Source organism: Chenopodium album, chromosome 5, assembly GCF_948465745.1.
Source record: "Chenopodium album chromosome 5, dcCheAlbu1.1, whole genome shotgun sequence".
Classification (NCBI taxonomy): Eukaryota; Viridiplantae; Streptophyta; class Magnoliopsida; order Caryophyllales; family Amaranthaceae; genus Chenopodium; species Chenopodium album.
The window spans coordinates 67,624,384-67,696,472 of NC_137838.1; the positions used below are offsets into that span (position 1 = coordinate 67,624,384).

A 72,089-nucleotide genomic window follows, 5' to 3' on the forward strand; every position below is an offset into this window, starting at 1 on the left:
GGAAAATTCCGTCGTAAATTATATTTTGCGAGGGAAAATTCCGTCGCAAATTATATTTTGCTAGGGAATATTCCGTCGCAAATTATATTTTGCGAGGGAAAATTCCGTCGCAAATTATATTTTGCGAGGGAAAATTCCGTCGTAAATTATATTTTGCGACGGAACTCTTTCCGTCGCAAATTTGCGACGGAACTTCATCAAAGGCCAATTCCAAGTCCGACGATATTATTTCCGTCGTAAATTCCGTCGTAAAGTTGGTTTACGACGGAATTTCCGTCGTAAAATGGCCATTTTCCTACAAAGGGTTTTCCGACAACCATTTACGACGGAATTCCGTCGTAAACCAACTTTACGACGGAATTTACATAGTTTACGACGAACTTTTTCCGTCGCAATTAAGGTGTTTTCTAGTAGTGTCATGACACGAGTCTCGACCTGTCACCTACACTCACTAGTCTTAGCACACACTTTGAGTATATGTCACCTTGACCATGTCTTAGGTTCATGCATGAGTCGGTCTTTTCCGTCATTTGAGTTGGGGGGTACATTCTATTCCTAATTCTTCATATCCCTCCACCTCTATCATCTTATTCTTCTCCACATTCTATTCCATTTTTCTTCACTTCCTCCATCCATTGCATGTTGAATAAAGTTTTAGTCAAATAATTAACAATAAGTATCCCCAAATTCCTTTTCCACAGTACTTGGTCGAGGAGAGAAGGGCGATTAATCAAGGACAACCTCTTTATTCAAGTTTCACTTTTCGATAAACCGATTCGTCAAAAGAGGAAGGCTAAGACTATAATGGCAACACAAGAAGAAGTTAATGATCTTAAGAACCAACTGGCTACCGTGACTGAGACACTGAAGCTTCTTGCGCTCAAGATCGATGATCCCGTGAAGCAACAACAAATGAACCTCATGCAAGAAAGTTTGAGGAAGCTATCTAGTGACTATAAATTTCAGGGCATGAGTTCACAAGGGGTCTCGCTGGACAAGGAACTTCTTCCACATAAGTTCAACGCCACTGACATCCCAAAATTCAAGGCAATAGATAACCCTTACTTTCATCTAAGAGCTTTTGAAACTATAATGAGCATTAAGGGTATCGATAAGAAGGTTTTCCCCTCTCTGTTCCCACTATCTCTCGAAACCGTTTGCCAACAATGGTTCTTCTCCCTTGACAAGGAGAAAACCTCTACCTGGGAATCGATAGTAAACGCTTTCGTTGATAGGTACAAGTGCAGTATCCAAGTTGAGACCGACCATAGACAACTTGAGATGCTAAGACAAAAAGAGAATGAAGTTTTTACTTCTTTCTTTAATAAGTGGAAGGAAACCTCCGCCAAGATGATCGAGGTCCCCACCGAAAAGGAGTTTGTGAGGATGTTTATCAAGAATCTCCAAGAAAAGTATTCAAAGCACTTAAAATATCAACACAACTTGAATACTTTCAAGGCCGTTTATGACATCGGAATTGAAATCGAAGACGACCTCGCAAAGCAAAAAGCTACTAACAATAGTAACCACGGTGGCTGGAAAGGAAAAAAGAACGACAATCCTTCTTCTTCCGAAAACGCCCACTCTAGTAATAATGTTAGTACCTTTGACCATAATGATGTCTTAGCCATGGACAATCAAGGATCTAAAAGGAAACCCAGGCGAGAGTTCACACCCATTGGAATGACCTACGATGCTGCTTTCGATCGTCTCTATGATCGAGGATTAATCAAACCTATTGGCCCTACCGAGGATCCAACACCAGAAAATCGATCTTCGAGATGGAATCCAAACTCCTATTGCAAGTACCATTGAGGGCGCGGTCATACTACTGATGAATGCTATAGGTTTCAAAACCTCATTCAAGATCTCATAGAGGCAAATAAGATCTCATTGCCTCTAGCTAGCGAGAAGACTGGATGATGTCGGAGCAAACAACACAAGACAGAGGCGAGCTTCAACGATAAGATTTCATGACCTCTTTTTTCTATCTCTTTTTCATTTTTTCCTTTCCCCAATAAGTCTAGCATAGCACCTTTTCTTTTCCTTTAGATTAATTTTGTAGATTCGTTCTTTTCCTTTTTCTTAATAAAATGAGCATTTATTTCCTTACATATGATCATTTCATTATATTGCATTAAAAAAAATAATAAAATAAAATAAAATAAACAATGTCGAATTAAACACAAGGTATACCAATGATTTAAGGCAACCCTTGTAGCCACATCATATCTCCTTTCACCCTTCAAGTATACATCCTTTCTTAATAAACCCTTTGAGCCTCGTCTAACGATAGACCTTTATTTTTTCAACCTACATCTATCTAACCTTGGGATGGGACAGTGTGCAACTTATGCAATTCTAAAGAAAGCTTAAGCAAATTCAAAAGAAAGCAATAGCAAAAATAAGCAAAAATGAAAAAAAATAAAAGTGTACAAAAGGGCAAGTGTTCCAATGTCTTTGATATGAAAATATCTTCGATAAGAACACGTCTCAGATTGCGTCTCTTATCGAGTGCTCGGTACCGTGCCTGAGAAACATGAATGCCAAGTGAGTGATAGACCGCATGATCGGGATTGCCCACACTTATAAAAATAAAATAGATGCTAAAACAAAAGAAAGGGCTAAAAAAGAATAGAAATTCAAGCATGAAAATATAAAGATTCAAAAGCAAGGTTGCACACCTTGGGGGCTTATCTAGGGTCTTGAGCCTTTATCCCCTTCTTCTTCAAACCTTTAGCCTAACCACGTTACAACCCTTAAAAAGACCTTTTTGAGGTGTACACACTTGTGCGAGGTTCGGCTAGAGCTACGTTCGGCCTGATTCCTAACGGATACGTAGGCAACCTCACATTTGACTCTTTTCAATATATTTTTCCACACACTTAGCTCTTGCGGCCTAACTTTAGTGTCACTTTCACACATCGCACAGATATATGACCAAATATACTTCCCTTAGGATCCCTTTGTCATGAAAGCTTAACATAATGCTGAAGCATGCCTTGTCATATCAACATCACTTATCAATTATCGTTGCATCACGAAGTATGAAGTGCTTAGCCTCCGTGCCTAAGTTACCCAAATACTTTCATCATTGAGTTAACAGTTGAGATAGCCTAGGATGGGTTAATCCTTGCACAACATTTGACTAAGCTCATTCAACATGCACCTTCAACACTTCGCTTCTTTCTTTTTTCCCGTCTTTCTTTTTCGGGAGAAAGTCGGCACCCTCCACAAAAATGACGGAAAATTTTTGCTTTTTTGCATTTTCGAGTCGCGCGACCACATTACAATGCACACACGAGTCATGTCGTGTCATATCTCTTTGATTTGAGTCTAACACATGTGTCATTTCACTTTGAGTCGAGTCAACCTCGAGTTAGTCAATCAGCGAGTCAAGTTTATACCTTGAGTCGTGTCAAGTCGATGAGTCAAGCAACATTAAACCTTAGGTCAACCCTAAGATAATTAAAGAGATTAGCAAAGTTCTATAGTCAAAATAAATACAGGTGCAGCAGAACAGGGAAGACCCTACTCCAGCGCCTGGCACCAGAGATATCTCAGCAGCAATAGAACTCGAAGCCTCTCAGAAAGGTGATTTCGACCTCATACAACAATTTCGGGTTCCTTGGTACGCCAGTTAGCCCCTATAAGCAATTTGACATGATTAAGTAGTCGGTTTGATTAAAATTGCAATAAGTGATCGACCTGACGAAAGATCGTCTCACTTAGCTTAAGCGCCTAAAACACTGGCTCATTACAATCGGTTCAAAAGCAAGCACTTAAACGACAATATTTCCAAATATGGATTGTCGCGCATTCTTATTAAACGACAAAATTTTCCAAAAATTGGATTGTCATCCCCAACTGACAACATTTTCAAAAATGGATTGTCGTGCATCTTCTTCAACGACAATTTTTCCAAGATTGGATTGTCATCTCTGGCAAAGTTTCCAAGCGTGGATTGTCGTGCTCCTTCTTTTTTTGGCAAGTTTTTCCAAGTTCGGATTGTCATACATTCATCGGCTCGTTGGCAAGTTTTCCGAGATTGGATTGTCATGCACCCATTTCCCTATGGCAAAATTTCCCAAAGGATTGTTGTAGGTCTCTACTCATCAAAAAATTCGGCAAAAGTTCCTCAACATGGATTGTCTTCAGCAAGTGGCAAATTTTCCCGAAGTGGATTGTCGGTCGACTCTTTTTTGCAAATGTTCCAAGAAGCGGATTGTCAATTGTGGCAATATTTTCCTAAAAGGATTGTCGCATAGCGTTGGCAAGTTCCCAAGGCGGATTGCTTTCAAGAGTTATATTCCAAGATGTGGATTGTCGATCGTAGCAAAGTTCTTATGAAAGATTGTTACGAAGCATTGGCAACTTTTCCAAAGATTGGATTTTGGCAAATTTTCCGAGGTACGGATTGTCGCTTCATCGTGGCAACATTTCCAAGGATGGATTGTTACGTGGCATTGTCAACTTTCCCTAAATCGGATTGTCATACATCATACAAGAGTTGTGTTGGCAACTATTCCCAAAGAAAAGAGGATTGTCATCACAGCAAAAGCACCGACATACTGGTTCACAAGCATCAAAGCGCCAACGTACTGGCATAGCAAATATTAAAAAGTAGTGATCTTTTCGAAGACTATCACAGCGGGGAAAAGAAACTCTTTGTTTAGAACGTCAAAGCAGCAAGGTGGCATTCCCTAGCTTGCGGAAAGTTGTCACAAACAACTGGAGGTAATTTCGGGCGAAGTTGTCTTCGATCATATTCCCTTAGGCATGGAAGATGACCACAATGCGGATGAGGATTATTTCAAGAGAAATAATCTTTGATGGTGTTCCCTAGGATGTGGAATATTATCAATGCGGATGAGGATTATTTCAAGAGAAATAATCTTCGATGGTGTTCCCTAGGATGTGGAATATTATCAATGCGGATGAGGATTGTTTCAAGAGAAATAATCTTCGATAGTGTTCCCTTGGACGTGGAATATTATCATTGCGGAGGAGGATCGTTTCAGGCGAAGCAATCTTCCAAATTGGAAGCAGTTACAGGCGTAGCGGTTTTCAAGCGGGATGACATTCTCTAGCTTGTAGGAGGTCATCAAAACAACAGCGAAACGGCAGCAAATCGGTTACTTTCAGAGACGTGTGCTCGACGGTGCAAGATACGCGTTTCTTAACTCTTTTATCTGTTTAACTAAAGCTAGTTTTGCAGGTATCGGCGTTACATGGGTGGTTTAGGATCGCAGAACGTTCTGAATCATTCTCCGTCCCTATCGATACTTTGACTTTTGTTTTCGAAACTTGCGTTTCTCCAAACTCAGTCAAAGTGGGGGCTTCTGTAGACACCCATTTGTGTCTCCCCAAAACCAAACCCGGTGATGAGTACCTTTCATGTCGAATCATAATCGAATGAGACGAAAGTGTGGAAAGTCTAGTGTTGCGGAAAGTTTTAATTTCTTTTCTCTTCTCTCTGTTTTTGAAAACTTATTTTAAGAAAACAACCAATCCAGTTTGTTTGGTCCATGATATGGGTCCAATAATAGTTTATTTGGATGGGGCTTGCAAAGACCTTTCCAACGATATATTATAAGCCCAATTCCGATGAATATTGAGGAAGTTATGGCCAATTTACTAAACTGGGCCCGGTTTGAGCTTTATGTACGGCCCAATGATCTAGGGGAGGGCCTAATATGATTTATCATTCCTAATGCAATTAGGAATGGTTTTAGTTTTCTAGAATCTTCTAGAAGGTTATTTTCATTCCTAATTCAATTAGCATTGATAAATTGACTTTTGTTGACTTTTCAGAGTTTTAATCAAAATCAAATAGCATTTTCGAAGAAATTATATGATTTTATCCTCCAGTACGGTAAACTTATCGAATTTTCGAAAACGCGTTGGTATCAGGCTTGGCGCCTAACCCCAGGCCTTGGCGCCTAGAACCAGGCCTGGCACGTGGCGCTAGTGTTGGTGCCTGGCGCCAGCTAGCCAGGGTTGGCGCCAGCTCTGTTTTTTATGCGTCAGACTCTATTTTGTTTAATTTATCTTTTTAGCTTATTTTCTCTATAAATATCGTATTAAAGACTCCGTTTTCATTCACCATTCATCATCAGTTCTCACCTACATTCAGTTTTCATTCGCAATTCTCTCTTAATCATTCACCAATTTTCATCAAGTTTTCTAAATCAATTCTCTCTCATTCATCGTTCTTCTTAAGTAGCTTTTTTCATACAAAATTCCGCATTCGCAAGATCTAGAAACACCTAGCCATATTCAAAGTTGCCTTCGCCCTAGACGTGAAAGGTTTAATTTCTGAGGGTTTGGTCCCAAATCTCTATTTCAATTATTTAATTTAATTGTTTTGTTTATTATTTTCCTTGAAGTTACTAACGTGTGTATTTTGTTATTAGAAAGAGGTACGAGGCATCCAAGTAAGTACTTTAATGGTTTAATTGATATTATGATATAATAATCATGCTTAGATTGTTATTTTGATTCCTAGTATCATGTTAGGATGTTTTCCTTAATTTGATGTTTAGGGTGACAACAATAAATTCCTAGTATCATGTCTAGGGTAACTTTAATATTAAATATGATTGTTACGATGCTTCCTATGTTCTTCCTAATATTTATGATTGTTAGTATCATGTTAGGGTTAAAGATTTGATTTTTATTGCTTAGTGACATGCTAGGGTTTGTTATTAATCTTGTTAGTATTATGCCTAGGATCTTGCTATTTTTATTATGCTTTAATATTAACATGAACATGATTATGATTATAATTGTTATAATTTATGATTATTATTATTTTGATGATGATTATTTTATTTATAATTATTATTCATGATCATAATTTATTTATCATGTTGCTTGATATTTTATTATTATTGCTTGATCACACCTTTTATTGCATGTTAAAGGGAATTGGTACTTGTAATCACGCTTAATAAGATAATTAATAATCTTGTTAGAGTTAATATGATTATAATTTCAAGTGATCGCCAATAATAGATTTATTTGTGCATTTAAATTCAACCAACATAGATAAACAGGTTTAGGGTTAAACCTATTGATTGCATGTTAGTCGGAAAGCACACATGAATGCGAGCAGAATAAAGTAGAGGCCTATTATTAGGGCAGGTTCAATCTCTTTTAGGTTGGATTTGTACCTTCATCCCCGAACCCTTATTTGGTTCTAGACCTTATGGAGTTGACAATCTCTTGGATCGTTAAGGGGTGTAACCTTCATCCTATGAACGGTTTACAAGTTCCTAAAAACTTGTTGGCGACTCTTTTGCTCTATCTTCTTCCCTTTTGGACGCCACCGTACTTTAGTGTATGATCACAGTGGGGTTCAAGCTAGTGGGATTTTAAAGGCTTGAAATTTATTCCCTTACAGGGTGTAACCTTCACCTCGTGAACGGTTTACAAGTTCCTAAAAAAAACTTGTTGGCGATTCTTTTTCTCTTTCTTCTTTCCCTTTGGACGCCACCGTACTTTAGTGTATGATCACAGTGGGGTTCAAGCTAGGGGTTAACGCTTGAAATTTATTCCCCACAGAATGAATAGAACCTTCTAGAAGAATCTAGATGACTAAAACCATTCCTAATTGCATTAAGAATGATAAATCTATATTAGGCCCTCCTCTAGATCATTGGACCGCATATAAGGCTCAAACCGGGCCCAGTTTAGTAAATTGGCCATATTCCTCAATATTCATCGGAATTGGGCTTATAATATATCGTTGGAAAGCTCTTGTCAAGCCCCATCCAACTACACTACTATTGGACCTATATCATGGATCAACCAAACTGGTTTGGCTGTCTTCTTAAAATAAGTTTTCAAAAACAGAGAGAAGAGAAAAGAAATTAAAACTATTCGCAGCACTAAACTTTCCACACTTTCACTTCATTCGATTATGATTCGACGTGAAAGGTACTCATCACTGGGTTTGATTTTGGAAAGACACAAATGGGTGTCTACAGCGTGCTATAGAAAGGTGGGTTGACGATGGAAAGATGAGGGTTTGGCGGTGGAAGGATAAGCACAACACTTTTAGAGAGAGAAACATCTTTTTTTATGGAGTAATAGTTGTTACAAGATATATAATGTTTGAAGGAGAGTAAGCGGAATTACACTATTATGTGGCATCATGTATATTGTATGTGTAAGTCAATATATTTGAGAAGCCTATTTTTTTTGTTAACACATTTTCATTTTAGATTTTTTCATTTAAGGTGATTTTTTTTTTACACACGCTTAAATAGAATCTAGTGATTATTAAAAGACGATAAACTACTTCTCCCTCTATTTTTAAATACTTGCTCCATTTTTCCATGGGCGGAGTTTTAGGAGAAATTAGAGAAAGTAATAAAATATGGAGGTAGTGGGGTAGGGGGAAAATGAAAAATTGTAAAAAAACAGAAGTAGTTGAGAGAATTGGAGGAGACAGTATGAAATTATTAATAATAATAATAAAAAAATTATGTTGGGTCCACTAGGCGAGGGAAATGAATTAAATTTTGTAAAAGTTTTTCAAATAAGGAAATGGAGAAAGTATTTAAAAATGTCTGAAAAGGAAAGTGGAGCAAGTATTAAAAAACGGAGGAAGTACTAACCACATTTGCTAGGTCAAATGCTGCTTGTACTCTATTCCGCTATTCCTTGTGGATGGTACACCAATCAAAAGTTATAGCTAAACGTCGAATCCGATCTACCTTCCATCTAAGGCTAATATTAGCAACATATGAGTTGCAAGTAAGATAGGTGTAAATCGTAACCGCTCATAAAGAACGAACCTCAGCCCATTGAAGCTCCTTATTAAGACAAGCATTCAACTCCGCTTGAAGGGCCGAACCTGCCGAACCAAAGGAAGCCCCCCTAATACTCCCCGAAACCTCGTCCTCTGAGCACTAACCCATTCCCGATCTGTGAGTGATTTTCTTCCAATAACCATTGATTAAAATTATCACATGTAAGCAATCGACTCCTATATCTAGTAAGATTGCGCGAATAAACTCTAGCGGATATTCAGACAAATCCTCTAGAGGATAAACGTACCTAAGGCCATCCTCTATCCTTGTCGTGAACAAATCCTATTGGCTTAAACCTTTCGAGCTGATAGCAGGAGTTGAAAGGGAAGGTGTTACCTAAGGCAGAAAACCTTGTTATTCCTTGCCAACCACAAACCCTATAGAGTCGCTGCAATGAAAATAGTGGTCCTATGACCATTATAACCATCATGGCGTATGTAAAAGCCGAGTATATATGGTATAGAATCCCATCCAAATATGATTGGTCTGTGTTAGCTTGTGATCAAGTGAATTTAAAGAATTCCACCCCTCCATGCATCCTGTGCATAGTTGCATAATCTAAATAGATGTTGCAAATCCTCCTCACGTGTCTCGCAAAGATCACAATGCGTTGCAACATCCACTCCTTTTTTCCGTAAGTTTCATTAACCTTTGTTGCAATTCCATTCTATAAAAGCATCCACATAAAAAGCTTCTAGTTAGGAAGGATATTCAGCGACCATAGAATCTTATAAAGATCAATGTTCCCATCAATGCCGGTTTCCTGATTAGATTATATATATAAGGTATACCCCGTTTCACTGTGAATCTCCTCGATTTATGAAACTTCCAGTACATGTAGTCATCGAACTGAAGATCATTAAGTAAGGTGTTAGGAAAGTGTATGTAGGGTATTTAATTCATTAAGTAAGTTTTGTTTTCTTATTTTACGAGACTAAAGTCGTTAGAACACTATTTAAGCATTCAACCTAATTCAAATTTCAAGTGTTGTTTTTTTATCTATAATATCTAATAGAGTATACAAGCCAAAATGAAATACTAGTCCAAAATATACAAGCCCATAACTATTACCCCTTTAAGCCCATAACATAAGCGCCTCTCAATCACATGTATTTTTTGAAATACTAATTATGTATGAACAGGTGGCAACAGTAAAATGAAATCTCATTGATTATGTTCATACATATAACTGCAACAAATCGATGCAAAATCGAAAGAAATCAGAGCACATCCCCCAGATTGTTTAAGTAATTATAGCTCTATTTTTAAAAATTAGAGTATTATAATTAAATAGAAATAATCATAACAAAATCAAAGGAAATCAGAGGAAATCAAAGTACATCCCAATAAATATTTATTGTTAATAGATACTCCACCTTTTCTCTTATTTACTCATACATTAATACCTCCTCCGTTTTCTTTTACTTGCAGCATAACCTTAACGAACTATACTTTGTACGCATAATACCTAAATGAATTATAATAAAATATAATTAACAACATAGGGCGTGTTTCATTCACTTGATTTCCACTTATTTGAATTTACCTGAACTTATTAGATTTTATTAAAATCTATTTCAATTATAATTTGAACTTGAATGACCCTAATCAAAACTTTTTTTTCCTGAATTTATCTTATTAAAACTTAACTGTAATTATTAAATCTTTCGGTAAATTTAAAATTCAAACAAATAAAGATTACATTGTAAAACACCACAAGAAAAAAAAAAAGAAAAAGTTAAATTTTTTTTTTTACATTTTGAAAAAAGTTAAAAAAAAAAGTTAAAAATAATTTTTGGTTCATGCTACACCTTAGAAAATAGTAACGACATAATGTGGCATGGTGATGCCACCACAGCACATCACACCCAACCTAAGACTTCACTCACCATTTTTAACCTTTTTATATCTTTCCATTTTAGTAAAAAATTACAATTATTAAAACTTGCATATATAAATGTACACCAATTATTTTTAATACTTTATATTATTTTCATTTCATTATTTTTTTTACCGCGTAGATTTTGGTTCGTCAAATCCTCCTTCTTTTTCCTTCTTTCTCTCTCTACTTATTTATCTTTAATTTCTTCAACAATTACATAATTACATTTACATAAAAACATTATAAACATTTTTAGAGAGAGAAAAATAAATTTATACAAACATCAACAACACCCAAATCTCATCACCGAAACGAAAACCCCTACGTTCTCTTCGTCACCCCCGCCCCCTCTTTCTCATTTTCTCTCTCCTCTTTTCTTAATCATCAAACGATTTTCCATTCATTTGATTTTAATTAATCATTTTGAATTCTAAATCTTAATCTTTTTTTTTTAAATTTTAATAATTTTGATTTTTACCCAATAATTATCGATTCATTTTGATTTTTATTTTTGGTGATTTCATTTTGAGAATCGGAAAATTTTGGATTGATTGATTATTGATTGATTGATCCAGTAATTTTTTTGGATTTTAAGTTTTTAGGGGGTTTTGATTTTATTGGATTTTGATGGGTTGTTTGATGAAGAAAAATCTGGGTTGTTGTAGATAATAATTATAATAAATTTTGAATTGAGAAAATTTTAAAAAATTTATTTGAGGATGCCAGGATTAGCTGCTGCGCAACGGAATGATCAATCGTTAAGCAATGCGAATTCGTCGTATTATTCATTATCGATTAATAATAATGGATCAATTTCATCTTGCAATGGATTTTGGTCCAAACATCGCGATGATATTAACTACAATCAGCTTCAGAAGGTAAAATTTACCTTCTGTTATTTTAATCTTAATTTTCTGGTGATAATTATTGAATTTTGATGAAATGGGGTTTACTTAGACTGGATCTTAGTATTGAAACTGATGATAAGTTTGAATGTAATTTCTAATGAGTGTTGTGATTTTGTCATAAATAATTTTGAGTGGTTTTTTTTGAGAATTTAGATCCATTTTTTTTGGGTTATTTATTGTTTGGTTGTATTTTGCCATTCATATTTTGGAATTGTTAGTTTGTATGAATGTGTGATGACTGAGATTTTTTTATGGTTTCGGTTTCAAGCTTGATTGTTAATTTGTTATCATTAGTTTTCGGTGTTATTTCGTTGCTGGGTATCTGATATCGATATCGAATTGCTGGGTATCTGATATCGATATCGAATTGCTGGGTGTCTGATATTGATATTGATATTGATATCGATATCGATATTAATTGCAGTTTGAGGTGGTGTTTTTTATCATGTCGGAGAATGTTTGTTATTGTGTGATAAACTATGTAGTAGTGTAGGTTTATAATGGAGTAGGAATGCCAAATTCAAATGTCGTTTACCTTCCATTTGTTTTAAAGTGGAATGCTAGTTGAAGTTTTTATAATGTAGTGTTAATTCAGAAAGAGTCTTGCAATGGAGTAGGATGGTGTGAATTTGACCTTTCTATTCGACCCTTTTACTTTAGGCGGAAGCATTATGATAGGGTTTTGGCTAATGGCTTGGGTTTGGGTTTACATGCTTAGATGTTTAATTTACAGTTGAATTATAGCTTATATGTTTTTTCTTGTGACGTAGTTTTGGAGTGAGCTCTCTTCGCAAGCTCGGCAGGATCTCTTGAGGCTCGAAAAGCAAACTCTATTCGAGCAAGCTAGGAAAAACTTGTACTGTTCCAGATGCAATGGATTGTTGCTTGAAGGTCATGCACAAATTGTTTTGTATGGGAAATCATTGCAAAATGAAGGAGCAGGTTGTCAGCTTCCTTGCAGTAGGGTTGGGATCTCAAAAGATCAAATGCATGGTGGGAGGGGCACTACAGCAATCTGTCATGACGAATCTCAAGACCCCTCTGTCCACCCATGGGGAGGTCTAATCACCACTAGAGATGGGTCGCTTACGCTTTTAGATTGCTATTTATATTCAAAATCTCTTAAGGGACTCCAGAACGTGAGTCTTTTTATAGTTTGTTTAATTTATTTCAGTGAACTTAGTAATTTTCCATGTTTATCGTCTTCCATATATCTTGGAGATTTAATTTCCTGATCTTTATCAGGTTTTTGATAGTGCACGTGCGAGGGAGCGAGAACGTGAATTGCTTTACCCTGATGCTTGTGGGGGAGGTGGTCGGGGTTGGATAAGCCAGGGAATACCAAGTTACGGGAGAGGACATGGAACTAGGGAAACATGTGCTCTGCATACTGCTAGACTCTCTTGTGACACATTGGTAGATTTTTGGTCAGCACTTGGAGAAGAGACGCGCCATTCTCTTTTGAGGATGAAAGAAGAGGATTTCATTGAAAGACTCGTGTTCCGGTATGTGTTTGAATTTAGATTGTATTTCTAAATCTAACAATATTTCACAAACTATAATTATGTGATATAATGGGATTGTTTTGGATAATTCGTAGGCTTAGCGAGTGTGAGTTTGAGCATAGGTCAAAATAAGGGCTTGATCTCTAGAAAGGTCCCACCCAATAGTTTCAGGAAGCTCTATTTTGATATTATATATTCGAGTATGTCATACCCTTATGGAAATATATAATTGTGGATTGTTAACTTACATCTGATAAGCCATTAATTGTGCATCTGTAGTAGCATTAATTGTATTAAGTTACCCATTTACCGGTATGTTTTTGAACTTTGAAGTGTGTTTTTAAATCTACCGAAGTACAAATGTTTCACATTCTGAACTGATTTGAATCATGTGATATAATTCATAGACTTGGTAAGTGTGAGTTTGAGCTTAACTAAGTTAAAGGTCAAAACAATGCCTTAATACTAGAAAGGTTTTAACCAATAGTTTCAGGAAGCTCCTTTTTCATATCTTATTTTCGAGTATGGCATGCCCTTTAGGAAATGAAGATTTTTGTAAATCAGTAACATACTTTACTAAAGTATCTGATAAGCCATTAAATGTGCATCTTTAGTGCATAAATTGACTCAAAAACCTTACATTCTTTTTTTAGTCAATAATTGCTCATTTCAAGGATTAGAATATTCATCCTCTATTAACTCAAAAGAGGCACTACTTGTTTGCAATCTCTGTATTCTTGAACGTCTCCTTTGTCGGACTTGTAATAGAAAGAAAATACCTAATATTTGCTTACACAAGCTATGATTAGAAATTACCTTTTTTTTTTTTTTCTTTTTACCAAGCTACTAAGTAAATTAATTTGGAGTGTATGCCTAATTTGAGTAATTTCAATAATGTACTTCATTTTGTTATCGCCGTGTTTGGAATTTCACATTTTTCACATACACTCATTTGACCGTATTTTGTGATTATATACATTAGGAAAATATAATCACTGGATCTTGTTCGATTCCTCTCGATATATACTTTCAAAATATTGACTTTTTATAGTATTTACTAATAAAATATTAGAGATATTAGTGGTATAAGAAGTGCATTGGCCAGCATGAAACACTTAATGTGGGAATTTAAAAAAGAATGGAAGAAATATTTATTTTTGATGCAGCATTGAATGTATTATGTTACCCATCTACTAGTATGTGTTTGAACTTTGAAGTGTGTTTTTTAATTTACCTATGTTTCACGTCCCAAAATGATGTGATATAATAGGATTGTTTTTTGTAATTCACAGGCATGGTAAGTGTTAATTTGACCATAACTAAGTTGAAGGTCAAATAAGGTCTTGACCACTAGAATGGGTCCCAAGGACTCCCAAGCAATTGTTTCGGGCGGCTCTTTTTTGATATCCTATTTCGATTATGCCGTGTACATTTTGAAATAAGATCATAGTACATTAGTAACTTACCTTTTTCTTATCTAATAAGCCATTTATTGTGCATCTTTAGTGGATAAGATGACTCAAGCACCTTAAATTTTTTCCTTTAGTCAATAATTGCTTGTCTTACGGACTAGAATGTTTGCCCCCATTAACTCAAAAGCGGCACTACTCTTTTGGGGTCTTTGTATCTCTCTACACCTCTTTTGTTCTGATTTGCAGTAGAGTTAAAATATCTATTTGCCATGGTTAACTTACCTTAAATTCATTCTGTTTACAAGCTACAAAGGTAAATTACCTAATATACAAGTTACTAAGTTACGTATGACGGAGTGTATGCCTAATTTAAAAAATATACTTTATTTTTGTTGCAACATTTCATATGCTATTATGTAATGCTCAATGCTGTGGTTAGAATAAACCTTTTAAGAAATGTATTCATAATCTGTGATGCATATTGCAAAATTTTCAGATTTAATATTCAACCTTATTCATTATACATCTGTACATAGCTGAGAGCTGATGTAAGTGCTTAATCTTGTGGCTTGAGACCAATGTTGCTTTCCTTGGTTGCTAAGAAACAATGTTGGGGTTATTTTCAAACATTTACGTCAGCGTTTTCTAGTTTTGTGAATTTCACTAGAGTTCGTGCATCAAACTTGTTTGTAAGAGGTGGTTTAGTTCTATTTTATTAAATAGAACAGTGATGATAATATCAGATTTGGCTGGACTAATTTATATTGTGTGACATCAAAACATATCTTTCCATGCTGTGGTACTAAGTATAATTATCTTTTGGGGGTAATTAAGATAAGTTATAATGTGACAATGACCCCCCTCGTTTTCATTTTTTTTCTTTTCTTTTTATCATTTAAGAATAAATAATTGATGACCTGGTAGCCCTCTATTGGGTGTGTAGTAGGCCAATTAGCTGAAGGAAATTTTGTAAAGATAAAATGGAATAATGGGTTCAACCTCATCAAAATTTGGGCTCAAGCTTAAATGAAAATGATGATTGTGGGTCTTGTGACTTTTGCAAGTGTTATAGAAGATAATTGAACAAGGTGATTAGAAATGTTTTAAAAGCATCAACTTTGCATAAGTCTGCAAGTGATCTTGTTTATTTTTATGAGGCATATCCGTGTATTTATTGATTGGTATTTTTTTTAAAAAAGTAAGAGTAGCTACAGTAAGCTGTCTTCTGTTGATGGATATTGACGTCTTTTTTGCTACCTCTGTCATTTGATAGCAAAAGTATCATACCGTATCTTTAGCTTATGGTATGTTGGTTATATTTGGGCTTGTATATTGGACTAGATTGAGGTTGACCTTTTTAGCTGTTAAAATTTGCCTCCCAAATGAGAATAATATATCTAATAGTCGATTACGTAGGTTAATATATTTTTGGTATCTATGACGAGCTTTCTTTGTGTGTATCCAATGAGGATGTTACTGTGATAGAATTGGGCTTTGTCCTACAGATTACTTTGAAAAGATCAGTCAGGGTGAGTTAGATCAGTTAGACTGCATTTTTAAGGCAGGCTTTTGTCTTTTCAATAGATTACCAAGGACTTGAACACTATTTTGCAATTTTGTCTAGAAAGGGTAGGCATAATGTATCTTTTACAAAGTGTCATCTTATATTACAACTGTTCCGTCTAAGCAATTAAAAGTGTCTATGCATGTAAGTTCTTTGCTGAATTATTTTAAGTGCCTTTTCTGCAATTTTTTTTTTATATGTTTATAGAGCCATTAATGGTAGTAAATTCGTGAATCTAGGAGGTCTTGACTATGCTTCTCTTGAGTAATGAATTGAATTGTATGTAGATAAAGGTTCCTTTATGGAATCATATTTATCTGTAAGCTGGATTAAAGTTTTTAGTTACTGTGTAGCATTTCAATGCCTAGCTTCTTTTTTTTTTTTTTTTTTTTTTTTTTTTTGACTTTTTGTTAAAGAGCTCAATTTAATGTCACAGGTTTGATCACAAGAGATTTTGTAGAGATTGCAGAAGGAATGTCCTTCGCGAGTTTAAGGAGCTGAAGGAATTGAAACGCACTCGAAGAGAACCTCGGTGCACAAGTTGGTTTTGTGTTGCAGATACTGCTTTCCAGTATGAGGTATTCTCACCTCCAAATCCACCTTAGCAAATGAGCTGTTTATGACCAGATGCCCACTCCCCTTGCTCTCTTTTGTCTTCTTTTTTGCCCTTTGGATTACTAGATAGGGTAGTTGTTCATAGCAAGCTAGCCAATGACGATCCTTCTCAGATGTCTTCTTTTGTTCCTTCCTTGTGCAGATTTTAAGTTTGTAAACAGCTAACATGCTTTCTACTTTGAATGTATCAGGTATCTAATGACACAATCCTTGCTGATTGGCACCAAACATTCATCGACTCTATTGGAACGTATCATCACTTTGAATGGGCTGTGGGTACCGGGGAAGGAAAATCTGATATTTTGGATTTTGAAAATGTTGGGATGAATGGAAGTGTTGAAGTAAATGGACTAGATCTTGATGGTCTGAATGCCTGCTATATCACCTTGAGAGCGTGGAAACTTGATGGCCGTTGTTCTGAGTTTTCTGTGAAAGCTCATGCGCTGAAGGGAAGGCCTTGTGTTCATTGCAGGCTGGCTGTTGGAGATGGCTATGTAACCATCACTCATGGGGAAAGCATAAGAAGATTTTTTGAGCATGCAGAAGAAGCTGAAGAAGAGGAAGTATGTTCTGTCTTCTGCTTGTAATTCTACTTAAGGGATCTTGATGTGTTGGCGCATTTGTGTAGTATTAGCTCCTCTATCCCTCTTTACCTTCTGACTGTTTTTAAAAGAAAAAAACCTACTTGGAGGATTTTAATATGTTGATGTTATATGCATTTATGTAGTGATGGTTTATTTACTTCCTTTACCCTCCAACAGTTCTAAAAGAAGAAAACACCTTATTCATAAATCATGAACATATTTATCCATCTTAACTCTGTTTTTGATGACCTAATTCTAAAAGGAGCATGGCATGTACTTTCGTGTCTAAACTCAGGATGATGATTCCATGGACAAGGATGGAAATGATTTAGATGGTGAATGTTCTCGTCCACAGAAGCACGCAAAGAGCCCTGAACTTGCACGAGAGTTTCTTCTTGATGCTGCTACTGTCATTTTCAAGGAACAGGTATGTTCTATTTTCTTATCTATTTATTTTCTCAACATTGGTAGCTTGTTACTCGTACACATGATCTGTTGAGAATATTGATGCATTTGCACTTGTTTTTAGAGATGTTAGCACTTGCAAGTATCAGCATATTATCATTTATGGCCCCACTGAAATTTTAGTTGTAACATTTTATTAGTGTCACCTTGTGTGGTATTTTTATCTCTTAGATTCTTTAGCAAAGTGAGCAAGTTAGTTTTATAATTACCTCTAAACACGAGAAAAAAGAGAGAATAAAAACCATCTGGAATTTTATTACCATTTAAAAAAGAGAGATATTTTCATGAATTGCTCTATAGTCTTTTTACTATATTTGCTTAATTTATCCATTGCTGAATCTTCCTATTCCTATCCCTTTCCGTTCCCCTTCCTTTTATGCCTTCATTGCCCATTATGACCAACCATTGTGGTCTCCAAGCTCATGCCCTGCTCGGTCTTTAGCTCAGCCGAAGGTGAACAACAGAAACACCAAGTAGCCGACTTCACTTAATAAAAAAGTCATCCTGGATTTAGATGCTTTTGCCCACCAAGATTAAACTTTGAATTACTTTGTAGTATATAGTTGCATTTTTCATTGACATTTCTGAACAGAATTGGTCTTCTTGTTCACTCTAAAAAAATCTTAATGATCTTGGCGTTTGAAGGCTAGCTAATTGACCAAGCAAGCAATTTTTAAGACTAAATTTAATTTCCCGTGTTATGTTAAATGAGAAGAATATCACTGGTGTTCTAGGTGTGACTCCTATTCTCCCCACTAAGTAGAAGCACTGCTACTTCTCTTCCTTTTATAAGGGTACAAAGAACATCCTGAATGCCCTTCTCATCATTCATTACCACTAAAATTGGACCATCCTGTCTTTCCTTGTACGCTTTGCTAACACCATCCATGATCAAGAGATTGGAGAGACATGTAGGAAGCATGTTCTTTAAAATAATTGAGGGTTTGACAAATCAATTGCCACAAAGGTTAAGTTTGATTAACTGTTTTTTAGGTCAAATTGAATATAGAACTTCAATTGGAACCTCAATGGTGAATTTTAACTACTCAAGGCCTGAAGGATGAGAAGATGGGAGCAGAGAAGAGGTGAGATGGGTTATGGAGGAGGTTCACAAGAAAGGATCAGATAAAAGTTTAGGAGAGTACAAGATCAGCAGATTTAGAGGAGGGTTCAGGTTATATTTTCTTTGTCTACAAATTTTATTAATCCCTAACTTATTGAGGAGAAAATAGGAAATCCTCACTGAAGTTTGCTACTACAAATTGACAAAAGTAGGCTAGGCTGTTATTTTCGAGATGGTAGATGAGATTAAATTAGAATCCTCACTTAGTAGTAGGTTATGTTGAGTTTTCCACAGGGAAATATCTGCTGATTGTTGTACATTTGGTCACTTTGTCTTTTAGTCCTCGTTGCTATGTTGCTTCCTTTTAGTCTTTGTCAATAGATTTGAGGCTCACTATTGCTTGATGTATCAGAAGTATGTTTTCATGGAAACCATCTTTTAATTTGCAATAATATTGTTTCAGGTTGAAAAAGCTTTCAGGGAGGGTACTGCCCGCCAAAATGCACACAGCATTTTTGTCTGTCTTGCGTTGAAATTGCTTGAGGAACGTATACATGTTGCTTGCAAAGAAATAATAACACTGGAAAAGCAGGTTTGTATACTTGTTTGTAAATTTTACTTTCTGTATTTTGTTATTTCAAGTGATGAAGAAAAGAAGAGGGCTATATAAACATATACCCAGCTATGCCTAGTTTCTAGGCTGTTTCTGATTACCTAGTGTGTGTACAGACAAAGCTTCTTGAAGAAGAAGAGAAGGAAAAGCGTGAAGAAGAAGCACGCAAGGAGAGGAAAAGAAACAAAGAAAGAGAGAAGAAGCTTTGTAGAAAGGAGAGATTGAGAGACAAGGATAAGGATAAAAAATGTAGTCAATCAAGTGAAGCTTTTATTGCTCCTGAGATTTCAGAGGAAGCTTTGTCATCATGCATTGATGAGGAAGCCACTAATAGCATTAGAGACTCAGTAAGTGAAAATGGTGATACCAACGTTTCTGAGTCCGCCTCTCCTGAATTTCTTGACGAGTCGTCCTCGAATGATTATGCTGCTTCTGATTTTCTTCACAATAATTTGGATGGTACTGATGGAGAATTAGCTGATGTCAAAGAGGAAAATGATTCATTCTCAATTGACAGTATGAAGGGCTCACGTTGGAAATTGAAAGCTCACAGGGACTTTCTGCAAGAGTCGTCTGGGAAATGGTCGGACAGACGACGGAGTTTGGATAATGGGGCCGTGGTACATGAAACTGAGTCTAGATATTATGATGACCCTTCTGAAAATTTTACAAAAGGAGCTAATTATTTTACTAGACAGTCCAGAGCTAGTCCTGTGAAGTTCACTGCTAAAACTAATAGTCAGAGGTTAAGTCACAAGGTGCAGTGTTCCAACAACAGGATGACAGACAGGAGTGACCTGCATTCTTGTGGTTGTAACCAACCAAATGACTATAGGGCAAAGGTTGAGCCACACATATCTGGAACACGATTTAATTGGGAGAACAGATCTATTACAAAGACAGAAATAGCATCTGATGTGGCAAAGCCAGTTCATCGAATCAACAAGTTTAGTCAACCGGATTACGCGCGTGATAATTGTGGAAGAACTAGGAGCAAGATCTCAAGTTATAGTAGTGTTCCTGGCAGAGATTCACCTCACACCAAGAAAGTCTGGGAACCTGTAGAACCGCAGAAGAGGTGTCCGCGTAGTACTTCTGACTCTGATGTTACCTTGAGATCATGTGATTTCAAGACAGAAGAAGATGAGTCTACGTCAAGGGTGGAGAGAAGCACTCTGAAAGGAAGTCAAACGGAAGTCTTGTACCACCCTAAGGATGCAGCTGAAGAGGAAAACGATTCTTGTTTGATGACTAGTAGTAACCTTAACAGGGTATCTGATTTTTCTGCCAGCAGCAGCTCAAGTTCTGATAATTGCTCATCTTGTCAAAGTGAGGGAGATAGTAATACACCATCCTCAAACCACCAAAATGTGGAGTCGTCTTCAATAACAGATTCGGAAGATAGTAGTGAACAATCGGAAGGAAGAGATATTTCAGTTTGTGTTAATGGCTTATCTGAAATTCATGATGCTGGTAAAGACAAAAACCAGAAGATAGAGCAAGAAGCTATCCACTTGACACAATCATCAAGTTTTTCGTCTGAGTGTGTTGGTAATCATTATCCTTGGAACACCCCGACAAAAACATCCACACAGGATGTGGAAAATGGGAAGCTTGTTAATGGCTTAGCACCCGTTCAACAAGGTTTGCTTCCATCAATCCACAATCCAAGCATTTCCTTTCCTGTTTTCCAGGCTCCATCTACCGTGGGTTACTACCATCAAAACTCAGTTCCTTGGTCAGCAGCTTCGGCTAATGGGATGATGGCATACCCCCATCCGAATCATTACCTCATGACTAGCCCCATTGGCTATGGTCTGAATGGAGACTCGCAATTCTGCATGCCGTACAGTCAAGTGCAGCATCTACCATCTCCTTACATGAACAGCCATCAGATCCCTGTGTATCAGCCAGTTCATACAGCTAATATTATGAACCAACAAGAGAAAACCAATGCCCCTGAAGTAAATGGGGTGCGAAACACCTCTGGTGAATCAAGGAGAGAGAATGTTGTCATTGGACAGCATCCAGGAGATGCACCTTCAAAGGGAGGCTCACAAAACTTGACTAAATCGGATACAAGAAAGTCGAGCTTCTCCCTTTTCCAATTTGGTGGTCCTACGGCTGCTCTCCCAACTTACAGAAACAGTGTTCAGTCGTCAGATGAACAGAAAGCTGGTGACCTTTCTTCCTGCCATGTTGAAGGTGATCATGGTCGCAGTAAGAAAGAAAGTACTATTGAAGAATACAATTTGTTTGCTACAAGGAACGGGATACAGTTTTCTATCTTTTAGTATAGCTGAGAAAGGTATCGAGATTGCAGTTTGAAAGTCAGTCTCTGCCATCTTATAGGTGAAGTTTGAGTTCTTTGTAGTTTGAAACAGTAATAATGCTTTAAAGATATCTCATAAAAAGTTACTTTTATTTTTTCTTTTTTTCCTTTTTTTCTAGAGAAAAATACAGATTGAGAGTGCCGTAATTGTTCGAATGGTTTTCTTATTGTTTTTTTTTTAACTTTTTGATAAGTCAGTTTTGAGAGGAGGATATTTGCAAAAAGCATAATAATTCCGTTATTACATATTCTTGATGTTATATTTTTCAAAAATAAAAAATATTCTTTGGTGTTATGAAGTTTTTTTTAGTAGACTTCATCAACTGCTATGTAAAATTCAAGAATGTATCTTCTTGATTTCTTGGTGTGGTGAGGGCAGTCCGAACAATAGTGGGTTGTGTCATAAATGGACCATCTTTTTGTTGGTCAAAATGGGTTGTAATTTCCTTGGTGGGTCAATGGATATATGTTTAAAGGTTTATCTTGGAGATAAACTTGAATTTTCTCATACAAAAGTTAGCACATCTGGCATATATATATATATATATATATATTTTGACAAATGAGCTAGGAAAAAAACTAATACTGAAAATACAACTGCCTACGACGAGCACACCCGGCCAATCAGTGAGCTGGTGAAACCCAAGTCCGAGGAACTTTCCGAATCTGACACACCAACAGGGAGCGAACGACGTCTCGCAAGTCTTGAATGAGCCACCAAACCGAAATGTCTAAAGACCCTCGAGACGAGAGAAAAGAAAGGACAGCAGCACAATCCGTATGAATCCGGATCTTCAAAAACCCCTTGCGCACTGCAAACTGAACCCCCCGTAAACAGGCCTGTAACTCAGAATGTAAAGCAGAACTCGCCATAAAAGCTCGACTCCCACCACCCAGGACCTCCAACGAGTAGAGGTCACGGATAACCCAGCCTGCCCCTGCTCTGTAAGAAGAACTATCCCAAGCCCCATCCACAATCAAGCAAACTGTTGGGGAAATATTAGGTAACCCCTGCAAGCAAAGCCACTAGACAACCGACAAACCCGCGACCGCAACCGAACGAGAACGAACCGAAGAATTCTTCAGCTCTCGAGCATGAACACACCAATAATACCAATCCTTAGCCAGACTCTCAATTGTACCAGGCGACCAGACTACTTGCCTGAACCTTTGCTGGTTCCTAGAAAGTCAAATAGCCCAGAGAATAGCAAATAAAGCCATAACTTTGTTTTCAGAACCAGACGAAGAGTAGAGAGAGATAGAATCAGCCAACCAAACCCCAAAAGGTGAAGACTGTGAAAACACCCAGGGAACCCCCAACAGCCCCGACTCCCACAACGGACGAGCAGACAGACAATCCCTGAAAGTGTGAGCCGCAACCTCCAACTCAGCATGGCAAAATGCACAGAGCGGATCAACTGGACAACCACGAGACGAAAGGAGGGCGGACAACGGAAGAGCGTCCTGCAGCAACTTCCAACCAAAACATTTCCAACGGGGCAGAATAGGTAACCTCCAAAACTTCCTCCACCAGGAAGGAGATAGCTGACACCCTGAACCCAGTGAAATGCCAGACTGGCATTGAAGGGCATATGCCGATTTTGTAGAGAAAAACACCGTCCCTAGTGAATTTCAATAAACAAATCATCCATCAACCGCTCCGGACGATCCAACGACAGAATCCTCATCGCAGAATGAGAATAAAAAAGGTTGTGAACAACCGAAACATCCTAGCGTAAGAACGCGGATGAAATAGAGAAGATACAAGAGACGGCCTAGCCGCCTCCGAAGGCTGATCCTTAGAATGGACCGGCCCACCCGGAACCCAAGAATCCTCCAGGATCCGAAGTCTAGCCCCGAACCAACCTTCCAAACTAAACCTCTAGATAACACCAAAAAAACCTGAAAGTAGACCCTTACAACCCCAAGACGGGCGAGACACCAAAGCAGCCTCCCTATTCCTCAAAGAAGGATATTTTGCGAACAGTAGACGAGAAACCAACAACTGAGGGGACTGAATAATGCGCCAGCTTTGCTTAGCTAGTAAAGCAGAGTTAAAAGGAGCAACACTACGAATTCCCAAACCTCCCAAGTCCTTTGGGAGATGCAGCAAAGCGGAAGACTTGATAGCCATTTCTCGACTTGAATTAGAAGATTTCCACCAAAACCTAGCTAACAAGTTATCCATCTTGGAGCAAATAGTCTCAGGAATTTTAAAAACCGATAGAATGTGATTAAACGAAGCTACTAACATAGAATTAATTACAATCAATTTGCAGCCGAAGAGAGATGTAAAGACGCAAAACCCTCAAGTCGTTTAACCACCTTATGTAAAAGAAAATAAAATTCCGAGCACTTACTTCGACCAAGATCCACTGGGAGCCCCAAATAAGAATCAAGCCGGGACTCAGATCGCAATCTCAAACAGTTGGAAAGATGGCCACGATAATCCTCCGGCGTATTAGGACTAAATTTAACAAACGATTTCTACATATTAAGCATTTCACCTGAAATATCACATAACTCATAAAGCACATTCATACACCTGACCACAAGCAGAGGGCGACACCTGAAAAAATAGCAAGGAATCATCGACAAAAAATAAATGAGAGATGGCCGGAGCTTCTCTTGCAACTTTAATTCCCTGAAAGAGACCCTCAGATTCTGCCTTGCGCAACATAGCAGAAAGAAATTCCATGCAAAGGAGAAACAGATAAGACGAGATAGGATCCCCCTGCCGTAATCCACAATGAGGCCTGAAACTCCCAATCGGAGCACTATTAACCAAGACTTGGTATGAGACTGTCGAGACACACTACATAATCAACTGAATCCAATATGGAGGGAAACCAAACACCTGAAGAGCACGAGCTAAAAAATCCCAAGCCACCCCGTCATAAGCCTTATTCATATCCAGTTTCAAAGCAGCATAAAAGCGTTTCCTGGCTTTGGAAGCATTCACGAATGATATCAACTCATGAACCATCAAACAATTATCAGACATAAGTCGACTTGGAACAAAAGCATTTTGGAACTCTAAAACTAAGCTCGTAAGCACCCCTCGCAACCGACGAGACAAACACTTCGCAATGCATTTGTAAACAACATTACATAGACCAATAGGGCGAAATTGAGAAATGAGTTCAGGATCATCAATTTTCGGGAGTAAAATTAAAAAGGTACGGTTCCAGTCCTTAAGCAAATACCCATGAGCAAAGAAAAACTGAACAACCTTTATGACCTGATCACCCACCCTATCCCAATGAGTTTTAAAAAAAGTCGAAGTAAACCCATCCGGTCCTGGAGATTTCTCGTCTCCAATACTAAACATGGCATGTTTTATGTCCTCATCAGAAAAAGGAGCCAACAACGTCTGACGCTGACTCTCAGATAACGAAGGCAAGTGAAGAGATTCCCAAGGAAACTGAGAAACTGAGGACCGGATCTCGGTAGGAGACTCTAAAGTCCCCTTATAAAGGGATCTGAAAAAATCCAAAGCTAAGGTACGAATACTCCCAACATCCGTTACCCAAGCCCCAGCATTATCCTGAAGGCCAAATATACGCCGCTTTCTGGCTTGGACAACAGAAAAAGTAACTGGGTGTGTTCTTCCCCAAACGCATCCCACTTCACTTTCGCTCTTTGTTTCCAGAATAGAAAAGCAGCCCGAGCCTCGGCAATTTTCTCCATCCTAAAGGAATTAAAAAGACACCGACTGTAACGAGAATCCAAAAGAGCCGCCGCTTGAGAAACCTCAGCCACCAACGCTTTCTAATCAATACCCCACAACTTCTTATGAGAAACACACCAAGCCAGTAAGCGATGTCGAAGACGCATAGTTTCTTAGACAAAGAGAACATATGAGAGCCCGGAATATATGTCATAAAAATAGACTAGACCATGTCCGCCACCTCTGAACCATGAAGACACCAATTCTCAATCCTTTAAGGCCTTTTACATCTACCAGCAGGCAAAGAGTCACAAAGAATAATTGCAGCATGGTCAGAAAACAGAATAGGTTGATGCTGAACCGAAGTTGCAGGTCTGTCATGTAACCAAAGTGATGTAGCATATGCCTTATCCAATCTTTCAAAAGTAGGGTCGGCCATAGTTCTCCCATTAGTCCAAGTGAAAGCGGGCCCTGAAAACGGTATATCAATCAAACCTATGTCCAATCTCCATTGGATGAAATCATAACGACCCTGAATATCCGGGTTACCCCCCACCTTATCTGATATAGAGTCCACCTGATTAAAATCTCCAATTGTATAAGAAGCAATAATATCAGAAATGTCACTCCAAACTGTGAACCGATCCGCAACTTGCATAACCGGAACATGTTTTATTACCAGATTCTCCACTATTTTGCACAATATTACTTGTGGAGACACCAAAAGAGGTTCGACTAGAATAGGAGAAAACCAAAACAGAAATAGGCCTCCACTAAGGCCTTCCGAATCCACACCTACATAACCGGAACAAGCCAAAGAAGCTAATTTATTTTCTACATATTGAACCGAAACCATAATTTCAGCTAAGAACACAATATCCACATAATTAGAACGGACTAAAGAAGCAATGTAAGGAACTTTAGGGAGTCCGCTTGCCCCAAACCCCTACGGTTCCATGTCATAAACTTCATCTTGCACCGGGTGACCCAATCCGGGGGGTCACCGAACCCTCAGCACAATTACCAGAACTAAAAACCTTAACAGGAGAACGAACACAAGACCACTTGCGCTTCTTCAAAGGCGAACATGGAAAACACCCTGCTGGTGCTGCCTCTTGCTCCAAACCACTAGCAATAGAATTCTTAAAAGGAGGTTTTGGTTGCTTGAGATGATATGTTCATTTAATTCTGTCTTCATTCAGATTCCCTAGGATTATTGCTATCCTCACCGACCCAAACTGTTGTGGGTGACACGAATAGTTAGAACCTGAAAGACCCTTTGAGGATAAAGGAGCGCCCCTCATCTTGCATTGAAAGCCTCGCATTTTCTTCTTACTATGCTGAGGAGAACTAGGAACATGGTGGATTCTTTTTGGGTTGGGAAACCTGATTCGTTTTTTGTCACTTGGGAGACTGGTTTGGTTACATTGGTTTTTTTTGTCGGATGGGAAACCGGTTTGGTGAGATATTTGGCATAGTTCTTTTGGAGTAAGACTAATGTGTCGAATTGGTGGTAAGCATATTCTCCTCTTTTTCAAAGGTGAGATGGATGAAGTAGTAAACACCAGAGGTCTTTTTCTTGATAGGTTACTCTGGGGGTTTGTGGGGTTTTGGGATGGAGTGATTTTTTCAAAAATATTTCGGAGATTCGCTCTAGTTGTTCTGAACTTTTCAAAACTTTTCAGTCCAATATTCGTATTTGAGAGATTGTGGGAAAGATGAGTATCAGACATACACAACCCTCGTTTATTCACAAGAAAAGGAGTGCTCATATTAGGAGTATAATTGCAATAATTCTTCTTATGGCCAACTCTATTGCACTTAGAGCACAAAGTAAACAAATTCTCATATCTAAAATTAATCCATTTAAAATCAGAGTTGCCAACATGCAAGTATAATCCCGGCAGTAATGGGTCAAAAACATGAATTTGGAGCTTAACTCTATTTAAGCATCTAATTGATCCTGGAAAGGACTCATCAGCACACAAAGTGCTACCAGCCAAAGCAAGCATTGGTTTAATGACATTAAACTCGCATAAGTTCAAAGGTACCTCATCGAGATAAACCCATATAGGAGCTTCATCAAACATGATATCCTTTAAGGATTCTCCCTGGCGCCAAGGTTTGAAGATTACCAACGCAACCTGGTAAGCCGCTGACCCCTGCTCCAACAAAGCAGCTCTGTCACGGGCATCCTCACATAGAAACATAAATATATTTTTATACTTTTGGACCGAAATTTTCCCAAAAGTAATCCATTGATTAGAAACCCACTGTTGAATACGTCTTTCCGAAAACCTTCGGTTGTCCAAAAATTTTCCAAGAACAAGATGTAAATGGAAGGCAGGGAATAGCTTTGTATTTCGAGAAATAAAATTCCTAGACTGAGGAGGGTTTTGGGAATTATTAACAGAGTAGCTCGCCATCGAAAGAAAATTAAAATGGCTTTCAGACACTTCAAGTGAACAAGGAAAAGGAACTAACTATGAAAATACCATTGCCGGTGATGCTGAAGCTACACTGATGAACTTGAAAGGCCGCCGTTGAACAACAAGAAACCGCCGTGAAATGAGGTAAGCTGGAGAGTAAGGTAAAAGTACTACCAATCTGCTCACGAAAATATGGGGTTTCCGACCATGAAGTTGCAAGCTCTGCAATTACACAATTTGATTGGTTGTAATTGTTAAAGGACGGAAGAAAACGGTTGTCGGTGAGGTTGACGGTGATGAGTGAAAGGCTCTAGTTTTCTTCTAGAGAGAAAGGCTCTCTTTTTAGAGAGATAAGGCTTTTTTTAGCACTTGCAAAATTGATTGTATGTAGAAAGACTGTGTATACTTTGTAATTGAAGATTTGACGTAATGGACAAAAATTCTTTTTTTTTTCTTTTTTTTTTAACAAAAGGGCTATCAAATAAAAAGTAAGACAATAAAACACAACAACTGTCAACTAAAACTAAAACTGAAAATACAACAACTGAGGACGTCGAGTACAACCAGCCAACCAGTGAGTTAGAGTAACCCACAAACGAGGAACCTTTTGAACTTGGCAAACCAAAAGAGATTGAACCGAAGCCCGCAACCCCCGAATGAGCCACCAAACTGAAATTTCTATTGGACTAGTAGGAGGAAGAAGAGCAAGGAGGGCAGCACAATCTGTATGAACTCGAATTTTCAAGGAGCCTTTCCGGATAGCAAACTCTAAACCCCAAACACATGCATGAAGTTCAGACTGCAACACTGAATTTGCCGTAAAAGCCCGACAACCTCTTCCAAATACCTTTAAAGAATGAAGATCACGAACTATCCATCCTTCTCCTATCCTGTAAGTAGAACAATCCCAGGCCCCATCTACAATCAAACAAGCCGTTGGAGAAATATAAGGTAACCCCCTCACACAAAGCCACTAGACATCGTGCCTAGTCTCCAAACACACCAAACTAGAAGACTTTGAAGAAGTCTTCCAATCCTGAGCCTGCATACTTCAAAGAAACCAATCTGACGCCAAACCAACAATTGTCCTAGTCGACCAAATTGCGTTCCTAAACCTCAATTTATTACGAGAAATCCAAATCGCCCAAATGAGAGCAAATAACGAAGTAATACCCTTCCAAAATCGCAATGAAGAAAAGTGAGAAATGGTACTCGAAAACCAAACAGTAAATGGAGGAAACTGCATAAGATCCCATTGAATGCCCAACGCTCCAGATAGCCAAAGACTACATATAGCAGAACAATCTCTAAATGTATGAGACACAGATTCCACTGTTTGATGACAAAAGGCACAAATTGGATCAACTGGGAGGCCTCGAGAATGGAGAATAGCCGCCAAAGGAAGAGCGTTATAAAACAATTTCCAACCAAAGATTTTCCACGGAGGAAGAATTGTTAAAGCCTAGAACTTACTCCACCAAGTGGGAGATATATGAAATTGATTATTAGGCATGACCCTAGGCTCATAAAGAAAGTCATATGCAGATTTCGTTAAAAAACACCATCCCTAGTGAACTTCCAGTAAATATAATCATCCATTAACCGCACAGGCCGATCCAACAAAAGAATTCTAGCAGTAGAGCTAGAATCAAATAACCTGTGAATAATAGTAGCATCCCACGCGCAAGAACGCGGATCAAGTAAAAAAGACACAAGAGTCGGTCGAACCGACTCGGGTGGAAGATCCTTGAAATGTACCGGTCCCCCGGAACCTAGGAATCCTCCAAAATACGAACTCGAGAACCTGAACCAACATTCCAAAATAGACCGTTCGACAACGAGGAAAAATCCGACATACGACCCCTACAACCCTAGGAGGAACGAGAAGCCGAGATCGAGTCAAAGGAACTAAGAACTAGATACTTCGCAAACAGAAGACGGGATACCAACAACTGAGGGCACTGAATAAGCTGCCAACTCTGCTTGGCCAACAAAGAGGAGTTAAAGGGGGCAATACTACGAATCCCCAATCCTCCTAGACCCTTCGGAAGATGGAGCAACGACGAAGAACGAAGAGTGTAGACACCTAAAAATGTCTCCCCAAAACCAAACCCGATGATGAACATCTTTCACCACCATTATTGGCCGAGTTGAGTATTTAATCTTTGGAGTGATTAAATCCATGTTCTATCCAATACATTTCATAAACCAATCCATTTCCTAGCTCATTTCCCTAAACCATAACCTATTTTCCACTTTTCGTATCCACATCACAAAACCGAGCTAAAATGATTTTATGGATATATAATTTTGATACAATTATTATTTTATTGGATAGGCCTTGAAATAATCTTTCCAAACATATATCATAATCCCAATTCCGAGCTATAACGAAAAAGATATGAGCAAAACACTAAACTCGGCCCTAAACCGACACCCTTCCACTAAAACGGCCAAATCGTAAAATCTACAAATCTTTTTGGCCTGATTTTAATTGGGTTGGAAAGTAGACTTGATAAGATTTCCAATTATATATTATATGCCTTATTTCAAATAATGGATCTAAAGTTATGATGATTTTAAAAACAGGTAAAAAACTGGAATCACCGCGCACAGTGCAAAAGCACCGTGTGACAGTGACTGGTGCCGTGACACGGTACTGTACATCGTGTCACGGTGCTATTTTTGAGGCTTTTTTGCGTCAAATTCCACCGTGGCACGGTACCTGTTGCCGTGACACGGTACCTGCTGACGTGACACAGTATTTCTCACCGTGTCACGGTGTTTTTTCCGTGTAATTTCCGCGTTTTCCCATACCGTGACACGGTGTACTGTACTGTGCCACGGTGGACACTTCCGTGTAACATACGTGTGCCGTGTCATGGAATTTTCTCGTGTCTTTTCCACGTAAACCCTTCACACGTTTTCACTTCCCGTAGGTCAAATATTTCCCGCGTCGCACTGTTGTCCACCGTGTCACGGGAGTGTGCCCCGTCTGACGGTGCCTGGCACCGTTTCATGGTGTTCTCCGTCGTGTCGTGGTGTTATTTTTTAGGGTTTTTATCTTTTTAGGGTTCCGTGTGTTCCCTCTACTCATTTTCCCTATAAATACCCCCCTCCTTTCTACAGTTCGAGGCATCAAATCCTTCTCTCTTCCTCTCTTTTACACCAAAAATCATTCTCTTCTCTTTCTCTCATATTCTAAGCCTCAAACCTATATTCCTAATTACATCATTATTCCCCTAAGCACTCCAAGGAGTCTATACTTAACTCGAGGTTCCGTCCTTAAACCAAGGTGTGAAAGTTACAAATAACTGAGGGTTTGGACCAAATCGACTCTAATTTTAATTTAATTTAATTTAATTTAATTTTCATAGCTTTATATTTTTATTGAAGTTACTAACATTTTATTCATGATGTAGAAATTTAAAGGAACGCGCGGAATGTGAGTAATTAATTAATTTAACTACTCTTATTTTATTTTAATATTGCTAGTATCATGATTAGATTAATTTATTTGATTTGACTAACAATTTATTGTTAAGTTGCTTCCAATATTAATGTTTGTTCTATTATTATTATGACCACCATATTGCATGTTTAAATGGAATATGTAATTGAAAATCATGCCTAATAAGATAATTTGGACAACCGGTTTTGGTTCCTTTTTAATCTTGTTATTAATTGAAGTGATCACTAATTTTTTTAGAATTATGTGTTGCATTAATATTAAACCAATTTAGCTTAATAATAGGTTGGAGCAAATTGATTTTTTGTTTGTATGCCTTTGAGATCGCAGGAATCATTTTTTACTATAAGAATCGAGTAGAGGTCAATACGGGCGAATGTGACTCCATGACTCACTTCGTACCATCATCCCCGATCCTCCTTTCGTGGTTTCGAACCATATGGAGTTAGTAATCTCATGGATTATGAATGGGGTGTAACCTTTATGGGTCAATCGTTGTTGCCTATCGTTGTCCCTTATTTGTGGTTGCCTTTTATGAACCGTGAACGGCTTACAAGTTCCTTAAAAACTTGTTGGCGGCTCCCTACTTTCCTTGTCCCTAATCGTATATGTCAATTCCCACTTCCTATGAGTGCCAAGCATATTCACAACATGCTTAACGTAGGCGCGCTTCAAACGACGCCTACAAAGAGCCAACTCTCGATTAGAAGAAGAAGACTTCCACCAAAACCTGGCCAATAAATTACCCATGTTTAGAACATATAGAACTTGGAAGTTTGAAAATAGACAAGATGTGATTAAATGACGCAATGAGCACTGAGTTGATGATAACAAGCTTAGTTGCCGACGAAAGCTGCAGAGCTACAAAGGCCTCCAAATGTTTGGCCACCTTGTCCAAAAGGAACCTAAACTCAGAGAATTTACTACTACCCAAATCAACAGGAAGCCCCAAATAAGAACCCAATCTAGATTCAGACTGCATTTTTAAACAACTAGACAGATAAGCTCAATATTCCTCAGGAGTATTAGGACTAAACTTGACAAACGACTTCTGCAAATTCAGCATCTAACCTGAAATATCACATAATGCAGAAAGCACACTCATCACCTGGTCACACGCAGGAGGAGAGACTTGGAAGAATAGCAAGGAGTCATTAGCAAAGAACAAGTGTGAAATAGTAGGAGCCCCTTAGCTATTTTAATACCCTGAAAAAGGCCTTCAGATTCTGCCTTACGAAGCATTGCTGAAAGAACCTGCATACACAGAACAAACAAGTAGGGAGATAGAGGATCTCCTTGTCACAAACCACACTGGTGAACCATTAACTAGTACCTGATAGGAGACCGTAGAAACACACTGCATAATCAGATGAATCCAATAGGGAGGAAACCCAAAATCCTGAAGAACCTGACTTAGAAAGTGCCACTCAACTCTGTCATAAGCTTTATTCATGTCTAGCTTTAGGGCCACATAAAAACATTTCCTAGCTTGGAAGTATTCATAAATTAAAGGATCTAATGCACCATCTGGCAATTATCAGACATCAACCTACAAGGGATAAAGACATTATGAAAATCTGAAACTATGTCTTGTAGAATCCCACGAAGACGACGAGCAAGGCACTTAGCAATGCATTTATACATGACTTTACATATCGGTCTAAACTAAGAAACAAGTTCAGGGTGATCAACTTTAGGAAGCAAAACTAAGAACATCCAATTCCAATCCTTAAGCAAATAGCCATGAGCAAAAAAGAACCGAACAACATTCACAACATGATCACCTACCTTAGTTCAATAGGTCTTGAAAAAGGCCGAAGGAAAACCATCAAGACCCAGAGCCTTACCATCAGCAATACCAAACATAGCTTGCTTAATCTCATCAGCTCAAAATGGAACTAATAGGGACTGACGATTTCTATCAGACAAAAAAAGGAAGATTAAGGGAATCCCAAGAGAACTGAGAAGCAAAAGATCGCCTACTATACAGAGACTGTAAAAATCCAAAACCAAAGAGCGAATGTCTCCCATATTTGTAACCCAAGAGCCGGCATTGTCCTTAAGACCAAGAATAGAGTTCTTCCTACGTCGAGACTGCATTGCTGAAAATAGTAACCGAGTATGTTCATCACCAAATGCATCCCACTTCACTTTCACTCGCCATCTCCAGAAAAGAAACGTTGCCTGTGCCTCCGCAATCTTTTCCATCCTAAAAGTGATAAACAAATACCGACTATTCCGAGAATTAAGAGCTAAAGAAGCATTAGTGACATCCGCAACCAAAGTTTTCTAATCAATGTCCACTCCTTTTTACGAGAGACACACCAGGCCAGACGATGACGAAGAACACAGAGTCTTCTAGACAAGAAAAACATAAGAGACCTAGGGATTTGATCAGCAAAAAAGTCTTAACCATAGCAGCAACTTCCACATAGTGTAGGCACCAGTTTTTAATTCTATAAGGTCGTTTATATCTACAAGCAGGAAAAAAGTCACATAAAATAATAGCCCATGATCTGAAAACAAAACAGGCTGGTGATGAACAGAGGTAGCCGACCAATCCTGAAGCCAATGGGAAGAAGCATAAACTTTATCTAATCTCTCAAAGGTGGGGTCCAAAACCGTCCTCCTATTTATCCAAGTGAAAGACATTCTAGAAAACGGAATATCAAGTAAACCGTTGTCCAACTTCCATTGTATAAAATCATGACGACCCGGAATGTCCAGATTACCTCCAACCTTATCCGATAAATATTCAACCTGTTAAAATCGTCAACTAACACAACATTTGGATAAGTAGTGATAATATCAGAGATTTCCGACCACAACATACGATCAATAACGTGAGGTGCTCCATACAGAAAAAGGACATACTTTATAACCAAGTTCTCCACAATTCGACATAATACTACATGCGGAGAAACCAAAAGAGGAACAACCAAACCTGGGGAAAACCAAAACACACAAAGCCCACCACTAAGACTCACTGAATCTACAAATACAAACCCTTAAAATTACAAGGATGATAACTTTTGCATTACAAAATATACAAACACCATAGTTTCGGCTAAAAACACAATATCGACACCATGAGAGCAGACTAAGGACGCGATGTAAGGAACTTTAGGGGAGTCCGCCTGATCCAAACCCCTACAGTTCCAAGACACAATCTTCCACTACAAAAAAAAAAAAAAAAGAATAGGCAACACTTAAGATTGCAACACTTGCAGAAATGTTACTCTTAATAATGTAACACAACAATATTTATTTGTTACATTGAACTAAAGTAACAGGAAAAAAAGTGTTGCTCTAGACTATATAAGGCAACAATCACTTAAAGTGTTACCTTTTTCTTGTCTATGACAACAAACATAACAATTGTTGCATGAAAAGATAACAATAACAGATATATATATATATATATATATATATATATATATGTTGAAGCATAAAGGTTTTGATGATGAGGAACTTAAACTAAAGCAAACTCAACTAATAAAGGTTTTCAAGTGTTTGATTAGTTTAGGTGAAGTTAATCGTGGTGATGGAAGAAGTAGCTGGAACTAAGAAGACATGAAAAGATCTTTATTGAAGGAGTTAAACAAATCAGAATAAGAGTTCTCTAACAAGAACTGAGTTCCCTAACAGGAACTTGAAGACAGCAAGCTTAAGTTATTTGGTGGAACTTAATAAGCTCGGAGCCCAAGTAATCTACCTGATTAAAAGCGCGACGTAGTAATTATATTTAGTTAAGGTTTTTATCTTCTAGATTATTGTTAATATGATAAGTAGGTTATTGCACGAAATTTATTAGAAGCGTGACAAGTTGGCTTGGTAAATAAAATAAATATGGAGAAATATAAAAGATAGATTTTAAGAAAAGATTTTCTAAAAAGATTATTTTTCTTTAAATCAGTTTGTTAAAAAGATAAATCTTCATAACAAATATCTTTTTAATATTATTTTCCGGAAAAGATTTTATTCCACTTGATTTACATAAAACCGTGTTTAAAGATAAGTTAAGTTAACTTATTTATCTTTTAGAAAACCTACTTTCTATACGAGTGATACTTGTATAAATAGTAGAGAGAAAAATGGTTTTAGGTTTTTGTGAGTTTATGCGTGGAAAAATCACAGTGCTATAATTGAGTAAGTTTACCAAGCTTCTAACTTGTCATATTAGTTTCGGATTTCGTTCATTGCTTACCTATCATACTAGCTAGGTGTCGTTCACTTGTATTGGGTTGGGTTATTTGGGTGAGTTTATTGTTTGCTTTACACACAGTTTTGTAAGCTTTGTGGTGAGGCTGAGAGTTCTGTACTTAGGTGGTGCAAGTAGTTTGTACTTTGGCAGTACATGTAGTACTTTAGTGGTACGAGTGAATCTAAGTGTGGTACTTAGATTGGGTAGGATAGGGTCCTATCAAGTAGCAAGTCCAGTGAGGATCTTGTGAAAATAAAGGTCCGTGTCTAATAGGTTGTAACTTGGTGTTTTCCCTATTATAGTGGAGTTTGTGTGTTTGAAATCCCTAAGGTAGGGTCGAGGTTTTACTTCCAATTAGGCCCTGGAAGGTTTCAATTCCTCGTAAAATCTGTATGTTCTAGCAAGTTCCTATATGCATTGTTTATTATTCCGCAAAAAGTAGTCATTAGGAACTTAATACAATTCACCCCCCTCTCGTATTTATAGTCTTAACTAACAATTGGTATCAGAGCAAGGTTCTCACGTGTAAGCAGATAACTTTACCGAGTAAGTTCCTGGAGAGATGAATTACAAGGAGAAACTTGAAGAAGGGTATTCCACCCAACGTCCACCCATGTTCAATGGTAAGTTTTACACCTACTGGAAGAACAGGATGGAGACCTTTATCAAGGCTGAAAATTACCAGGTTTGGCGTGTTATTGAAACTAGTGATTTTGAAATAACTACAACCAATGATAAGAACGAGGTAGTTCCTAAACTTATTTCTGATTATGATAAGGAAGATTATCAGAAACTTGAATTGAATGCTTTAGCTATAAAGTATTTGCACTGTGGACTTGGACCTCATGAACATAATCGTATCATGGGGTGCAAGTCTGCTAAATAGATTTGGGATCTACTAGAGGTAACTCATGAAGGTACTAATGAGGTAAAACGTTCTAAGATTGATTTATTAATGTCTAGATATGAAAGGTTTGAAATGCAATCAAAGGAATCTATAGAGGAAATGTTTACTAGGTTCAATGATATTATTAATGAATTGAATTCCCTTGGCAGACACATTCCTATTGATGAACAGGCAAGAAAGATCTTAAGGAGCCTACCACAAGATGAGCGATGGAGATCTAAGGTTACTGCCATGCAAGAAGCCAAGGAATTCACGAAGTTTAACATGGAACAACTAGCTGGATCATTGATGACTCATGAACTTCACCTGAGTTCCAATACCGAAAGTTCCAAGAACAAGAGTCTTGCTCTTAAGGCTCAAGACTCAGAGGAATCGGAAGCTGATGAGGAAGAAATGGAAATGCTAGTTAGAAAGTTCAAAAGGATGATGAACTACAAGAACTTTGATAGGAACACGAAGTATGCAAGTTCCAGAAACACAACTTGTTTCAAATGTGGATCTAAAGATCACTTCATCAAAGATTGTCCACTAGCAGATGGTGATAAAGGAAAGACAAAGGGCAAGGAGCAATCCAAAGAATCAAGAGTCTATAAGCCTTACTTCACCAAGGACAATGTGAAGAAAGCCATGCTGGTTGCTTAGGGAGATTCGGATTCAAAAGAAGAGGAAGATCAACCGTCAGAGGAAACTGCGCATCTATGCTTGATGGCAAAAACTGATGAAAAAGAAAAACTGAAGGAACTAGAATCTGAGGTATGGTTTTCTCAAAAAGAACTTAGACATTTCTCTAAAGAAAACTTAATATCTGCTGTTTTAGAAATTCAAGAAGAATTGAAAGAATTGCATAGATCTAAACAGCAAAGTGATGAAGCTTTGGTAGCTTTAAAAGAAAACAGTGAGTGGGTTGATAATATGAAATTTGATATTCAATATAGATTCTTTAGTCTGTTTGATGATAATAATTATTTGAAAGAAACTATAGACATGTTGAAACATGATAACATAATGTTAAATGTGGAACTATCCTTGATGAAACTCTGTCTTGATACTCCTGATTTTGAAGTTCCTCCACTTGCTCAATATCCGAATTTTGAAAAACTAAAATCTGATTTGGAAGATATAAAAGCGGATAAGGCAAGACTTGAGGGGGAACTTGAGAAAGCCAGGAAAGGTAAACAACCTGTAGAATACAGAGTTCCAGATTGGATCACCAAAGCTCAAACTAAAAGAACAGAAGGTTTGGGTTTCAAAAAGAAGTTCCAAAAGGAAAAGAAGTATGTTGACCTGCCTAGTAGTATTGTTTGTTATTTCTGTGGAAATACTGGACACAAACAGGTTAAGTGTCCTAAGAAAGAAAAGAGTACACAGAAAAATGAAAAACATGTAGAACAGATTTGGATCAAGAAGAATGATAAACCTGCTGCTGTTACACAAGAACCCAAGGAAACCTGGGTTCTTGAAACTAACATTTGATTTCTCATGCAGGTTCCAGTGAGGGGGAACAACACTTGGTACCTTGACAGTGGTTGTTCTAAGCACATGACTGGAGACAAATCTAGATTTCTCTCACTGGATGCCTACTATGGGGGGAACTGTGACCTTTGGTGATAACATGACAGGAGATATAGTTGCTATTGGCAAAGTAGGAAGGTCAAGTTCCCATGCAATTGATAATGTATTATTGGTCGAGGGCCTCAAGCACAACTTGTTAAGTATTTCACAATTTTGTGACAAAGGTAACTCTGTTAGCTTTATTTCTAATAAGTGCAGAATCATTCACAATGACACTGGGAACATTATTTTAGAAGGAACTCGTAAAGGGAGCACATATGTTGTGGATCTTAACGAAGTTCCTAATAGCAGTTTAACTTGTCTTAGTGTCATTGAGAATGATCCTCTATTATGGCACAAGAGATTTGGCCATGCAAGCTTTACTTTACTTGATAAATTGAGATCTAAGGAACTAGTGGAAGGACTTCCTTGCATTAAGTTCCTGTATGATAAAGTGTGTGATGCTTGTGTTAGAGGAAAACAGACTCGAATTTCTTTTAAGTCTAAGAAAATGGTAAGCACCAAAAGACCTTTGGAACTTGTTCATATGGATCTATGTGGTCCTATGAGAATCCAAAGCAGAAGTGGTAAGAGATATTTTATGGTTATTGTTGATGACTTTTCAAGGTTTACTTGGGTTTTCTTTCTTGTTAGTAAAGATGAAACGTTTGATGAATTTGTAGCTTTTGTAAAGAAAGAACAGAGAAGAACAGGTAATCCACTGATTCACTTCAGATCAAATCAGGGAACTGAATTTTAAAATTTAAAATTTGATGAATTTTGCACTGAGCATGGAATGGATCACAACTTCTCTGCCCCAAGGACCCCACAACAAAATGGAGTGGTGGAGCGCAAGAACAGAAGCCTTGAAGACATGGCTAGAACAATGCTGATCTCAAGTGGTTTGCCTAGGAACTTCTGGGCAGAAGCAGTGAGCACAACATGCTATATTCTTAATAGAGTATCAGTTAGAGTCATCACCAACAAAACTCCTTATGAGCTAATCAAAGGGAGAAAGCCTAATATTTCTTACTTCAGATCTTTTGGTTGTAAATGCTTTGTTCATAATAATGGTAAAAGAAACTTAGGAAAGTTTGATGAACGTAGTGATGAGGCAGTATTCTTAGGATATGCCTCTAATAGTAAAGAATATAGAGTTTATAATAAGGACAGTGTGTGTTGAGGAATCTGTACATATCATATTTGATGAAACTGAACAATTGAATGATGTACATGATTGTGATGATGATTTTGAAATTGGACTTGCACGCAAGACAGATCCAAAAGAAGAATCAACATCTTGCAGAAGCAGCAAGTTAAAATTGCTGAGCTAACGAATCCTGAAGCAAATGAAGATCAAGAAATGGAGAATGCACTAGGAACTCCTCCTCAAGAACAGAATCAAAATCAGAATGAGGAAGATCCTATTGAAGTTCCAACTGAGGCTCAAGAACGAGTTCCTACAGAAGAACCAGTCAACAATGATCAGGAAAGATTGTATCCAGTAAAGGACTTTACACCTAAGCAATGGAAATATCAGAAGTCACATCCTGTAGATGCAATCATGAGTGATATTACAAATGGAACTCAGACCAGATCTCAGCTTAGAAACTTCTGTGCATTCTATGCCTTCCTCTCTTCTATGGAACCTAAGAACTATGTTGAAGCTTTAACTGATGCAGACTGGATTAATGCTATGCAAGCTGAACTAAATGAGTTTGAAAGAAATGAAGTCTGGCATCTGGAACCTAGACCCAAGAATAAGAAGACTATAGATTTAAAGTGGGTGTTTAGAAATAAGCTAGATGAGTATGGGATTATTGTCAGAAACAAAGCAAGACTTGTTGTACAAGGTTTCAATCAACAAGAAGGAATAGACTATGATGAAACATTTGCTCCAGTAGCCAGGTTAGAGGCTATTCGTTTACTTATTGCTTTTGCTGCTGATATGGGATTCACGTTGTTCCAGATGGATGTTAAATGTGCATTTTAAAATGGATTTCTAAATGAAGAGGTCTACGTGGAACAACCTCCTGGATTTGAAAGTTAGGAGTTCCCAAACCATGTCTATAAGCTTGACAAAGCTCTTTATGGGTTGAAGCAAGCTCCTAGAGCATGGTATGAAAGGTTATCAAAGTTCCTTTTGAAAAATGATTTTAAACGAGGCAAAATTGATAAAACTTTATTTTTGAAATCAAATGGAACTGATATCCTAGTTGTACAAATTTATGTTGATGATATTTTATTTGGTACAACTAATGAATCTTTGTGCAAGTATTTTGCTGACCTTATGAGTGGAGAGTTTGAAATGAGCATGATGGGAGAATTAAATTTCTTCCTCGGATTGCAAATCAAGCAAACTGAAGAAGGAATCATGATCCATCAACAAAAGTATATCAAGGAACTAATCAAGAAATACAAGCTTGAAAATGCTAAGACCAATGATACTCCAATGGGGTTAGCAACTAGATTGGATGAAGATCCAACTAGAACTTGTATTGATCAACCTATGTATCGAGGTATGATAGGATCTCTACTTTACCTAACAGCTAGTAGACTTGACATATCTTTCAGTGTAGGTTTGTGTGCCAGGTTCCAAGCAAACCCAAAGGAGTCTCACCTGAAAGCAGTAAAGAGAATCCTTAGATACTTGAAAGGAACTGATGACTTGTGTCTCTTCTATCCTAGAAGTGAATCATTTGATTTAAATGGCTTTACTGATGCTGACTATGCAGGTGATTTGGTTAATAGAAAAAGCACTTCAGTTATGGTATAGTTTTTAGGACCTTGTTTAGTTTCCTGGGGTTCCAAGAAGCAAAACACAGTTGCATTATCTACAGCTGAAGCTGAGTACCTGGCAGCAGCAGCATGTTGTTCACAAGTACTCTGGATAAAGCAACATGTTAGAGATTTTGGTCTTATTTTTGAGTGTGTGCCTATTTACTGTGATAACACAAGTGCTATATGTATTTCTAAGGATCCAGTTCAGCACTCTAAGGTAAAACACATCCACATTAGGCAAAATCTTGAAAACTGCTACTGAGGGATATGAAACATACATCAAAGGAAAAGCTAGTATAAAAGTGGGAAATTATTTGAGTGGGGATATAGTTGAAGATTTAGGAGGAAAAAGGGGGAAGAACATTATGAGTCATAATGATCTAATCCCTATGAACAAATTGTTGTTTAACCTTGTTAAGAAAACAATTCTGCCTAGAACTGCTAAGAAAGGGCAAGCATGTTTGATGGATATGGCAGTTTTTTTTCTACATTTCTAGGAGAATTAAGGTTAATTTCCCTTCCTTAATGTATCAACACTTAGCACATTGTATTCCTGGAAAGACCAAAGTAGGGTATGGAGTCATTTTGTCTACTATTTTTGAAAGTCTGGGTGTGGTGTTAAAAATGAAGTATGGTGGCTTGGATGAAAAGCCAAAAAATGTGATCAATGAAGAAACACTGGCTGGGATTAGTCTGGAGGTGGTGCAAGGGAAAATACAGAAGTTGGAGAAGGGTGAGGAGAAGAAAGAAAAGGGAATAGGAAAAAGAAAGGAAAAGGAAGTGGTGGAGCAACCTGTTAGGAAAAGCAGGAGGCTATCAACAAGTACTCTTCCTCAAAACAGTCTAGAGAAACCTTTAGAATTGGATGTTGATGAGAAAGTGCTTGATGGGAAAGTTGCAGAACTGATGGATAGAATGGAAAGAATTGAAACTCAAGTGAAGGAATCAGTTGGAAAGGTTCAGGTTCAAAAGCTGGAAAAGCTGGTACAAGAGCAAGGAAAGGCACTGAAAGAACAAAAGAAGCTTGTTCAGGAACAGGACAAGGCTCTAAAGGAATAGAAAGAGGAGTTCTGACAGCAAATACAGAGTCTTGAGCACAAGCTGGAAGCTCTTATTACACAACAACAGGAAGACAACAAACAGATTCTACGCCTCTTGCAAACTTAGCCATTTACCTTTCAGCTAAATTATATTAGCCTATCCTTACTCCTTTTGCAGTCATGGACACTTTCAGCTTATGTTTTTAAATGTTTGAACAATTTATTTTGGTTTGTAAAATTTTGTTCAGCAGGATGTTTATTTTTTGTTTTTAATGAATGCCTTTTGGAACTGTCTATACATGTATGTATTTATATGTTATGAATGCTTATGCATGAGAGTGGAACTAACTTAAGGTAACTTAGCAGCGCTGCCTTCAGTTTCCCACACTCGATGAATTGCTTGTGGGGCTGTGGCTAGATGCTCTATAACTTGAAAAACAGGACTTTTTGATAATGTCAAAAGGGGGAAAAGAAGATGCAAACTTGGAGGCTAAAGTTATTCTGGGTCCAATTGAGAAAGTATCAGAAATTTCCCTGATATGATGCTATAGTAGTTTATAGTAGTTTAGTTTATTTATGTTTTGTTTGCTTTGTTTATTTTTGTTTTTGTTTTGTTCTTTCTATTTCTGTTTTTGTTTACTTTCTGTCAATAAACCAAAAACACAAAAATATGACCTTCTATTTTGTTTAACTTGTTTCTAGAGTTTGCTTAAATTTGTCATCATCAAAAAGGGGGAAATTGTTGAAGCATAAAGGTTTTGATGATGAGGAACTTAAACTAAAGCAAACTCAACTAATAAAGGTTTTCAAGTGTTTGATTAGTTTAGGTGAAGTTAATCGTGGTGATGGAAGAAGTAGCTGGAACTAAGAAGACATGAAAAGATCTTTATTGAAGGAGTTAAACAAATCAGAAGAAGAGTTCTCTAACAAGAACTAGTTCTCTAACAAGAACTGAGTTCCCTAACAGGAACTTGAAGACAGCAAGCTTAAGTTATTTGGTGGAACTTAATAAGCTTGATTTATTCCACTTGATTTACATAAAACCGTGTTTAAAGATAAGTTAAGTTAACTTATTTATCTTTTAGAAAACCTACTTTCTATACGAGTGATACTTGTATAAATAGTAGAGAGCAAAATGGTTTTAGGTTTTTGTGAGTTTATGCGTGGAGAAATCACAGTGCTATAATTGAGTAAGTTTACCAAGCTTCTAACTTGTCATATTAGTTTTGGATTTCGTGCATTGCTTACCTATCATACTAGCTAGGTGTCGTTCACTTGTATTGGGTTGGGTTATTTGGGTGAGTTTATTATTTGCTTTACGCACAGTTTTGTAAGCTTTGTGGTGAGGCTGAGAGTTCTGTACTTAGGTGGTGCAAGTAGTTTGTACTTTGGCAGTACGTGTAGTACTTTGGTGGTACAAGTGAATCTAAGTGTGGTACTTAGATTGGGTAGGATAGGGTCCTATCAAGTAGCAAGTCCAGTGAGGTTCTTGTGAAAATAAAGGTCTGTGTCTAATAGGTTGTAACTTGGTGTTTGCCCTATTATATTGGAGTTTGTGTGTTTGAAATCCCTAAGGTAGGGTCGAGGTTTTACTTACAGTTGGGCCCTGGAAGGTTTCCTCGTAAAATTTGTGTGTTCTAAGCTAGCAAGTTCCTATATGCATTGTTTATTATTCCGCAAAAAGTAGTCATTAGGAACTCAATACAATTCAACCCCCCTCTTGTATTAATCGTCTCAACTAACAATATATATATATATATATATATATATATATATATATATATATATATATATATATATATATATATATATATATATATATATATATATATATATATTTAAACAAGCAAGTTTGGTGGAGTTGGTGGGGAACTCACCTTATGACTTTGAGGTCACAAGTTCGAGCCTTACCAACTACTAAATGCTTAGGAGTGGCAACATTTTTCTTTTGTTGTCTTTGTAAAAGTGTTGCCTTATGTATCATTTTACCTTGGCTTTCACAATTGTTGCCTTTGAATAAAAATGTGTTGCCTTATGAATAGACAACGAGGGCATATATTACGCATCATATGTGTTGTCTTAGCTACAAGGTAACACTTTTTTTATATTGGGCAATGGTTTTACACTGTTACCTTTGCTTTATTGTGTTGTAATTCATCTATCTCCTTGTGGCCTTGAACGGGCGGCTACCAAACCCTTAGAAGAAAAACTAGAAGGAGACACCTGAGTTGGAGAAGAAGTACCAATCCCTTTACGTTTCTTAAAAGGGAGAAAGGAAACACAACCAGGATCATCAACCTCTAAACATTTTTGGTCAAAACAAAACATTAAATTCTCAACAAAACTCGAACCTGATCTCTTCTTAGGACAAACAGACTTAACACATCCTTTCATTTGTCCATGACATTTTAGCAAATTTGGCCCAACCCTCTATAAACGACAAAGGATGTCGCGAAGCCTTCTTCAACGGAACTGACGACGAAATAGAGAAATTTGGCCGTTTGTGAGGGTAGAATCTTGTATTTAACTTCAATGGTCGAGGAAATTGAGCAGATAGGGTAGCATTATTGGCAGGTGATGGTTGGCAGGAATCGGGGCAATGTTGGTTTTTTACTGGAGCATGCAAGGGTTTTTGTGGACTGAGAGCATAGGTTGTGTTGATGTTTGGCACGGTTCATTTAGAGCAGGTTTAAAAGATGTATTGTGTTCCATGTGTATTATCCTCTTCTTCAAAAAGGAAAAGGATGGATTAACAAACAACATTGGTCTTTTTCTGGTTGTCTTGCTCTAGGGTTGGGGTTGGGGTGGGTTGATAAACTGGAAAGTACTCCGAAGATTACGGGAGTTGTTCTGAATTGTTCAATTCGTTTTAGGACGATATTTTTATTTGATAAATTCGGAGCAAGAAAATTGTTCAGTTCGCTCTTTGTAATTTTGTATAATATCATAGCCACATGACATATAAGTTAACTTGAAAACATGTTTTAATGTCATTATAATATATAAGGTAATCTTCCCCATGTTTTTGTATAGAGAGAAGTTTGCTGGACAAAAGTTCTTTGTAATTTTGTATAATAGCATACCAACCTTTATGATTACTTTCAATATTGCCGAAGTGCAAACAAAATCAATTGTTGTCTAACAAATAGTTAAGGTACTATCAATCTCATGAAGAAATTAAATCTGTAAACAAGGTTTCACACAATATGTAACAAGAATTGGGTGTACTAATATAAATAAAAGAAAAATTAAGTAATTAAAATATTAACAATTGGAATTAGAATATATACTCAATGGGTGATCATAATTATTCTTCAGCCATGCAATTTTGGATATCATTGACACTTAAATTAATCTTTGAATAGATCCTTATGATTAGTTTGGTACAACTAGTGGTGGATCCAGGATTGGATTAATAGGTTGTCCCATCGTCTAACGACCACATATAATATATTAAACAATAACCAAAGCTTTTACAAAAAAATAACATACATAAAAAGGTTTATTATTTTCATAGAGTAATACAAATTCATATTATAACCAAATAGTAATTAAATTTATTACAATTGCTCTCGATGTGTTTTCATGTTTTAAAAACGATTTGCAATAGCAATGGAACTTTAATACTATTCTCAATAGAATTTTCAATAATAATTAACAACTAGTCACTACACAAGTCATACAATAAATTAATCAATTTAAAACCCTAATTTTGAATATAACAAATAATCAATTCAAAAAATACCTCTAATTAAATAATGATTTATAATTACTTCGTATTTCTAAATTGAAAATGAACAACAAATTAAAAATAACATACAACTTTAAAGCAATTAGCATAAGGAAATAAGGAATTACTTAGCAAGAAAATCCATTATTCATTAAAATACCCAAATTCAAATTTAAAAATTAGTGATTTAGGGTTAGTAAATAAAAAAATAAAATTACGGAGTATTATTAATTTGTAATGAGTATTATGGTGTAGTATGATAAGGAGGTTAGGAAATAAGAATTAGGAGGGAGAGTGGGAATGTGGGAGACAATTAGACAAAATGTCTGACAAAACTTTCCTTTTTTCAGTAAAAATAATTTTTTTATTGTTTAATATTCACATGAATCCTTTTACAGTAGTTACTGCTCGTACATACGAAATACTACTGTACTAGCTAGGTAGGAGTGTGGGGCATAGGTTGTAGGTTGATGCTCTTTCATCACATATTTTGCTTTTGATTTTTTTTTTAAAAAAAAATAATACTGTGTCACAGGACCCACCATGACTAAAACTTATTTTAAGAAAACAGTCAATCAAGTTTGGTTGGTCCATGATATGGGTCCAATAGTAGTGTAGTTAGATGGGGCTTGACAAGAGTTTTCTAACGATATATTATAAGCCCAATTCCAATGAATATTGAGGAAGTTATGGCCAATTTACCAAACTGGGCCCGGTTTGAGCCTTATATATGACCCAATGATCTAGGGGAGGGCCTAATATGATTTATCATTCCTAATGCAATTAGGAATGGTTTTAGTCTTCTAGATTCTTCTAGAAGGTTCTTTTCATTCCTAATTCAATTAGCATTGATAAATTGACTTTTGTTGACTTTTCAGAGTTTTAATTAAGATCAAAGAGCATTTTTGAGGAAAATATACGATTTTATCCTCCTGTACGACAAAACTTATCTGATTTTCGAAAACGTGTCAAAAACAGGCCTGGCGCCTGGCACCGGCTATTGGCGCCTGGCGCTAATGTTGGCGCCAGGCGCCAGTTAGCCAGCGTTGGCGCCAGCTCTGTTTCAGTTGCGCCAGGACTCTGTTCTGTTAATTTATCTTTTTGGCTGATTTTCTCTATAAATAACGACGTAAAAACTCCGTTTTCATTCACCTACAATTAGTTTTCATTATCTTCTAATTCATTCATCTCTCTCTCTTTCTCTCTTTTAAAAAAAACTTTCTTTTCAAATACAAAATTCTGCATTCGCAAGATCTAGAAACACCTAGCCATATTCGAAGTTGCCTTTGCCCTAGACGTGAAAGTTTAATTTCTGAGGGGTTGACGATCTCTTGGATCGTTAAGGGGTGTAACCTTCACCCTGTGAACGGTTTACAAGTTCCTAAAAATTGTTGGCGACTCTTTTGCTCTATCTTCTTCCCTTTTGGACGCCACCGTACTTTAGTGTATGATCACAGTGGGGTTCAAGCCAGGGGTTAACGCTTGAAATTATTTCATACAGTTTTTGGCGACTCCACTGGGGAGGATTTCTATTTTAATTTTTGAATTTGTTTCGGCAATGATTTAGAATGAGTGGATGAGACTCGAAACGTTCTAAGTATTTTATGTGCGTAATTTTGATTAACATTATTGTCATATGCATAAAAAAGATCTCATTGGAAAGACCATCCGTAATGAGTTAAAAACATAGGATTTTACACGTAGGAAATTTGAGAAATATCTTTCACAACTAGGACCGAAATAACACCGCGCAAAACTGGAAAATTTTATAGAGCACAAAAAGCTGCTGAGGCATGTGGGAAGTAGCGCCAATGAACAGAGCATTGGAGCCAGCATTTTAACCGTAGCGCCAGACGCCATCATTGGCGCTAGGCGCTACAGCTAAAAGCTGGCACCAGTCTCTGATTGTTGGCGCCAACCTCCCCCAATACCGAGCCAGAAATATGCGCTCTAATTTCGACCGGTTTTTCGTATTGTTTGCTCGATCCTACTTCCTGATTGAATTTTTTCTCACTTTTCTGAAACCCATATGTGTTCTACATATGGACATAACCCTCTGGCAATTCATGCTCCATCTACCCGATTGAACGCTCTGTGCAACAAAGGGTACATCCGAGAATGTTGAATTCACCAAACCATGGAAGCGAATTTTTTCTAAAGCTCGCGGTGTCCCATCCACTCGCGCCAACCCTTCACGGTTAGGCTTCCGCGCGGTGCATCCGGACAATTAACCATGGACCCTTTATTGACTAAACCATATCCCGAAGTTTAGAGAACTAGAGCCATGGTTAGGTTGCGAACTCATTGCATCATATTGTGTCTACTTGACTAATTGTGCATTATTTCCTGTGCATATATTCTATGTTTCTCTTAACCGTTTGTTTGACTTGTGTTGAGATTAAATAAATTAATGACTTAAAGAACTTTGCCTAATTAATTAATTAATTAATTTGAGTCAATAAAGTCTAATATTTTAATCGGAATTGACCTAGTACGAGATTAATAACACCGAAAACAGTTGATGTACACATTCTATACCACATTTTACCCTCGGTTTATAGCTATTTCTGTGTGATTTCTAAGCTCTACGGAGCTATTTCTCGCTAATATCCTCTTCTCTAGTGTGGCTTGGTCTATTTGATTGATTTTACAGGCATATGAAGATTTTCGGATGATTTGGATGCATTTTGGATTACCACGAGAGCTTTGTAGGATGGAAGAGATTTTTCCCGTGTCCGCCCTGGAGGGCAACATTGCCCTGGCAGCCAGGGCGAAGAAGAAAAGAAGTGGAAAGTTCAGCCTCCGTCCGCCCGGACCAGGCGGCATTGCCCTGGCAGACCGGGCGAACAAGACTTCATGTGAAGAGCCAAGTTGGTTGTCGCGCCCGACCAGGCGGAGTTTCGCGGAACCTATTTTCAGCATTTTTCGGGTTTCTTATTTTAAGGGATATAAATACCCCTTTGTAAAGCCGATTAAAAACACTTAGTTATTATCTTAGCAGTTTTTAAACACTATTAGAACCCTAATATTCTCTCTAGATCTAGATTACATTCTACTTTCAAGTTTTAATCTTTACTCATCAACAATTGGTACTTTTCTTCATTCAAGCAATTGGTATTCTTCTTTTACTTTTAATTGCTTATTAATCATGTTTTCTTCATTAAATATTGCTTTTTCTTTCGTTAATATGTGTGAGTAGTTTCTTTATTCCAAGATCTAGCGGAACCCGGATATGATTAATGCATGATTTAATTCTTTAAATTCTCTAATAATAATTGTAATTGATTTGCTTAATTGATTATGCTTATGCCAATACTAGATTAGGGATAATTGGTATTGTTATTAATCCTTTGTTTTAATCGCAACGGGAGTTGGGTTTTGACGGATTTGAATAAATCAATTAAGGGTTTGAAGTTCATCACGGGAGTAGTTGAATGGATGATTAGGAAGTTAGAGTAATGTGCTTAAGGTCTCTAATGTACATGATTCCACGGAAGTAGGCTTGATTGTGATTAGAGAAGCCATTGATAACTCGGGAGCGACCATTGGTATTATTCATGGATTACTTTTCCTCATTAATCAATTGAATTGTATGTTAGGGGTAGAACGACTATTGCATTAATTGTATTCGTGGTGATGCTTGATCTTGGATGTTTTTAGCATTGATTTATCATATTATTTAGTTTAATCGCCTTAATTAGTTCTCTAGTTATTGATTCTTACTCATTTGATTTGGTTACTTGTTTAGTAATTGCTTGAGTCTATTTGATTAGTTGAACCATAGTCTCTTGGGATCCGACCCTTGCTTGCCCGTCTACATAGTAGTGGTCTAGTTAGGTTTATTTTTGTTAGGTACGCGACACGCCTATCAAATTTTGGCGCCGTTTCCGGGGACTAACGGTTTCATTCTAGTTATTTGTGATTCGTTTTACTAAACATATATTTTGTTGCTTCGGCTATTGTTCCTTGTGTCTTTGATCTCCCGTTTTAGTTTCTTTGTTGCTGCAAACCCAAAGTTCAGGTTCAGATGATTTAACACCTTTTGATTCTGAGATCGAAGCTACTGCAAGAAGACGAAGAGGTAGAAGAAGGAGAAATCGAAATATAAGAAACATGGTCGACCCAGGAACAAAATCTCTTTTGGAGTATGGTGTTCCGGATACAACAACCGGATTTCTTTCCAGTATTGTTAGACCACCTGTCACCGCTCAGAGTTTTGAGTTGAAGCCCCAATTCATACAGTTCATCTCCAATGATTCTTTTGCGGGCTCATCAAACGATTGCCCTGTGACTCACATTGATAGTTTCTTGGAGAAGTGTGACACTATGAAGCTCAACGGTGTCACTGATGATGCTATTAGACTACGCCTTTTCCCTTTTTCATTAAGGGATAGGGCAAGGGAGTGGCTACGAGATGAAGGTATTGGCTCCTTTGATACGTGGGACAAGCTTGCTAAGGCCTTCCTAGTTAAATTCTTGGGGCAAGAGAAAACCGCAAAATTAAGGAACGAGCTATCTACCTTCCATCAATCTAATGACGAATCCCTATGTGAGGCATGGAGAAGGTTTAAGCGATTGCAGAGACAATGCCCTCACCATGGTATTCCAGAATGGATGTTGATCCAAACATTCTATAATGGTTTAACCCATGAGTTTCGCATATACATTGATGTCGCGTCTGGAGGTTCTATCATGACGAAGAACCCAACTGTAGACACCCATTTGTGTCTCCCCAAAACCAAACCCAGTGATGAGTGCCTTTCACGTCGAGTCATAATCGAATGAAACGAAAGTGTGGAAAGGTCTAGTGTTGCGGAAAGTTTTATTTCTTTTCTTTTCTCTTCTCCCTGTTTTTGAAAACTTTATTTTTAAGAAAACAGCCAATCCAGTTTGGTTGGTCCATGATATGGGTCCAATAGTGGTGTAGTTGGATGGGGTTTGCAAAGACCTTTCCAACGATATATTATAAACCCAATTCCGATGAATATTGAGGAAGTTATGGCCAATTTACTAAACTGGGCCCGGTTTGAGCTTTAAGTGCGGCCCAATGATCTAGGGGAGGGCCTAATATGATTTATCATTCCTGATGTAATTAGGAATGGTTTTGGTCTTCTAGAACATTCTAGAAGGTTTTATCATTCTTAATTCAATTAGGACTCTTCAGAGTTTTAATTAGATCAAATAGCATTTTCGACCGAAATTATATTATTTTATCTTCCAGTACGGAATATTATCAGATTTTCAAAAACGCGTTAAAATCCGGTTTGGCGTTCAACCCCAGGCCTTGGCGCCAGACGCCAGCTATTGGCGCCTGGCTCTAGCCACTGGTCCTGGCGCCAATGAGCCAGGGCTGGCGCCAAGTTAGTTTTTTGGTCTTCAGACTCTGTTTTGATAAATTATCTTTTTTTGGATGTTTTTCTCTATAAATATCGTATCAAATACTCCGTTTTCACTCACCAAATACCAACTATTTTCATCATCTACATCTATCATCTACCAATTCTTTTATTCTTAAGTTCTAATAAACTCCGTTTTCATCTACAATCATCAATCGTCAACAATTACTTTATGAATTATTCATCTTCAATCCTCTTCATTCATCTTCATCATTCATTCATTAATTTTCGATAACATTGATCTTCCAACATTCTTTCTAAACTTTGCTCTTTAATACAAAATTCCGCATTCACAAGATCTTGATACACCTAGCCATATTCGAAGTTGCCTTCGCCCTAGGCGTGAAAGGTTTTAGTTTCTGAGGGTTTGGTCCCAAATCTCTCTTTCAATTATTTAATTTAATTGTTTTGTTTATTATTTTTCCTTGAAGTTACTAACGTGTGTATTTTGTTATTAGAAAGAGGTACGAGGCATCCAAGTAAGTACTTTAATGGTTTAATTGATATTATGATGTAGATATCATGCTTAGATTGTTATTTTGATTCCTAGTATCATGTCTAGGGTAATTTTAATATCAAGTATGATTAAAAGTACGATGCTTCCTATGTTCTTCCTAATGTTAATTCATTGTTAGTATCATGTTAGGGCTAAAGATTTGATTTTTATTGCTTAGTGACATGCTAGGGTTTGTTATTAATCTTGTTAGTATCATGCCTAGGATCTTGCTATGCTTTAACATGATTATGATTATCATGATTATTTCAATTATAATTATTATTCATGATATTGATTATTTATTATGTTGCTAGATTATTTTATTTATTGCTTGATCACCTTTATTGCATGTTTAAAGGGAATTGGTACTTGCAACCACGCTTAATAAGATATTAATAATCTTGTTAGGTTATTGTGATTATAATTTAAGTGATCGCCAATAATAGTTTGTTTGTGCATTAAATTCAACCAACATAGATTAAACAGGTTTAGGGTTAATCCTATTGATTGTATGTTAATCAGAAAGCGCACATGAATACGAGCAGAATAAAGTAGAGGCCTATTATTAGGGCAGGTTCAATCTCTTTTAGGTTGGATTTGTACCATCATCCCCGAACCCTATTTTGGTTCATGACCTTATGGAGTTGACGATCTCTTGGATCGTTAAGGGGTGTAACCTTCATCCTATGAACGGTTTACAAGTTCCTTACAAACTTGTTGGCGACTCTTTTGCTCTATCTTCTTCCCTTTTGGACGCCACCGTACTTTAGTGTATGATCACAGTGGGGTTCAAGCTAGTGGGATTTTAAGGCTTGAATTTATTCCCTACACAAACCGATGCAAGGGATTTGATTGAGAAGATGGCGGCTAATGATAATTACCATCCAAGGGGACGAAATGCTATCAACACAGGTAATAAACATGATGTTGATGCGCTAACCATGTTCACTAGTTCTGTGCAGGCACTAACTCATAAAGTCAATCAACTCCAAGCTGAGTCCCCTCGACCCTCGATGGAAACTTGTCAGATGTGTGGATTGCAAGGCCATACTGCACGGGAGTGTCAACCCAATTATGATGGAATGACGATTGAGCAAGCTAATGATTTCTATACAAGAACACTCAAGCTATAGCAAATCCTCCACCACCACCAGCTTTTCAAGATAGAGCACCTTTCAATCATCATCCCATGCATTAACCACCACCTCAATCTTCAAATCTTGAATCCATTATGGAGACTTTTGCTACCTCTCAACACCAACAACAAGAGCTTATATCAAAGCAATTTGAGTTACAAGCAAAGCAGAATGAATATTTTGAAAACTCGATCCAACTGCTCGTTGCTCAAAATAAGAGGATAGAAACTCATCTTTCTCAACTTTCACAGCAAGTGAGTCATCTAACAACTCTTCAAGATCAAGCAAAAGTCCAGACGAAACAATGCAATGCAATTTTCGTGAAGAGTGATGAATTGTTTACGGGTGGATTAGAAGAGAAAGTGTGCAATGTGGAGTCAAGAACTGAGAAGCATGAGAGAGAAGGTCCCAAACATGTTGCTCCACAAGCATATGAGGAGCCGATGCCTTTCCCGCAAAGGTTATCAAAAGCTGTGCTCGATAAGCATTTTGGGAAGTATTCCGAGACTCTTAAGAAGGTATATGCTACCATTCCTTTTTCCGATCTTGTAGTTCAAAAGCCTCAATTTGCAAATTTTGGAAAGGAATTCTAGATTATGATCATAATGATAAGAAATTAGAAAGTGTGGTAGTTAAGAAGAAATGTTCTGATCTTTTACATAATAGCTTACCACCTAAATTGCATGATCCTGGTAGTTTTACTATCCCTTGTATGATAAACGAAACATATTTTGATAGGGTCTTGTGTGATTTAGGTGCTAGTGTTAATTTAATGCCTTCTTCAGTGTACGACAAATTAGGTTTGAAAAACCTTAAACCCTCTCCTATATCTCTTCATATGGCTGATAAAACTGTTAGACTCCCTAATAAGGGTGTAGTTGAAGATGTATTAGTTGGGATTGGTGAACTTGTTTTTCCTGTTGACTTTGTTGTAGTGGATATGAAAGAAGACCATAAGATCCCACTCATCTTTGGTCGCCCTTTTCTTGCTACAAGTCAAGCGTTAATAGATGTTCCTAAAGGACAAGTGACCATTAGAGCTCAGGATAAACAAGTTGTGTTTAAGCTTTTCAATGACCATAATTTTACTTTTGATGGTGGTACTTGTTTGAGAATCGATGCTACTAACCCTTTGGTTAATAAGTGTGTTTCTAATAGAAATCATGTGCGCAAAAAAGACAATATTCCACCACATGATGGGTTTAGCTACATCAAAATAAGCTCGGATACAAAGCACATCAACTCTAATTTGAAGGAGTCGTTTGGAGGTGGATATATTGATGAGAAATATCACAGAGTATCTTCTTCGTGTGGTGACCCAGGTTGAGCTACTAAAGAGGGGTCGAGCTAAAGACCTTAAACAAGCGTTAAATGGGAGGCAACCCATTCCGTTTTTTTATTTATTTTATTTTCCCTTTATTTTTTTTATTTATTATTATTTTTTTTAGTGCCTTGGGGTTATGATGCGATGTTATTTTGAGGGCGGTCCCAGCTTCGCACTTAGGTATGATCCCTCTTCTGCCAGTAGGGACTAGTTTTCTTTTTCCCTTGCTCGTTCTTATTCGATATATGTTCACATTGAGGACAATGTGAAGTTTAGCTTGGGGGAGGGATTACTTTTGGCTTTGGGCAGTTACTTTGTGAATCATGACGATGAATAGCTAGTAAACTACTTCTCTGTGCCCCTATCCTTGATGATTTAAAGGTTTTTAGCTTGATTTTGATTGAAAGACTTGCAATGCGGATTAAATGATCATGATCTGATATTGGATTGTCTTGGCCTAATGGATATCAACTTTGTGCAACTGTGTATGAATCTGGAGCTTGACTGTGCTAACTGTGAGGCTTGAGCCTTTATTATTTATTCATGTGTGTTAGTTCCTGGTGTGACATTGATCTTAGTTTTGTCTTGAGACTTTTAGTAGTGTGTCATGGTACATTGCACATGCACGATGAGGAGGACGAAGGCCATGTTCATTAGGTAGCCTCCAGATGAATTTAGAAACGTATGTCCCCTTCTTGCTTACATACCCATGTTGTAGCCTTGTCCATGTTTTTCATCTAAGTCACAAAATTAACCTATCGGCCCCAATTAGTAACTTATCCCAAGTCTAGCTTGGGGGAGCCATCTATCTTGGTGTTCTCTATGGTTTGTGATGATGTTTTGGAGAAGATTAATTTGAAGCTTGAAGGTTATTTTTGCTACATGATCTATTTTTTTTAAGCTCTTATAGTTTGTTATAAAAAAAAAAGAAAAAAAAAGAAAAAAAAGAAAAAAAAAAGAAAGAAAAAAAATATTTCAGCTTCTTGAAGGATAAATAAAAGAGTTTCAAAAAATAAGAATAGTGCGATGAATTGTTATGTAGGGTGAATAAGGTGGTAGTTGCTCTCAATTCAAGTTATGTTGCCAAATTTTGACAGGGTAAAGTCGCATCCCCAAATCAAAAGTAATACCTAAATCCTCTAACTAATGTAGATAGGGAAGTAGGGTCGAATCCACAGAGAAACGGATCTTTCTATTCCTAATTAACTAAAATAATCTAGATTATGAAGTAACCAATATTTATATTTGAATAAGAAACTAAACTATTAAGATTGAGAATAAGGAGAAAAGAATATATAAAAGGATCTAGGGCATAGGTTCACCAATAAATAATACTCCAGGGTAAAACATAATAATCAATCATTGACATTGCATAAATAACATGATTAATAGGCTCTCGCAATTTATTAATCAACATAGATCTAACAGGCTCTCGCAATTTACTAGATCTAAGTTCTTATTGAAAATAGCCTTTAATATCAAATTAACATCTGCTCGATTCATCAATTCAATATTGCTATACTTTTACAAGCCGCAATTGTAAAACATTAAAACAATCCAATAAGAAATTATCATGCAATACCAATAATCAATAATAGTCAATCATCAATGCATCAATTAACCAGATTGTAAAGGGCTCTCGCTACGTATTACAATCACACAATTAATTTACCGGTATTAAATCTCATCTCTCGAATCTTGACTTAACCATTTATAATTTAACTTGCCTATTGAAACTAGACCTAAACATTAATTCTCATCTCTCGATTCTTGAATCAATATTGTCAAACTCATGCATAAAAGATAGGCCTAATCTAGTCACAGAGCATTAAATCAATCAATAGGAAATTAATCTAGCATTGATAATCAACAACAATAATTTACCCCTTCATATTATTTATTAGATCCCCATAAACCCTAGAAATTAAACTACTCACACATAATAAAAACTAAACTAATCAAAGGAATAAAATAAATCATGATGAAAGGAATAAAAATAAATAAGATTAAAGGAAGAGAAATCGTTACCAAAATAATCTGGAATTAATCAAAGAAATAAGAACCAAGGTTTTAGAGAGATTAAGAGAGAGAAGACTAAGTAGAGAGAGAAAGTCTAAGAGAGAAGATGATCAGTGAATTAATCCTCCTAAAAACGTACTTAAAACAAAACTAAAACAACTCCTAATTAGAAACTAATTGCTCGACAAAAAGCCCTTTCCAGAAACATGCGCCCGATCGGGCGCGCCTTTTTGCTAGCACACTCTTCTCAGCAGCACCGCCCGATCGTGCTAACCGAAAACAGTCCCAGATTGAAGCTCCAATATTGGCGCCAAGGTCTGAGATGTAGCGCCACACTGTGGAGTGTGGCGCCTGGCGACAGCTCTGTCGTCTGGCGCCAAGCTACACAGTGTGACGCCAGTTCTGTCGTTTGGCCGACAGTTCGGATTATTGTTCGAGTCATCACCTAGTGTCTAATTAACCAATTTGCTAATTAATTCGGTTGATTTTCGCTGTCAATAGTGCTTATTTGAGTCGTTAATCGAGTTTAGGCACTAAGTCCCATGGTCTTACACAAGAGTCCAAGCATGTCACTTACACTCAACGCACACACCGATACACATACTTTGACCATGTCTAAGAGGGTCTTGTGTGCGCGTTTTTTCCGTCATTTTTTTTAGGGGGGTAAGTCGGATATTAATCCTCCAATTTTAAAAACTATACTTAGTTCCCTAAAAATATGTACATTATTTTTGCCAAAATATGCACCCATTTTTTTTTTTTTAATTTTTTCCTCCTTAAAAATATGCACCCATGATTCAAGTCAAGTAATTAAAATGCAAAATGGTTTAATTTACAGCACGTGGTCAAGAAAGGAAGGACGGTTAATCAAAGACAACCTCTTCGTACAAGTCCAACTTTTCGACAAACCCATAGCTCGTAAGAGGAAAGCTAAGACTATAATGGCAACGCAAGAAGAAGTCAATGAGCTTAGGAACCAACTGGTTACCGTGACTGAGACACTGAAGCTCCTAGCACTCGAGATCAATGATCCCGTGAAGCAACAACAGATGGACCTCATGCAAGAGAGTCTAAGCAAGCTATCTAGCGACTACAAGTTTCAAGGGCTTACATCACAAGGGGTCTCGGTGGACAAAGATCTTCTTCCGCAGAAGTTCAATGCCAACGACATCCCAAAATTCAGAGCAACTGATAACCCTTATTTTCATTTAAGAGCATTTGAAACAATAATGAGTATTAAGGGTATCGATAAGAAGGTTTTCCCCTCTCTGTTCTCACTATCTCTCGAGACCGTTTGCCAACAATGGTTCTTTTCTCTTGAGAAAGAAAAGACCTCTACCTGGGAGTCCATAGCAAACGCTTTCGTTGATAGGTACAAGTGCAACATTCAGGTTGAGACTGACCATAGGGAACTTGAAATCCTCAAGCAGAAAGAGAATGAAGGCTTCACCTCTTTCTTTAACAAATAGAGGGAAACCTCAGCTAAGATGATTGAGGTGCCAAGTGAAAAAGAGTCTGTGAGGTTGTTCATAAAAAATCTTCAAGAAAAATATTCCAAGCATCTCAAGTATCAAAATAATCTCCATACCTTCAAGCCCGTCTATGACATTGGGATCAATATTGAAGACGACCTGGCTAAGTTAAAAGCTGGCAACAATAACTCCAACAGTGGCTGGAAAGGAAAGAAGAACGACAATCCTTCTTCTTCCAAAACCACTCACTCAAACAATGTTAGCACTTTTAATTTAGGTGAATTCCTTGCTATGAACAATCAAGGACAAAAGAAACCATTTAGGAGGAACTTTACTCCTATTGGCATGAGTTATGACACCGCATTTGATCGATTAAATGCAAAAGGTCTTATAACTCCTATTGGACCATTTGGGGACCCACCAGTCGAGAAGAGGTCGGCTAATTGGAACCCCAATGCACACTGTAAGTATCACTAAGGTAGGGGCCATCTCACCGAAAACTGTTGGAAGCTTAAGGAAGCTATCCAAGACTTAATCGACAACAACAAGCTGTCGGTGCCCCCTGCCAGTAAGAAGCCAAGCATTGATAATGCACCTCTTGCTCATGCCTTGGCTATCTCTGACGAGGAAAATGAGGTTGACCCCTCATCTCTCATTAGACCTGTCAAAGAAATATATGCCACAGAAAAGGAGGAGGAAACCTTTTTTGATGTCAAGGATAACCTTCCAGAACCAGCAAGTAAAGAAGATATACAATTGCTCACACTGTCTATGATGGAGGTATCACATTTATTACGTGAAGCTCTCAAGGCTATAAAGGAACCCCAAAAGAAGTATGACGAGGTTCCACTTCTGAAAGATAAACCTAAAAGAGAATTCACACCCATAGGAATGACCTATGATGCTACTTTTGATCATCTCTATGATCAAGGACTAATCAAACCTATTGGTCCGACAGAGGATCCAACACCAGAAAAGCGATCCCCAAGGTGGGATCCCAAATCCTACTGCAAGTACCATCAAGGAAACGGTCATACCACAAATGAATGCTACAGGTTTCAAAACCTCATCCAAGATCTTGTGGAAGCTAATAAGATCTCATTACCTCTAGCTAGCAAGGGAACGACTTATGAAGCAAAGCGTTTTTCCTTACAAGTCACTGAAAAACCCAAGAAGAGTAATAGAATCTACACTCCAATTGGGATCCCATATGCACAAATGTTCGAAATGCTCTCCGAGAGTGGCGAGATCAAACCTCTCGAACCGAGACCATTCGAATCATTAAAAAGGACGAATAGATATTACTGTTCGTATCATCAATCAGGGGGTCACACTATAGAAAAATGTTTCGAATTCAAGGATTTGGTTCAGAAAATGATTGATGAAAAGAAACTGGTCCAAGTGCAACAAGAAGACGATGTAACCATCAATGGAGTTTGGGACAGTGATGAAGAAGATGTCTACTTAAAAGACATAATAGGATCTCCACCTTCTGTATCGTACACCACAGATGACGTTTGGGCTGAAGAAGACTCATCGATAGACGTCCTCACAAGATCCGGGAGAATGCAACCTCCCGTTTTAACACAACCTATGCCAACCAAACAACAAGTTCCCATACCTATCATTGAAGACAATGATATTGTTAAGTAGTTTAAGAAGACAAAAGTTGAGATGAATGTATGGAAACTCTTGGCAACGTCTCGAGAACATAGGTTGGCTGTAATGAATGCCTTGGACAAAATTGGGATAGATTCTAACACTACCCCTGAGGGATTAGCCAACTTCCTCACAAGTGATCTTCCTAGTCCGATTAATTTGATCACCTTTTCTGACAAGGATTTACCCCCAGAAGGTGACAAACATTACAAGGCATTAAACCTCACAGTAGTTTGCAAGAGGATGAATGCTCCTATGACTCTTGTAGACAATGGATCGGCCATCAACGTCTGTCCACTTAGAACTGCGAGAATGCTAGGCATAAGGGACGAAGATTTAACTCCGTCTACACAAGGAATAAGGGCTTATGACAACACTCGTCGTCAAGCTCTTGGAAAAATTACCCTAAATGTGACGGCAGGAGCAATAGAACATGCTACTACTTTCCAAGTAGTAGACATTAAAGCTTCGTTCAATTTATTGTTGGGACGCCCTTGGCTTCATGACCTAAAGGCCGTCCCCTCATCTCTCCACCAACAAGTAAAAGCTATAGTTGGGGGAATTGCTATTACCATCGATGCTTCGCCTATGAGGATCAAATCTATAGAGAATCCAATCATTAATGTGGAGCACGACGAGGATGATGAAGATTTATAGGGCTTTAACGAAGAAGTCTCCTTAATCCAGGAGGATGAAAGGACCCCTCTTTGCCATGACCCCCATTCCAACATGATTGTAAATGCCATGCTGAAGAAACAAGGACATTTTCCTGGGATGACCCTAGGAAAGAAGAAAGGAATGGAAAAACCACTGGAGTCACCTGGCCTCCCTAAGTTAGACACTTTCGGACTTGGTTTCAAACCGACTCGGAAAGATCTCAAGCGAGCCCAGGAAAAGTCAAAGGCACGTAGGGACGCTCGCATTCAAAAGAAAACAATCCCAATGGATCAGCACCCTCTTACACTTAATGGTCAATTTATAAAAGAAGGAGAGGACTATCCATGCCATGAATTTCCAGAGCCATTTGTTGTAAACGACATAAGACAACCGGGATTCGAGATTTTCTTGGATTGCTTCACTGATGAAATCCCAACTCCTGTCCACAAGGAGAAAGCACCCCCATGCTTTGACTTTAACGTCATGGGATTACTGTTTGGGCGAGAAAAAAATGAGCCAACTTACAGAGAAGATAACTCCTCGCTCATTCAAACAGTCCTACAAAGCGAAAGCTTCGATCCCTCGAAGTTAATCACTCCAGCTGAAGGATCACTACAAGGGTGGCGCAAGACTATCAAAGTGACTACTCCAAGTGGAAGGAAGATATCCATCACGACAGGGCAAGGGTCGATGTTTGAAGAAACGTCTGAGTCAGAGTCTGAGTCTGATTCTTTCCCCCTAGAATCTTCTAAGTCTTTAGTAGTAGCACCTCCCCCTCCTATTTCTTCTCCTAGAATAGTTAGTGATCAAGTCCCTGAGGACATATCACTCTTTGATGTAATGATCTCAGAGCATAATAATATTTCTCCTTCTTCTTATTTATCGTGTTCTTCTCTAACCCAAGATGACGAGAATTTCTTAATTAACAATGAAAAAGACAAAGAAATTATTAAAGCAATGGAAACACTCGAAAAGAAAACACCGGTAATTGAAGAAACTGAAACGGTTGATATCTCAAATGATTCAACCCATAAAAGAGAAGTTAAAATCAGATTAACACTGAATAAACAAGAAAGAACCGATTTAATTAACTTACTTAAAGAATTTATTAATGTATTTGCTTAGTCATACGAAGATATGCCAGGCATTAATAGAGAAATAGCTCAACACACTATACCACTAATTCCAGGAATGAAACCCGTAAAACAAAAGTTACGTCGAATGAAACCCGACGTAGCTCTTAAAATAAAAGAAGAAGTTCAAAAACAAATAACTGCAGGTTTCATCAAGGTATCCAAATACCCCGAATGGGTCGCCAACGTCGTCCCAGTTCCAAAGAAAGACGGAAGGGTAAGAATGTGTGTCGATTATCGAGATCTAAATAAGGCAAGTCCAAAGGACGACTTCCCTTTGCCACACATCGATATTTTGGTAGATAACACGACAAATCACGCGCTCGTCTCATTCATGGATGGGTACGCAGGTTACAACCAGATTCTCATGGCAGAAGAAGACATGGAGAAAACAACTTTTATAACACCATGGGGCACTTACTGCTACACGGTAATGCCATTAGGGTTGAAAAACGCGAGTGCTACTTACCAACGTGCAGCAACTGCCTTACTCCATGACATGATGCATAAAGAAGTCGAGGTATATGTCAACGACATGATTGTAAAATCAAAAGACCGTCCAGGCCATCAAGTAGCCTTAAGGAAATTTTTCAAAAGGCTAAGGAAATATAATATGAGGTTAAATCCAGCTAAGTGTGCTTTTGGAGTCACCTTAGGCAAGCTTTTGGGATATGTCATAAGCTCTAGAGGAATAGAGGTAGACCCAACCAAGATCAAAGCAATCATGTCAATGCCACCGCCCAAGACTGAGAAACAGATTCGAGGATTTATTGGTCGGTTGTAATACATAAGTAGGTTCATATCAAAATTGACGACAATATGTGAACCAATCTTCAAAAAACTCAAGAAGAATGTACCAGTGATTTGGGATGACGAGTGTCAAAAAGCCTTTGAAAAGATCAAAGCATATCTCGTAAATCCTCCCGTATTAGCACCAGCACTTCCCGGAATACCCTTTAGGTTATATTTGACAGTTACCAAAGAGACAATGGGAGCTATGCTAGCACAAGAAGTAGAAGGCAAAGAGAATGCAATCTACTACCTAAGCAAGAAGATGCTCGAATACGAAGCACGTTATACACCACTCGAGAAGTTGTGCCTCGCCTTGGTGTGGGCCACAACTAAATTAAGACATTACATGCTAGTGCATACCGTCTTCGTAGTCTCCCGACTAGATCCACTCAAGTATCTATTTGAGAAATCTACACTCAATGGACGCATATCGAGATGGATAGTTAATCTAGCCCAGTTTGATGTAAGGTTCATGCCACATAAATCTATCAAAGGATCCGTGGTGTCAGACTTTCTAGCTGATTTTCCAATAGAAGACTCGACGCCAATACAAGACAACGAATTTCCAGACCAAGACCTAATGGTTACTGAAGATGATAATTGGACCTTATAATTCGACGGAGCCTCAAACCAAAAGGGATGTGGCGTTGGAGTATTACTAGTATCACCTAAAGAAGAGCATGTTCCAATCTCCATAAAGCTCGATTTCGACGTTACCAACAATGCTGCTGAATATGAAGCATGCGTGGTAGGCCTTGAAACAGCTTTGGCATTGGGAGTAAAAAGGTTAAGGATATTCGGAGACTCTTCCTTGATCATCAATCAAATATCTAAAAGGTGGAAAGTAAGGAGCGAAAGTCTAACCCCTTACCAAACCTATCTGGAAACTCTTACCGATCAATTAGAGAAGGTAGAATACACATATCTACCTAGGGAAGAAAATCAATTTGCTGATGCCTTGACAAGACTAGCCTCAATGGTTAGGATTCCCACGGAAATCGAGCAAATGCCTCTAACCATAGAAAAAAGGCACAAACCATACATTCAGGCTATAGAAGACGACGAAGTAGTCCAAGATGAAGAAGAAGAGGAAGAACCATGGTACATAGATATACTCAATTATGTCACCAAAAGAGAATACCCTCCCTATGTTGACAAAAGAGCAAAACGAGCATTAAGGATTTTGGCTTCCCAATATGTACTCATAGACAACGAGCTACATAAAAGGGTACCTAAGGGTCGAGCTCTCTTATGTGTAGGAAAAAAGGATGCGCAAAGAGCAATGAGGATAGTCCACGAAGGAATTTGTGGCACTCATATAAATGGCAAAATGTTAGTCCAAAAAATAATGCGAGAAGGATATTATTGGACTACAATGAATAGGGATTGCCATCAATACGTAAAAAGATGCCCTAAGTGCCAAATTTATGCTAATTTACAACATGTTCCTCCATCCTTGCTCTACACCTACACATCGCCATGGCCATTCTCTACATGGGGAATTGACATCATCGGCAAAATCACTCCCCCAGGAACAGGAGGCCACGAATATATCTTAGTAGCGATTGATTACTTCACAAAGTGGGTCAAAGCGCAGTCATAAGCTAAACTCACTGCAAAACATATAGCACTCTTTATCGAGAGAAATATTATTTGTCGATACGGAGTCCCACATGAAATGATAAGTGACAATGGAACTCACTTTCAAGCCGAATGTGAAGAATTGCTACAAAAATACAGCATTCAACATCATCATTCTTCCCCTTATAGGCCTCAAGCAAATGGAGCAGTTGAAGCAGCTAATAAAAACCTAAAGACTATCATCGAAAAAATGACGGAAAATTATAAGGATTGGCCTGACAAGCTTTACTTCGCATTGTGGGGTTACCGTACGTCAATTCGCACATCAACAGGAAATACGCCATTTTCCCTGGTATATGGAATGGATGTCGTACAACTTGTCGAACTAGAAATACCATCTCTACGCATAGCGTTAGAGAGTAAACTCGATGAAGTTGAATGGACTAGGGCAAGATATGAAGAATTAATTCTACTCAATGAGAAACGACTAGAACCTCTGTATCACACTCAGTGTTATCAGACTCGCATGGCTAGACATTTTAATAAGAAGGTCAAGACAAGAAACATCAAAGTAGGAGACTTGGTGTTAAAATAACTAAGGAAAAATGTTTTAGATCTAAGGGGAAAATTTAGACCTAATTGGTCTGGACCCTACATTGTCAAAACAATCTTGTCAGGAAGTGCAGCAAAACTAACTGATATGGATGGAAATGAGTTCTCAAACATGACAAATCTTGACCAACTTAAGAAATACTACCCATAATTACTTGAGTAGGATACTCAAGAGAGCTACGTTTGGCCTGATTTCTTAAGAAAGGATACGTAGGCAACCCTTTACAGGTGCGGCCACCTTATTGTTCGACATTCTCGCGTCCCGGAATTAATTAAAATTCGACAGAAGATCGGCGCCAGCCAACAACCATCAACGCCAGCAGATGGAATTGGCGCCTGGCGCCACACTTCCCTGGCAGGCGCCAGTTGCAAATAAGCGGCGCCAATTTACAAATAATTTCTAGGCAAATTTCGGTGTTTTTCGGAAAATTTTCGACTTCAGTACTCGAAGAATTTATGGAAAATTAAGTTTTTTCGGTTTTCATTGCTTTAATAAAATAAATTTAAAGTAAATAATTTAATTAAAAGCTGGAATTTCATTGATAAAATAAAATTACATTATTGATGAAATTTTAATAAAGCTGAAATAAATTAACTTTAAATGAAAAATATAAACTAAGTCTAATAATTTGAAATTAAGCAATGCTCCTAATCTTTCTTTTCTTTCCTAGCCCTTTTCCAATTTTTGTCTGCTTCCTCCTCGTCATCCATAACCTTAGCTAGTAGGCATCCTTTAGAGGACCTACATTCAATTTTAGAGTAGATGGTCTCCCCTTCATAGGGATGGCAATGGATCTGGACCCGACCCGGATCTGTGGATCCAGATCCGTTTTTCACGGATCTGGGTCTTCAAATTTTGGACCCGATGGATCCGGGTCGGATCCGGGTCCTACTGACAAAAACGGATTTGGATCCAGGTCTAGGCCCTAGACTCGGATCCAGATCTGTGGACCCGTTTTTTATTTTTCCTATTAAAAAAACTATAATTGTTTGTTTCTTTATTAAAAATGTTGATAATGTTAGTAATGATAAAGATTAACCCTTTCAAGAGATGAATTTCGGATGCTCATATTATATACATGATCGTTGTTTTTTCACTAGCTCATATGTAACATCGTATTTTTTTTTTTTGTTTATAATTTTAATTTAAAATATGAGTGTATAAGTTGGTTAATTTGGGATTGAACTTAATAACCAAAAACATAAATTTGAAATAAATTTTTTGACCCGAACATTACATTTATTGCAAAAAATTAGGCAAAATATATTGGACCCGTTTTGGACCCGGATCCGTTGGACCGGACGGATCCGGATCCGGGTCTTCATTTTCTAGACCCGACGGATCCAGGTCGGATCTGGATCCTATGTACAAAAACGGATCTGGATCCGGGTCCATCCGGACCCGGTCCAGATCCGACCCGTTGCCATGCCTACCCCTTCAGCTAGGACTCCATGCTTCTTTTCTACCCAAGCTTTTTTCTCTGTGGTGTCAGCTTTCCTTTTTCCCTAATCTTTAGTAGTACTTTTCTTCCTAGGCATTGCAGGTGTTTTGAATTCAACTCTTGCACCTAAGCGTTCCTTGGCAGGAATCACCCTGTCACCTAGACGACTCTTCACATCAGTTTTACCCTGATCTTTCTTCGAATCCTTTGAAGGTTTCTTCAGCAACCACCTCTTCACATCATTGGGAAAAGAAGGAGGAACCTTTTGGGTAATCACTTCCCGTAAAGGTCTAGCACTCCAATAAGCATCAAATCTGTCTACTTCCTGAGAGACAGGGTACTCATAGGGAGGACGAAGATCCCCGGAAGGAATATTCTGAAGCAAGCCGTATTGTCTTTTTACCCTGCAGGGATAATAATAAGTCATACGAGACAAACTTGGAAGACGGCAGAAAGGTTGCTTGTTGACACCAACCATCCTTTCTATTTTCCACCATGGGACGACCCACTTGATAGCAAAATTGCGAGATTCGAAGACCCTTCTCCACTCGTTGCGCCCAATTTTAGAGAAGCGTTTCTTCCTCCTCACGAAGAAATTTGGAGTGTACTTCTTAATATTGTCCGGAGGGCTAATTAATTCTAGCCTTTCCATTAGCCACATCTGTAAAAAAAATCGCAATGCAATTAAATTATTATTACAATACAAAAATATATTTTTTGATTTCTGTAATTAAAAATGTTATTTTTCTACCTGTAATAAAATTGGAGAGCCGCGAAAAGGTGCTTATGGGTTCCTTTTCAATTAATCAAGACTAATCATAGTCTCTCCAACTATCAATGGCATTGGATTTCTCCCTGACTCAATTTGTTCTAGTACGGTGGTTATAATCGATTGGCCTTCATCATTTTTACCACTACTAAGAAAAAATTGATTAAGCATGCAAAATAAGAAAGCCCTTTTTCTATATATATGAAAAGATTCAGAAAGAGGTTTATCAAATTAATGGCGTTTAAATTCTTTCAAATTAACTCTGTTGCCATCTACTGTTTTTGATAAATCCCTTTCTTTGAAATTAAAGAAGCGCTCAAAATCCTTATAATAATATGCATCTACTCTAGGGATTACTATGAGGTCTATTGCAGGGAAGCCTAAAATAGCACCAAATTCTTCTGGCAAAGGGCTAATCTCATCATACCCTATTCTAAAGCAATGAGTATCAACATTCCAAAATTCTAGAGCGGTATGAATGAAATCTAAGTCAAGATCTACCCCTTTTATGCCATAAATTCCCCCCAAGTGAAACAAATCTAATTCTTTTCTGTCTCTAGCATTAAGAGATCGACACCATTCATGGGTGTATTGAGTGAAAGTTTTGGTGACTAGAGACATGATATTATTTTTCTAAGGTCAAGAATTATTTTATTCGCTGGAATTATGAAAGATTCGGCTGAGGCAGGGGGCTATTTATGCACGATTTACGAGCAGTTTTAATCAGGATGAAACACGGAAACAGCGCCAATTGGCGTTAGACTCCGCAATTGGCGCCAGACGCCAAGGCTTGGCGCCACACGCCAAGTGTAGCGCCTGGCACTACGCCCAATTGCGTGGCGCCAACTGGCCACGTCATCTGCGCTTTCTTAAATTGCGTTTTTACCTTAATCCGAGTCGACTAATGACTTTACGGCCCCGATTATCTTTTCTAAACATCTTTTTATTCTTCTTTTGATTAATATAGCTATTATATTATTATTATTATATTATTCTTTTTGGATTTTATTTAGATTAATTTCCAGAGTTTATTAAAAACACAAGCTTTTATTTGACTTTTCCTTTTTTTTTCATTTTTCTTTTTTGGGGGAGAGAGTCGGATACCCTCCATCAAAAATAAAAATGACGGAATTTTTGCGCAAAATTACTTGTCACACTTTTCTTGCACATAATAATAATAATAGCAAACATAAATAAACTCATAATAGTATGTATATACAAAATATGTCTAAAAAAACGAGTTTTAATTAAAAGGCAAAGTTCTATACAAAGTCAAATAATAAAAAGCACAGGTACAAACCACCTCGCGCGAGAGCTGACAAAGAAATAAGTCAGTAAACATGAATAATATATGTGGACCAAATTGGCAAATAAATAAGCTTACTCAAGTCTGGTGGCGAGGAATCGACCACTTTACAAAGCACGGCTGGAGGAATCATCTCCTCAATCGACCCGTATGCACGAACTCGGCAGCATCGTCCTGATAAAGCAAAACCAAGTCAGTGAAGCATTACTTGGGGGCTACTTAACGAAAGATAAGAGCTGAAAAATCGTACTGCCATATCCTCAGCCAATACGGGAGCTGGAGCTAACAAACGGCAGTAGCTCCTCTGCATAGCATCGCCCAGGGATCGTGCAAGATCACCAAGGGGGATTAGTTCCCTCTGACATGCTCAAACAACCTCGCAGCACCAAAACACTCAGCCACTCGCTAGGGTTGTTCTATCTTCTTGCAACATATTTTCGGGTTCCTTGGTACGCTAGTTAGCCCCTCTAAGCAATTTGACATGATTTTTAGTAATCGGCTTGATTGCATAAAGTGATCGACCTGATGAAAGATCGTCTCACTTAACTTAAAGCGCCTAAGCATTGGCTTATTGACAAAAGGCACCGAAATACTGGTTCATTAGCAAAAGGCACCGATATAGTGGTTCATTCGCAAAAGGCACCGGCATAGTGGTTCATTCGCAAAAGGCGCCGACGTACAGGTTAAAAGCAACGAAAGCACCGACGTACAGGCATAGCGGGAGCAAAGTTCAAGAGAGCTTTTAAAGATCGACAAGCGGAGATCTTCGGTAATTTCCTTTGGAAAATTATTGCATCAAATGAGGATGGCTTCAAGCGAGGATATCTTCGACGGCATTCCCTAGCTTGCGGAGAGTTGTCACAAACAACTGAAGGTAATTTCAGGCGAAGTTGTCTTCGACCGTGTTCCCTTAGGCGTGGAAGATGGTCATAATGCGGGAGGAGATTGTTTCAAGAGAAATAATCTTCGATAGTATTCCCTTGGACGTGGAATATTATCAATGCGGATAAGGATTGTTTCAATCGAAGCAATCTTCGATAGTATTCCCTTGGACGCGGAATATTAGCAATGCGGATGGGGATTGTTTCAAGAGAAGCAATCTTAGATGGTATTCCCTTGGACGTGGAATACTATCATAGCGGAGGAGGATCGTTTCAGGCAAAGCAATCTTCCAAATTGGAAGCAGTTACGGGCGTACACTAGTAGAAAAAAGGCATTAGGCAGCGGTTCAAACCCGGTCTAAGGCACCGGTTTGAACCGCTGCCTATTTGAGGGGTGCCAAAAACCTGCTATTTGGCACTGGTTCAAAACCGGTTCCATAGGGTTTAATAGGCACCGGTTAACCGGTGCCATAGGGTGAAATAGGCACCGGTTAACCGGTGCCTAAAACTGCTCTCCCGCCATTTTTTTTTTGGGTGGTGGATAGTTTAGGCACCGGTTCCTTCCTAACCGGTGCCTTTTGTATAATTTTTTTTTTCTTTTTTTTTTTTTCAATCGTGTAATAATGTTTTTATGCCAACAAGAAACGTCAAGGGGTGCTATACGTTAATTGCAGTCACCTTGTTATGAAATGACTTATCATTTATGCATAGTAATGGCATAATTTTACAAAGTCACCACCTCAATTTGCAAAATAATCCAAAGATAGATAGAAAATCATTGCTAAGGCATAAAATGTCACCTAGTGATCACAGAACATGATATCAATAAAACTTGGCAACAAGCCGAGTTTTTCTCAGTACATTTAATTCAAAATAACAACATAGAGTATTAGATCACAGCCTACAGGAACATCCACTACATATCAGTCTAGGCTGCCATCCATTCATGCATCTTCTACCTTTCAGGCTTTCTTAGAGTGGCAGCATGGGTGAAACCCGAGCTCTGACATCTTCTTGTGTGAGTCTGCGTAGTGTGCAAAGAAGACCTTTTCATCCTGCCAATTCAAAACAGAATGAATATTGATCAGTTCATAATCTGACAAAATAATTCAGAACTCAATTAGCTGCTGTCATAAGAGCCTGCAAATCAGAGCCTTGCATAGCTCATTCTTTCGTCCTGCCTGATAATTTACGCAGAATACTCTCTATCACTATTCAGAGCCTGCAGATTAAGCCTTATTGCATAGTTCATACTTAGCACTAGTATTCAGAGCCATATTACAGAGTAATATAGTACTAAAACAGTAAGAAATGGATATGTTGTATTACCTTAGCATACAGTTGAACATATTTACGGAAATCAGGGTCCTCAGCAAGAACTTTGTCTGTAGGGAATTGCACCAGTCCAGGAGTTTCATACACGTTTGTTGGCATACACGTTTGAATTGTTAGTTGGCATCTAGTGAGAAATCAGCTCAATAACCAAGAGCTCAAGGCATGAAGAAACATCCTCATACAAGTAGAGTGACAAAATGGCTCACGATAATTCTAAAGGCTGATAAATTGCCATTGACATTCAAAGTAGAATATAAATAAGTAATTCCCCTCACCAAGCAACTAAAAATATACATTTTGATTTCCATACATACATGTAAAAAGAGAAATTTTCAGCATAATTACCTGAGGATCTGGGGATGCAACTGGAGCTGAATCCACGATACAGCCTTTAATTCTCCCTATTAAAGAAGGGTCCTGCTTATGAAACTTCTCCAGAGCAACTCCGTATCTATTTAAGGTGACATAAGAACATCTAATTAGCAAAATAACAAGCAAATTGAGAATATAAACGAGGCAAGCAAGAAAATGAGATGGTGACTTACGTTAACCAACCCGTGTTACTGAAGGTGTGGAAAACAAGGTTCTTGCCATGCTCCTCTTCTAGCCAGTCAGCAAGATGGTTTACAAGCAACTCAACATCCTGCTCAGCTTTCCCACCAACCTGGTAGTTGAGAACCTCAGACATTGGAAAAGTGAAGGTGATTACATGAAAGCCTTTTGAAGTATACCATTCTGCACGCTTGGACTAGGATAAGAATATGTTCTGGTAAAGGTTAACCAAAATGGGAGATGAACCCACTGAATTTCCAGCAAAACTGCAGCTTGAATTTGGTATTGGATGACAGTTTATATTAGGCACTGGCACCCGAATTCTGGTCACAAACGACAACCTTGCAAGCTTGGAAACTGAAATGTTAGACACCCATGACAATCCTGAACTGTGAGCTGAGTCATGGGGTGATGAATCTGATGATGAAGCCAATGTTTCTGAGGCAACAGAAGGATCAGATTGTTTGGTATCCGTTAACTTGTTCAAAAGATCACTTGAAACAGATGCCAAGGCAACAGCAGCAGCTGTGAATAGAGGTCGTTGAAGGCTTCCGGACAAGGTACCCATGATGCACAGCAAGTTCAAAAACTCTCATAAAACAATATCAAGCTCTATTTTGTAGAAACTCACACAGATCACTAAACAGAGCAATATTGCCAATAAAATCGGGCTGTCAACAATATTGCCATTGACACAGCATAAGAGATTCTCACTAGCTCAAATACTTGAATCAGAAACTAAAACTAAATACAAACCCAACAATTACACACCCATAATAAGAGGCAACAGCAACATTAACACTTAACATTTCTCAATTACCAAGTAAATTGGTTCAATTTCACAATAATTGGGAAGATTTAAAGTTGCAAACTAAGTCACTCATCACAAAACAGCCACTGCATCAAAAATTAGAAATCCTAAATTTCATAATAACCTAATTTAAACCCTAAAATCAAAGGGCATATATAGTGATTTTATGAAACCTGAGAATTACATAAAATTAAAAATAAACCTTGAGACAATTAGGGCAGCAGCAAGGAGGAGACTCGGTGGTGACCCTCAGGCCGGTGGCGCGGCTCGGTGGTGGAGGAGCCTCAGGGGGGTGGCGCAGCTAGGTGGTGGAGGAGAAAATTAGGGCAGCAGCTAGCTGGCACTCACGGCAAATGGAGGAGGACACTCAGGCTGGTGGCGCAGCTCGGTGGTGGAGGAGCCTCAGGGGGGTGGCGCGGCTAGGTGGTGGAGCAACCTCAGGGCGGTGGAAGGATTTCTCGAATAGGTGGTTTATTTTCGAAAGAGAAAGAAAGGGAAAACAGAGAGAGGAAGGATTGAAGGCGCGCGACCGGTTTTCGAAACCCCTGGTGGCCGCCGGTGAAGGTGACGGCTGTGGTGGAGGGAGAGAGAGGAAGGATTGAAGGTCGAAACAGTAAGGATTGAAGAAGGAATGAAAGAGAAAGAGAAAGAGAGGAAGGAGAAGAGGTATGTAGTCCGCGTTTTTTTTTTTTAATTGGGTCCGGTTCAATTGGCACCGGTTCAAACCGGTGCCTTTTTACTTTTAGGCACCGGTTCAGTCCAAACCGGTGCCTTTTCCCTTTTTTTAAAAACCCGCCCAATTTTGGGCCGATTTTTGGCACCGGTTTGGGCTGAACCGGTGCCATATGGGGGGTGCCAAATGCAATTTTTCTACTAGTGGTAGCAGTTTTCAAGCGGGATGACATTCTCTAGCTTGTAGGGGGTCAACAAAACAATTGGTTACTTTCAGAGACGTGTGCTCGACGGTGCAAGATACACGTTTCTTAACTCTTTTATCTGTTTAACTAACGCTAGTTTGCAGGTATCGGCGTTACAAGAATGATTTAGGATCGCCAAACGTTCTGAATCATTCTCCGTCCCTATCGCTACTTTGACTTTTGTTTTCGAAACTTGCGTTTCTCCAAACTCAGTCAAAGTGGGGGCTTTCGTAGACACCATTTGTGTCTCCCCAAA

The 72,089-nt window shown here is 37.9% G+C and overlaps 3 protein-coding genes and 1 non-coding gene across 4 annotated transcripts; 1 reads left to right on the plus strand and 3 right to left on the minus strand.

Annotated features, from left to right (window-relative positions):
• Positions 1–10,884: 10,884 nt before the first annotated feature.
• LOC145632189 (uncharacterized) lies at positions 10,885–22,057 on the plus strand. The gene is made up of 8 exons (XM_081684499.1): positions 10,885–11,579; positions 12,380–12,748; positions 12,855–13,114; positions 16,527–16,668; positions 16,897–17,268; positions 17,585–17,716; positions 19,281–19,409; positions 19,547–22,057. Exons 1-8 carry the CDS (start codon positions 11,421–11,423, stop codon positions 21,722–21,724), a joined length of 3,741 nt encoding a protein of 1,246 aa, XP_081540625.1. The 5' UTR covers positions 10,885–11,420; the 3' UTR covers positions 21,725–22,057.
• A 329-nt stretch (positions 22,058–22,386) lies between these two features.
• On the minus strand, positions 22,387–25,646 carry LOC145633046 (uncharacterized). Its single transcript, XM_081685353.1, has 8 exons — positions 25,545–25,646; positions 24,620–25,453; positions 24,308–24,577; positions 24,123–24,249; positions 23,665–24,006; positions 23,036–23,315; positions 22,806–22,942; positions 22,387–22,748 (listed from the first exon to the last, which is right to left on the minus strand). The coding sequence occupies exons 1-8, from the start codon at positions 25,644–25,646 to the stop codon at positions 22,387–22,389; spliced, it is 2,454 nt and encodes an 817-aa protein (XP_081541479.1).
• A 60-nt stretch (positions 25,647–25,706) lies between these two features.
• On the minus strand, positions 25,707–27,858 carry LOC145633047 (uncharacterized). Its single transcript, XM_081685354.1, has 3 exons — positions 26,998–27,858; positions 26,457–26,595; positions 25,707–26,296 (listed from the first exon to the last, which is right to left on the minus strand). Exons 1-3 carry the CDS (start codon positions 27,856–27,858, stop codon positions 25,707–25,709), a joined length of 1,590 nt encoding a protein of 529 aa, XP_081541480.1.
• Positions 27,859–50,040: 22,182 nt separating this feature from the next.
• On the minus strand, positions 50,041–50,147 carry LOC145633303 (small nucleolar RNA R71). Its single transcript, XR_014112637.1, has one exon. It is a non-coding gene; the product is annotated as a small nucleolar RNA R71 (small nucleolar RNA).
• Positions 50,148–72,089: the final 21,942 nt, after the last annotated feature.

Excerpts from the sequence above, each read along its gene's own strand:
- LOC145633046 (XM_081685353.1), bottom strand. The coding sequence starts at position 25,646 with ATGACATATATTCCGGGCTCTCATATGTTCTCTTTGTCTAAGAAACTA. Across the intron at positions 25,454-25,544 it reads TTCTCATAAGAAGTTGTGGG|GATGGAGAAAATTGCCGAGG; the intron begins GTATTGATTAGA and ends TAATTCCTTTAG. Across the intron at positions 24,250-24,307 it reads CGCCCTCTGCTTGTGGTCAG|AAATCGTTTGTTAAATTTAG; the intron begins GTGTATGAATGT and ends CTTAATATGTAG.
- LOC145633047 (XM_081685354.1), bottom strand. The coding sequence starts at position 27,858 with ATGGCGAGCTACTCTGTTAATAATTCCCAAAACCCTCCTCAGTCTAGG. Across the intron at positions 26,596-26,997 it reads TATCAAGAAAAAGACCTCTG|CAACCAAAACCTCCTTTTAA; the intron begins GTGTTTACTACT and ends TATCATCTCAAG. Across the intron at positions 26,297-26,456 it reads TGTTAAGGTTTTTAGTTCTG|CTGAAATTATGGTTTCGGTT; the intron begins GTAATTGTGCTG and ends TTGTGTTCTTAG.
- LOC145632189 (XM_081684499.1), top strand. The coding sequence starts at position 11,421 with ATGCCAGGATTAGCTGCTGCGCAACGGAATGATCAATCGTTAAGCAAT. Across the intron at positions 11,580-12,379 it reads ACTACAATCAGCTTCAGAAG|TTTTGGAGTGAGCTCTCTTC; the intron begins GTAAAATTTACC and ends CTTGTGACGTAG. Across the intron at positions 17,269-17,584 it reads AAGAAGCTGAAGAAGAGGAA|GATGATGATTCCATGGACAA; the intron begins GTATGTTCTGTC and ends GTCTAAACTCAG.